This window comes from Somniosus microcephalus, unplaced genomic scaffold (assembly GCF_052327205.1).
Source record: "Somniosus microcephalus isolate GS21.2 unplaced genomic scaffold, FLI_Smic_1.0 unresolved_chr9, whole genome shotgun sequence".
NCBI classification, from domain to species: Eukaryota; Metazoa; Chordata; class Chondrichthyes; order Squaliformes; family Somniosidae; genus Somniosus; species Somniosus microcephalus.
In genome coordinates, this window is record NW_028225187.1 from 30,251,355 (window position 1) to 30,323,443 (window position 72,089).

The following is a 72,089-nucleotide window of genomic DNA, read 5'->3' on the forward strand; positions in this document are numbered from 1 at the left end:
TGAGCTTCCCAGGCCGGTACAAGATCTCATAATTGTAGGTGGAAAGTTCGATTCTCCACCTCAAGATCTTGTCATTTTTGATTTTGCGCCTCTGCTTGTTGTTAAACATAAAAGCAACTGAACGCTGGTCAGTGAGCAGGGTAAATCATTTTCCGGCCAGGTAGTGCCTCCAATGACGCACAGCCTCCACAATAGCCTGGGCCTCCTTCTCGACAGCGGAGTGTCTGGTCTCCAGGCACTGGTGGGTTTGTGAAAAGAAGGCCACGGGTCTCCCCGCCTGATTAAGGGTAGCGGCCAGGGCAAAATCGGACGCGTCGCTTTCCACCTGGAAGGGGATGGATTCGTCCACTGCGTGCATGGTGGCTTTGGCAATGTCTTCCTTGATACAGTGGAAGGCTAAGCTGGCCTCTGCCATCAAGGGAAAAGAGGTGGACTTGATCAGCGGACGGGTCTTGCCCGCATAGTAGGGGACCCGCTGGGCGTAATAGGAGAAAAACCCTAGGCACCTCTTCAGCGCCTTGGGGCAGTGGGAGTTCCATAAGGGGACGCATCCGGTCGGGGTCGGGACCGATGACTCCATGTTCCACAACACAGCCAAGCATGGCAAGGCGGGTTGTGCGGAATATGCACTTCTCCTTGTTATACGTCAGGTTCAGGAGCTGGGCTGTGCAGAGGAATTTTTCGAGGTTCGAGTCATGGTCCTGCAAGTCATGGCCGCAGATGGTCACATTGTCCAGATATGGGAAAGTGGCCTGCAACGCATTTTGATCGACCAACCGGTCCATCTCCCTTTGGAAGACGGAGACCCCGTTGGTGATGCTAAAGGGAACCCTAATGAAGTGATAGAGGTGGCCGTTTGCCTCAAAGGCAATATACTGGCGTTCCTCAGGGCGGCTAGGGAGCTGGTGGTACGCTGATTTCAGGTCAATGGTCGAGAAGACGCGGTACTGCGTGATCTGGTTGACCATATCAGCTATGCGGGGGAGTGGGTAAGCGCCCAGCAGGGTGTGGCGATTTATTGTCTGGCTATAGTCGATGACCAGGTGCTGCTTCTCGCCAGTCTTAACGACCACAACCTGGGCTCGCCAGGGGCTGGTGCTGCCCTCAATAATCCCCTCCTTCAGGAGCAGCTCCACTTCGGTTTTAATGAAAACCCTGTCCCCGGCACTGTATCGCCTGCTCTTTGTGGCGATGGGCTTACAGCCGGGGGTGATGTTAGCAAACAGTGGGGGGGGGGTGACTGAGTGTGGAGTGGTTGAACCTGGTGCGCGGCAGGCAATTTGGAAGCTGCTGGCTGTGGACTGTGATTGGGGAGAGGGGTACACCGTACGCCATCGTAACACTTTTAAGGTGGCACTGAAAATCCAACCCCAGTAGAACGGCAGCGCAGAGGTGGGGCAGGACCAGAAGTTTAAAATTATTGTACACAGTTCCGTCTACTAAGAGTGTCACCACGCAATAGCCGCCAATGTCTGCCGACTGGGACTCGGAGGCCATAGAAATCCGCTGGTGCGCAGGCAGGACTGGGAGAGAGCAACGCCGCACCGTGTCGGGGTGCATGAAGCTCTCCGTGCTCCCAGAGTCAAAAAGGCAGATTGTTTTGTGACCATTTACCTTAATGTTCATTGTGGACCGGGCCAGTTGGTGCGGTCTCGCTTGGTCCAGCATAACGGAGGCCAGCGTAGGGGCCGGTGTGTCGTTGTGGGTATCAGATGAGGCGGTGTTGGGGGCCAAGATGGCGGCTGGCGTCCAAGATGGCAGCGTCCATGATCCCCATGTGGCTGGAGGCGTCCAAATGGCTGCTGTTCCGGTGGTTCGCACATGGCTGGGGAGGCCCAAGATGGTGGCCCGCACAGCCCACACATGGCGCTGCTGGGGTTCGGGGTGGCTTTGGCCCTGCAGATGCTGGCGTAGTGTCCCTTCTTTCCGCAGCCTGAGCAGATCGCATTTTTCGCCGGGCAGCGCGCTCTGGGGTGTTTGGCCTGGCCACAGAAGTAGCATTTCTGGCCTTGGGACGCTGCTGTGGTAGTTGGGCCGTTGCTGGGATGTGGCTGGGGTGGCACGGTGCAATGAGATGGTCCTACCGTGTCCCAGGCTGTCGTTCCCCGCGGCGTCCATGGTGCAGAGGAGTAGGCGTCCATGCCCCGGTAGGCTGCGGCCAATGATAGTGCAAGTTCAGAGGCCTTGTTGAGGTCGAGGTCACTCTGCTCCAACAGTCGCTGTCGGGTGTAATTGGACCTGTGGCCCGCCACAAAAGCATCCCGGATAAGTTCCTCTGTGTACACGACAGCCTTTACATCCTTACAACCACAGGCCCGGCCAAGCACAGACAGTGCCTGAAGGTATTCCTCGGTCGATTCCCCAGGTTGTTGTTTACGACTCCCCAGGAGGTGCCTGGCGTACACCTCGTTCACGGGGCGCGTGTACTGGTCCTTGAGGAGCTTGAGAGCAGCCGTCTACGAGGTCGCGTCCTGGATGACCGAGTACGCTCGGTGGTTCACTTTGGGGATCAGGACATCCAGTTTGTCCTCATCCGATTTGACCATTGCAGCAGAGGCGATCAGGAATTTTTCAAAGCACTTAAGCCAGTGAGCAAACTTGGTGGATGCGTCCGCCTCCCAATAGTCTAAGTCCAGGCATGCTGGTGTGAGGATCTTCTCCATTATAAAAAATCTTGTTAATAAAATTGATGCGCTATCAATTACTCAAAGACTGAGGTTAAGCGAGTAACTAACAGGCTTTTATTAACAAGAGAATGAAGGTGTGCCTCGAGTGGTCGACCAGTCCAGAATACAGAGGGACTGTGGAGCAGTCACCTTTATACCTGGACTCGTGGGAGGAGTCAGCCGAGGCATGTACAGACATGTACACAGTGGAATACAAACAGTGGTTTACCACAGACAGATAAGCAGAGAAATCTCCAATGTGGTCAATCATAGAAACATAGAAGATAGGATCAGGAGTAGGCCATTCGGCTCTTCGAGCCTGCTCTGCCATTCAATGAGATCATGGCTGATCATCCAAATTCAGTACCCTGTCCCTGCCTTCTCCCCATATCCCTTGATCCCTTTAGCCTTAAGAAATATATCCAACACTTTCTTGAATATATTTAATGAACTTGCCTCCACCACCCTCTGTGGCAGGAAATTCCACAGGTTCACCACACTCTGGGTGAAGAAATTCCTCCTCATTTCAGTCCTAACTGGCTTCCCCCTTATCCTTAGACTATGAGCCCTGGTTCTGGACTCCCTGGCCATCAGAATCATCCTTCCTGCATCTAGTCTGTCCAAGCCTGACAGCATTTTATAGGTTTCGATGAGATCCCCTCTCAATCTTCTAAACTCCAGTGAGTATAAGCCCAGTCGACACAATCTCTCCTCAAAAGTCATTCCTGCCATCCCAAGTATCAGCCTGGTGAATCTTCGCTGCACTCCTTCCATGGCAAGAACGGCCTTCCTCAGGTAAGGCGACTAAAACTGCAGACAATACTCAAGGTGCGGTCACACCAAGGCCCTGTACAGCTGTAGCAAGACATCCTTGTTCCTGTACTCGAACCATCTTGCTACGAAGGCCAACATACCATTTGCCTTCTTAACTGCCTGCTGCACCTGCATGCTTACCTTCAGCGACTGGTGCACAAGAACACCCAGGTCTCTTTGCACTTCCCCCTCTCCCAATCTATTGCCATTCCAATAATAATCTGCCTTCCTGTTTTTGCCACCAAAGTGGATAACCTCACATTTATCCACATTATAGTGCATTTGCCATGTTTCTGCCCAATCACCCAACCTGTCCAAATCGTAATGGAGTTTCACGACATCCTCCTCACAGCTTACCCCCCACCCAGCTTTGTGTCGTCTGTAAATTTGGAGATATTACATCCAATTCCCTCGTCCAGATCATTAATATAAATTGTGAACAGCTGGGGTCCTAGGACCGATCCTTGCGGTACCTCACTAGTCACTGCCTGCCACTCAGAAAACGACCCATTTATCCCAACTCTTTGCTTTCTGTCCGCCAACCAGTTCTCCATCCAATCAATACCTTGCCCCCAATCCCATGTGCCTTAATTTTGCACGCTAATCTCTTATGTGGGACCTTATTGAAAGCCTTCTGAAAGTCCAAATACATCACATCCACTGGTTCTCCCTTATCTATTTTACCAGTTACATCCTCAAAAAATTCCAGTGGATTAGTCAAGCATGATTTAACTTTTGTAAATCCATGTTGACTTTGTCCGATCCTGTCAGTGCTTTCCAAGTGCTCTGCTATTACATCTTTTATAATAGACTCTTGCATTTTCCCCACTACCGATGTCAGGCTTACCGGTCTATAATTCCCCGCTTTTTCTCTACCACCTTTTTTGAATAGTGGGGTAACATTATCTACCCTCCAATCCATGGTACTCTTCAGAGTCTATCGAGTTCTGGAAGATGACCAGCAATGCATCTACTATTTCTAGGGCCACTTCCTTAAGTACCCTGGGATGTAGATTATCAGGCCCTGGGGATTTATCGGCCTTCAGTCCGATCAATTTTCCTAACAACATATTCCTACAAATACGGATTTCTTTCAGTTCCACCCTTTCATCAGACCCTATGTTCCCCGGCATCTCTGGGAGTTTATTTCTGTCCTCCTTTGTGAAGACAGAACCAAAGTATGAATTTAGTTGGTCTGCCATTTCTTTGTTTCCCATTATAAATTCCCCTGGTTCTGACTGCAAGGGACCTATGCTTGACTTCACCAAACTTTTTCTCTTCACAAATCTATAAAAGCTTTTACAGTCAATTTTTATGTTCCCTGAAGGCTTACTCTCATATTCTATTTTCCCTTTCTTAATTAATCCCTTTGTCCTCCTTTGTTCAATCCTAAACTGCTCCCAATCCTCAGGATTATTGTTTTTTCTGGTCAATTTATATGTCGTCTCCTTGGATCTTATGTTATCCCTAATTACCCTTGTTAGCCACGGTTGAGTCACCTTTTTTGTTTTATTTTTATGCCAAAATGGGATGAACAAATTCCGTAGCTCATCCATTCGGTCTTTGACTGCTTGCCATTGCCTATCCACCGTCAACCCTTTGAGTGCCATTCCCCAATCAGTCCAAGCCAACTCGCTCCTCAGACCATCGCAGTTTCCTCTATTTAAATTGAAGATCCTAGTCTCTGAGTCAACTACTTCATTCTCCATCTTAATGAAGAATTCGATCATATTATGATCGCTACGACCCAAGGGGCCTTGTACAACAAGATTGCTAATTAATCCTTTCTCGTTACATAATACCCAGTCTAAGATGGCCTGATCCCTGGTTGGTTCCTCGACATAATGGTCCAGGAAACCATCCCGTAAACACTCCAGGAATTCCTCCTCCACAGTATTGTTACTAATTTGGTTGGCCCAATCTATTTCCTGCTAGCCCCAGATTTCAAGAACAGCTAGCATTGCTTTACTATCTTTCCCAAGTTATTTTCTATTTTCACTAAATACGTGCTCGCCCACCTCTTAAAATGACTGTTATTATTGATATCTTCACCTCTCTAGGTAGTTTTTCCCAGATATTCACCAATCTCTGCATGAACTAACAGAAGCGTTGCAGGGCGTTTGTCATCGTTTGCTGGAGCCCCCCAGGAGTCTGCAAAGGGATATAGTCAAGTTAAGTGGGTGGGCAAGAAGGTGACAGATGGAACATGTTGGGGAGAAATGTGAAGTTATCCACTTTGATTCGACAAATATAAAAGCAGAATGTTTTTTGAAAAGGTGAGAGATTGGGAAATGTTGGTACTCAGAGGGACCTGGTTGTCCTTGCACACAAATCACTGAAAGCTAACATGTAGGTACAGCAGGCAATTAGAAAGCAAATTGTATGTTAGTGTTTATTACAAAGGGATTTTAGTAGATAAATCTTACTGCTGTTATATAGGGTCATGGTGAGACCACACCTGGTGTACTGTGTCCAGTTTTTTCTCCTTACCAGAGGAAGGATATACATGCCTTGGGAAGAGTTCAATGGAGGTTCACCAGACTGTTTCCTGGGTTGAGAGGATTTAGGCCTATATTCCCTAGTCTTTGGAACAATGAGAGGAGATCTCATTGAAACATACAAAATTCTTAAAGGGCTTGGCAGGGTAGATACTGGGGATTCCAGAAATAGGGATCACAGTCTCAGAATAAGGGGTCAGTAATTTAGGACTGAGGTGAAGAGAAATGTCTTCTCTTGAAAGGCTGTGAATCTTTGGAAATCTCTACCCCAGATGGTTGTGGATGCTCAGTCATTGATTATATTGATGACTGAGATCGATATATTTTTGGGTACTTAGGGAATCGTTGGATATGGGAATAGTGCGCGAGTAGGTGTTGAGGTATGAGAACCGCCATGATATTATTGAATGGCGGAGCCGGTTCGCGGGCCGCATGGCCTACTCCTGCAATATTTCTTATGTTCTGATGTTATTAACATTATGGGGACATGGGGATTCTGGATTCATACAGAAGCAATACATGGAAACCATGGTAGAATATAAGTATGCCTGTGTACACGGTCTGTCTACAAATCTGATATCCTGGTGTCATAGGTATGCCAAACTTCCGTGTCAGATTTTTCTATTATAATATATATGGTATTTATCTCATTCTACAAACAGATTCTGTTTTCGAGCCCTCAAGTAAATCGTGCCGCTCTAGTCTAATATTACCCTTGATCAAGACAGCCACCCCTCCTTCTTTTCTTCCTCCCTATTCCTCCTGAATAATTTGTAGCTAGGAATGTTTAGTTCGCATTCTAGCCCATTTTTAAGATAGTTCGCTGTTAAAGCCACAAAATTACAACCCTGCGTGACAACTTGCGACTGTCGCTCCTCACCCTTATTTGTAAAGCTCCTTGCATTAACACACATGCGTTCCAACATAATGCTTGTCTGCTTTGCTCTCCTCCCCGCAACTATTTCGTGCTCTTTCTACATTTTACTTTGTTCTGTTGCTGTTTGTCCCTCTTGCTTTTCCATGTGCCTTGTCTCCCCTCTCTGCTGTCGCGTCCTGGTGCCCCTCCCTCTGCAAAATTAGACTAAATGCTCACTCAATGCATTAGTTAACCTCCCCGTTAGGACAGTGGTCGCAGCCCTGTTTAGGTAAAACCCGTCCAGCTTGTCCATGTCCCTCCTGCCCCAGAACCGTTCCCAATGGCCCAGGAATCTGAACCTCTTCCCTCCTGCACCACCTCACCAGCTACACATTCACCTGCACTATCTTACTATTTTCTATACTCACTAGCACGTGGCACTGGGATCAACCCACAGATAAACACCATTGAGGTCCGGTGCTTTAATATTTTTCTTAGCTCCTGACACTGCACCACTAGGACCTCAAACCTTTCCCTACATATGTCATTGGTAGAACACGGATCACGACTTCTGGCTGCTCCCCTTCCCCTCGCAGATTGTCCTCTACCCGCTCATTAATATCCTTTACCCTAGCACGTTAACCTGCAAATTCATTTTCCTACCATCCAAAGATAAACAGCGATGCTATTAATATCTTAATAGCTCACTCTCTTCGTGATCGGCAGATATTGAACCATCTGCAATTCTGCCATTCATTCTTCACTGGAATTGCACCCATGCAGCTTTCGAGTTGAACGTACCACTTTGTAAGCACAGAGTGTAACCGATCTCATTTACCACGCGCTTGGTCACCTTTCCTAATATCTCTTTCTGGGGCTAGGTGTCAAGTTTTGTTTGATCAAATCAAGACTGCCCCTGGGCCGTCCAAGTCATGTGGTGGTGCACACTTTCCCAATGACAGAAAACAGTTGCGGCTGAAATGTTGCTGGTATATTTTGCTCTGAGATAAGTCACTAGTCTCCTGATATCCGGAATTGGGCAGAATGGATTGTGTCAGCCAGAAATATGTGAGCAGCGCAGTCCCAAATTCAAAATGAATCCAGAGAAAATGGAACAGGTAAACACAGAAAGGGGAAATAGTTCATTTACCTAAAATAAAGTCACGATTACATAGAAACATAGAAGATAGGAGCAGGAGTAGGACATTGGGCCCTTGAGCTGGCTCCGCCATTTAATGAGATCATGGCAATTAATCCAAATTCATTACCCTGTCCCTGCTTTCTCCCCATATCACTTGATCGCTTTAGCCTTAAGAAACATATCTAACTCCTTCTTCTTGAATATATTTAATGAGCTGGCCTCAACTGCCTTGTGTGGTAGAGAATTCCACAGGTTCATCACTCTCTGGGTGAGGAAATTCCTCCTCATCTCTGTCCTAAATGGAGTACCCATTATCTTTAGACAGTGACCCCTGGTTCTGGACTCCCCCGCCATCGAGAACATCCTTTCTGCATATTGTCTGTCTTGTCCTGTTAGAATTTTATAAGTTTCAATGAGATCCCTATTCAGTCTTCCAAACTCCAGTGAATATAAGTCCAACCGACCCAATCTCTCTTCATATGTCATTCCTGCCATCGCAGGTATCAATCTGATGAATCTTCGCTGCACCCCCTCCATGGTAAGAACATCCTTCCTCAGATAAGGCGACCAAAACTGCACACAATAGTGAAGGTGTGATCGCACCAAGGCCCTGTGCAACTGCAGCAACACATTTTTGCTCCTGTACTCGAATCCTCTAGCTATGAAGGCCAACATACCATTTGTCTTCTGAACCGCATGCTGCACCTGCATGCTTACCTTCAGCGACTGGTGCACAGGGACACCCAGGTCTCGTTTCACTTCCCCATCTCGCAATCTATTGCCGTTCAGATTATAATCTGCCTTCCTGTTTTTGCCACCAAAGAGGTTAACCTCACATTTATCCACATTATACTGCATTTGACATGCTTCTGCCCAATCGCCCAACAAGTCCAAATCATACTGGAGTTTCTCGGCATCCTCCTCACAGCATACACACCCACCCAGCTTTGTGTCATCTGCAAACTTGGAGATATTACATCGAGTTCCCTCGAATAGATCATTAATATAAATTGTAAATAGCTGAGGTCCTAGCACCAATCCCTGTGGTACCCAACGATTCACTGCCTGCCACTCGGAAAAAGAGCCATTTATTCCAATTCTTTCTTCCTGTCTGCCAACCAGTTCTCTATCCAAGTCACTACCTTACCCCCAGTCCCATGTGCTTTAACTTTACACACTAATCTCTTATGCTGGACCTTATTGCCAGCCTTCTGAAAGTCCAAATACACCACATCCACTGGTTCTGCCTTATGTATTCTACAAGTTACGTCCTCAAAAAATTCCAGTAAACTGGTCAAGCACGATTTACCTTTTGTACATCTATGTTGACTTTGTCCGATCCTGTCACTCTTTTCTAACTGCTCTGCTATAACATTCATTGTGCTCATTGAAACTTATAAAATTCTAACAGGTCTAGACAGACTAGATGCAAGAAGGATGTTCCTAATGGCAGTGGAGTCCAGAACCAGAGGTCGCAGTCTAAAGATAAGGGGAAAGCCATTTAGGACTGAGATGAGGAGGTATTTCTTCACCCAGAGAGTGGTGAACCGGTGGAATTCTCTGCCACACATGGCAGTTGGGGCCAAATCATTTAATATATTCAAGAAGGAGTTGGATATATTTCTTGAGGCTAAAGGGATCAAGGGATATGTGGAGAAAGCAGGGACAGGTTGCTGAATTTGGATGATCAGCCATGATCTCATTAAATGGCTCGTGGAGCCGAATGGCCTTCTCCTGCTCCTATCTTCTATATTTCTATACATCTTTTATAATGGACTCTCTCATTTGCCCCACTACTGATGTCAGGCTTACCGGTCTATAATTCCCCGTTTTCTCTCTACCACCTTTTTTGAATAGTGGGGTTACATTAGCTACCATCCAATCCATTATTACAGAATCTATAGAATTTTGGAAGATGACCAGCAATGCATCAATATTTCTAGGGCCTCTTCCTTAAGTACCCTAGGATGTAGATTATCAGGTCCTGGGGAATTATCGGCCTTCAATCCCGTCAATTAATCTAACACGATTTCCCTACAAATACTGATTTCATCCAGGTCCTCCCTCTCATTAGACCCTATGATCCCCGACATCTCTGGGAGGTTGTATCTTTCCTCCTTTGTGAAGACAGAACCAACGTATGTATTTAATTGATCTGCCATTTCTTTCTACCACTTTATAAATACCCCTGATTCTGACTGCAAGCAACCTACGCTTGACTTTACCAATCTTTTTCTCTTCACATATCTATAGAAACTTTTACAGTCAGTTTTTATGATCCATATTAGCTTACTCTCATATTCTATTTTCCACCTCTTTGTTAATCCCTTTATCCTCCTTTGTTGAATCCTAAACTTCTCTCAATCCTCAGGTTTGCTGCTTTTTCTGGCCAATTTATATGTCCTCACCTTGGATCTTATGCTATCCGCAATATCCCTTGTTAGCCACGGTTGAGTCAACTTTTTTGTTCATTTTTATGCCAGACAGGGATGAACAATTCTGTAGTTCATCCATGCATTCTTTAAATGTTTGCCATTGCCTCTCCTCCATCTACCCTTTAAGTAACGTTCCTTAATCCATCCTAGCCAACGCACACCCCATACCATTGTAGTTTCTTTTATTTAAATTCAGGACCATAGTCGTTGAGTCAAATACATCACTCTCCATCTTAATAAACAATTCTATCATATTATGATCGCTCCACCACAAGGGGCCTTGCACAACAAGATTGCTAATTAATCCTTTCTCATTAATAATACCCAGTCTAAGATGGCCTGATCTCTGGGTGGTTCCTCAACATATTGGTCCAAGAGAACATCCTGTATACACTCCAGGAGTTCCTCCGCCACAGTATTGTTACTAATTTGCTTAGCCCAATCTTTATATAGATTAAAGTCACCCATGAGGACTGCTGTGCCCTTATTGCACACATCTCTAATTTCCCGTTTAATGCCATCCCCAACGTCAGCTTTGCTGTTTGGCGGTCTGTATACATTCCCACTAACGTTTTCTGCCCCTTGGTTTTCTCAGCTCTACCCATACAGATTCCACATCATCAGAGCTAATATCCTTCCTTAATATTGTGTTAATCTCCTCTTTAACCAGCAATGCTACCCCACCTCCTTTTCCTTTTTGCCTTTCTTTCCTGAATATTGAATACCCCTGGATTTTGAGTTCCCAGCCTTGGTCACCCAGGAGCCATGTCTCAGTAATCCCAATTATATCATATCTGTTTACATCTATTTGCGCAGCTAATTCATCCACCTTATTACGAATGCTCCTCGCATTAAGACACAAAGCATTCAGGCTTTTGTTAACACTCTTAGTCCTTTTAGAATTAGCATTTACTGTGGCCATGTTTGATCTAAACGCATGATTTCTCTGACTGACACTTTTGCTTTTCTCTTTCCTGTCTTTTGCTTCTAACTTTGCTTCCCTTTCCTCTGTCTCCCTGCACAGTTTCAAAACCCCCTGCCATTTTAGTTTAAACCCTCCTCAACAGCACTAGCAAACACTCCCCCGAGGAGATCAGTCCCGGTCCTGCCCAGGTGCAATCCATCCAGTTTGTACTGGTCCCACCTCCCCCAGACCCGGTTCCAAAGTCCCAGGAATTTGAATCACTCCCCCTTGCACCATTCCTCTAGCCACGTATTCATCTGCAATATCCTGCTATTTCTACTCTGACTAGCACGGGGTACTGGTAGCAATCCAGAGAGTAGTGTCATTCAAATATCAATTCACACAATTTAGAAGAAGCTCGGGTTTATGGGGGCCTACAGGAGTGTGCTTTGCTACAAACTTTATAGGGGCTAAGCTTTGGATCAGTACCATAGAGCGAAACCCATCAGAGCTTTCTTGACAGATCGGAAATGATGGCTTCCAGCGCATGCACAGTGCATGCCTGAACAGGGCATTTTCATTGTCCCTATGGGTGAGTACACAGTGCGTACAGACCCGTAATGATCGGAATATCCGGCCCATTGACTATAACTGCAACCGATATTGTAAATGTCATTTCATGAATGATTTATCTTCATTTCAATTATTTTCACTTCAATCCAGTGCATTCCTGTTAAGCAAAGGGTGTACGTTACTGTTGCCATTTAATTAATTGTTTCTTTCAATTGCTTGGCCTGTATTTTCTGAATGCAGGCCTCCCACAGGCAGATGCCTGTGATCTGGAGAAACCTACGCCCTTACCTGACGGCTCCCGGGACCCATACGCTTCCGCTCCTGGGCCTCGCCAAACTTGAAGTGTGCAGGGCCCAGGTATCCCAGAGGCGCATGCAGTTCGCAGCGTCCCTGAGATTAAGTGGGCCATAGGCAGCCAATCACTGAATGGAATCTCCCTTCATACATTTGACAGGAAGACCTGAATGGAGGTCACGCCAAAAAAATAGTAAAACTTTAAATAAATTTAAAAAACACCACATTTTTTAAATGACTTGAAATTACAATAAATTAAGTATTTTAAACAAAAATTTAATTTTTGGAAAAATATAATTGAAGTTTTTTACGGGGCAAAAAATAAACTTACCTTTTCCAAATTTATTTTTAATGATAAATCAGTGAAACATTTGTTTTTTTCTTTTTTCAACTCCTTTCCTGGAAAAGCATGTCTTACGCCTGCTTCTAACAGGCCTAAGAATTGTAACGGTTTTCTGCGGGTGGAGGGTCTCCAAAAAGTGGAACAATCCGCCCGCAGAGGCCCTTCTCCAGGGCAGCAAGAGGATCTGTCAAGACCATTCTTGACAGTTCGGAAAATGCCGTTTTTCAGCGCATGCACTGTACATGCCTGAAACCAGCATTTCTGATGTCCCTACGGGTACACAGCGCGTACACACCCGTAGGGATCGGAATATCTGGGCCAATGTACGCAACCAAGTACAAATTAGAAGCAAAGAACAGTATTGCACAGGAGGTGCCCATTCGACCCATCGTGTCAGTGCCCTCTCTTTTGAAGAGCGACCCAGATAATCTCATTCCCCGCTCTTTCCCCATGTCCCTGCAATTTTTCCTCCTTCAAGTATTTATATAATTTCCCTTTAAAAGCTACTATTGAATCTTTATCCACCACCCTATCAGGACGTTCATTCAATATCCCAAACACTCCTTGTGTAAAAGAGATGTTTCTCTGGTTCTTTTGCCAAATTCCTTCTCCTATTTCTTATGTTCCTTTAGTATTAACATTTATGGGGCAAGGGGATTCTTACAGATGCAATACATGGAAAGCATGGTAGAATATAAATCTGCATGTAGTGTACAAAAAACCTTAATCAGTGTACACGGTCTGTCTACAAATCTTATATCCTGGTTTCATAGATATGTAAAACTTCTGTGTCAGCTTTTTCTATTATAATATATATGTCCTTTATCTCATTCTACAAACAGATTCTGGTTTCGAGCCTTAAGTAAATCGTGCCTCTCTAGAAAACCAATATTATCCTTGATCAAGACTGCCACCCCTCATTCTTTTCTCCCTGCTATCCCTCGTGAATAATTTGTAGCCTGGGAATGTGTAGTTCGGATTCAAGCCCATATTTAAAATAGTTCTCTGTTAAAGCCACAATATTATAACCCCACGTGACAACTTGTGACTGTAGCTCCTCACCCTTATCTGTAAAGCTCCCTGCATTAACACACATGTGTTCCAAAATAATGCTGGTCTGCTTTGCTCTCCACCCCTCAACTATTTCGTGCTCTTTCTACGTTTTTATTTGTCCTGTTTCTGTTTGTCCCTCGTGCTTTTCCATTCACCTTGTCTCTCCTCTTTGCTGTCGCATCCAGGTGCCCCTCCCTCTGCCAAATTAGGTTAAATGCTCCCTCACAGCATTAGTTAACCTCCCCATCAGGGCATTTGTCCCAGCCCTGTTCAGGTGCAATCCGTCCAGCTTGTCCATGTCCTTCCTGCCCCAGATATGTTCCCAATGCCCCAGCAACCTGAACCTCTCCCTCCTGCTCCACCTCGCCAGGTACTCATTCACCTGCATTATCTTACACTGTAACTGTAGGACCTAAGCCCTTTCCCTACATATGTCATTGGCTCAACACTGGCCACGACATCTGGCTGTTCCCCTTCCCCTCACAGAGTGTCCTCTACCCGCTCATTGATATCTTTTACCCTAACAAGTTAACCTGCAAATTCATTTTCCTACCATCCAAGGATAAACAGCAATGCTATAAATATTTTAAAAGCTCTCTCGCTTCGGGATCGGCAGATATTGGACCATCTGCAATTCAGCCATTCACTCTTCACTGGAATAGCTCTCATGCAGCTTTCGAGTTGAACTTACAACTCTGTAAGCATAGAGCATAATCTATCTCATTTACCAAGTGTCTAGTCACCGGCACTAATATCTTTTTCTGTGCCTAGTTGTCAAGCTTTGTTTGATCAGATCAAGAGTGCCCCTGGGCCGTCCAAGTTATGTGATGGTGCACATTTCCTCAACAGCAGAAACCAGTTGAGGCTGAACTGTTGCTGATATATTTAACTCTGAGATAAATCACGAGGCCTGTGTCAGCTAGAAATCTTTGAGCAGCGCAGTCCAAAAGTCAAAGTGAATCCACAGAAAAAGGAACAAGTAAACACAGAAACGGGAAATAGTTCACTACCTAAAATAAAATCACGATTAGTATCATTCGTTCACACATTTTAGAAGTATCTCGGGTTTCTAGGGGCCTGCAGGAATGTGGTTTGCGAGAACCCTTTCAAGGGCTAAGCTTTGGATCAGTAACATAGAGGGAAACCCATCCCAATTTCCTCCGCAGCAAAGATCCACCCCAAATAAATGAACTGATAGCGACACATATTAATCAATCCTCCTGTACTTTGTGTTCATGCCCGTTGGACAATCCAGAGCAAGTGCATTCTAGCTGCATTTGTTCTCATCCTCCTTTCCGCTCCCTCTCTGTTCATTATATGTCCGAACCCACACAGCACAGAAGTGCGATTTCAGCCCCATATTGATGTTAACTCTATGCTGTATTGTAGACCTGACCTCATCAATGATTTATTCTCATTTGCATTATTTTCAATTCAATCCAGTGCATTCCTGATAAGGAAAAGGAGTATGTACAGTGTTGCCATCGACTTATTTAATTCAATTGCAGGAATAATATACACAACCGAATACAGTGTAGAATCATAGAACAGTACAGCACAGAAGAAGGCCATTCGGCCCATCAAGTCAGTGCCTGCTCTTTTGAAGAGTGACCCAGTTAGTCCCACTACCATGCTCTTTCCCCATGTCCCTGCAATTTTTTCTCCTTCAGATATTTATCCAATTTCCCTATGACAGCTACTTTTGAATCTGTATCCTCCACCCTATCAAGAACTGTATGCAATATCCTAACCACTCCTTGTGTAAAAGAGTTCTTTTTCTGGTTCTTTTGCCAGTTACCTTAATTCTGTGACCACTTGTTATCTATTTTGAAAAAATAGATCTACCTTGACACCGTAAAAAAAGTTCTTACTGCTCCTCCAATTTTTTCCCTTGTTTTAAAAGATGAATAATCTACCAGCTTCTGTAATAAGCTTCCTGTTAAAATAACGTGAACTTTTAGCTGAATGCTCGCATTCCCCCCGCCCCAAAATGTAATCTTCTAAGTATATAAGCCAATATAAACTATTGCGTATAAAACGGCCATTACAGCACAAATCACATGGACAAAGGTGTCCTGTACAGCCCAGTCCAAAAGGGCGAGCCAGGACAAATCTTAGCAGCCCAGCAGCAAAGCTCCTCGGGAAGAGAGGGACAGGAGAAAGACAAACGGCAGGGAATGAATGGAGATCCTTTGCAATGGGGCCGCAGAGAAATCATGCCAAACTCCTGCAGTGCCAGAAAGAATTGGCCTGCTGACCAACAGATCCAAAAATGCTCCACCTGTGGATTAGAGGGCGACTGGTGTACAGTAGGGGGAACAATGTGAGACTATAGATAGCCCTCAATAGTACAAAAGTGAATGTGAATGGCCCAAAATTTGCAATTGGAGAATAATCGCAAGCGCATGCCTCCAACCTGTAAAAATTCTAAGCATTTACCTGGTGGCCTGGGAGGTATGGAGCGTTCCGATCCTGGGTCTCTCTTGGTAGGCAAATATCGCAGGGGTGCAGGCCATTCACTAGCATTCCTGGGATGAAGTGGGCCTGCCGAACCAATAAAAGAAAGGGATGCCCATCAAACTTATGGGAGTTTTGTAAGTACAGAACTCCCAAAAGTATGAATGCGGATCACTTAAAAAATACTCGAATGCATGATTGTTTTAAAATTACATATTTAACATTAATTAAAATGGCATTTAATTAAATATTTTAAACAAAATATATTTGTTTCAACGGGGTTAAAATTAATCTTAACATTTTGGACAGTGTTTTTAAAGTATAGATTAGTGATAAGAGTATCTTATTCTGTAAGGGGGGCACCTTTTAACTTATTTAAGGTAATTTACCTGGCCAGGCAGCTTTGCCTTAACTCTGACCAATTTCCAATAAACCAATTTTCAAACAGCTGTTTCGAATCGCTACCCCACCTTCCAGTTCTGACAAGAGGACTTATAATTAATGATATATTAAAACGAACAAGTGGTTTTGATGTGAGAAAGTCAAACTTTTATTAAAGTAATGAAACTATAATCAAATTTTGAACCATACCACATGAGCACAGTAATTACAGTAAAATTGCATAAATGGGGGAAAACAGATGCCAAAAACGAGGGGTAAGTAGCTACAATGTTCATTAAACAATCTTAGCAATATCCCCTTAATTACCATCCCTTAACTCCTTACTAGGTTGCTTTGCTGAGGAGTCAGAAACTCTGCTCACGGTGGCATAGTGGTTAGCACTGTTGCCTCACAGCGCCAGGGACCCGGGTTCGAATCCGGCCTCGGGCGACTGTCTGTGTGGAGTTTGCACATTCTCCCCGTGTTTGCGTGGGTTTCCTCCGGGTGCTCCGGTTTCCTCCCACAGTCCAAAGATGTGCGGGTTAGGTTGATTGGCTATGATAAATTGACCCTTAGTGTTAGGGGGATTGAATACGTGGGGTTACGGGGATAGGGTGGGATATGTGTTGGTGTAGGGGTTACGGGGATCGGGTGGAATATATATTGGTGCAGGCTCGATGGGCCGAAATGGCCTCTATCTGCACTGTGGGGTTTCTGTGATTTCTGTGGTCCAGCGAAGTGAGAGAGAGAGAGGCTCACCTGTGATCCCAGGAAGTAAAGAGAGCGATAGCTTCTCCGGACCTATCATATATACCTTGTGAGCTCCCTCCCCCTCTGCTGCTTGCCTGTCTGGGATATTCGCACCCAAAAAGGTCCAATTCACAAGGGAAAAGCTGTGATTGGCTAACTGAAAGTGGTTGGACTGGGTTAGAGTTTGCACTGTGGGGCTAAAATGTTCCCGCCCACTTCCGGAGTACACCTGGGCTAAAACAAAAGAGAAATGCAACAGCCCTATAGTCCAAAGCTGGGTGATTTAAAAACCCATTCATTGCTTAAACTGTTGCCGTTCAAAAGTCCATTCGAGGGCTTTAGTCTCTCATTGTGTGTCTGAGTAGTTCTGAACGGCTGTGTCAACATAGCAGTTTCAAATCGATTGTCTTGCGGTCAATTCTCAAGTGGGCTAATCTCTTATGTAAACAAACAACTTCAAGTGCTTCTGAAGGAAACCTCCCTTTGATTGGCAGGTCTGACTCACAGCCCCTGTATCCGCCCACTTTTTCACACAGACAACATTACAAGCTGTACAGGCTTTCCAAACCCCACTTTTCTTGGCCAATGCTTTCTGTGGCCATTTTAAAACCTTTTGTGATTGCCCAAACTCCAGGGAAGGATATTATTAATAAAGTACTGTCTTCGGATGTGTGAATATTTTCCACAGAGCTCCACGACTCCCGTGTTGTCCATTTTCTTTCCATCTCCGAACAGTCTTTTACAGTTCTGGCACATTTTTAAAACATTGTAGACAAGTCCCATCACCCAATTGTTCGTCCACGATGTGGACCAATATTTTCAAATCTTCAGGAAAAATAGGGGCAATTTTGCAACCCCTGCATTCTATTTTTCAAAACTCTAATGCTGGTAAAAGCAGGCCTTATGCCTGGTTATACCAGATGTAAGTATTTCACAGGCTTTCAGCGGGCGGAAGTTGTACCAATAGCGCAACTCTCTGCCCGCGGAGACCCTTCTCCCGAGAATGTGAAGGAACTGACAAGAGGATACACTAGATTGATGCCTGGGATGCGAGGACTTCGATAGAAAACTGTTTGGCCCACAGGAAGCAAAGAGATGGAATAAACGGGTATTTTTCGGAGTGGCAGGCAGTGATTGGTGGGGTACCGCAGGGATTGGTGTGAGGACCCCAGTTATTCACAATATATATTAATGATCTAGACGAGGGAACTAGATGTAACATCTCCAAGTTTGCAGATGACACAAAGCTGGGTGGGTGTGCGTGCTGTGAGGAGGATGCAGATAAACTCCAGTACGATTTGGGCAGATTGGGCAGATGCATGGCAAATGCAGTATAATGTGGATAAATGCGAGTTTACCCACTTTGGTGGCAAAAACAAGAAGGCAGATTAATATCTGTACAGCAATAGATTAGGAAAAAGGGGAAGTGGAACCAGACCTGAGTATCCATTTGCACCAGTCACTGAAGGTAAACATGAAGGTGCAGCAGGCGGTTAAGGAACCAAATGTTATGCTGGCCTTCCTAGAGAGAGGATTTGAGTACAAGAACAAGGATGTCTTGCTGCAGTTGTACAGGGCCTTGGTGAGACCACACCTTGAGTATTGTGTGCAGTTTTGGTCACCTTATCTGAGAAAGGATGTCCTTTTCATGGAGGGAGTGCAACGAAGATTCACCAGACTGATACCTGAGATGGCAGGAATTAGGTATGAAGGTCGATTAGGCTTATATTTGCTAGAGTTTAGAAAAATGAGAGGGGATCTCATTGAAACTTATAAAATTCTAACAGCACTAGACAGACTAAATGCAGGAAGGCTGTTCCCGATGGTCGGGGAGTCCAGAACCAGGGGTCACAGACTAAGGTTAATGGGTAAGCCATTTAGAACTGAGATGAGGAGGAATTTCTTCACCCAGAGAGTGGCGAACCTGTGGAATTCTCTACCACAGAAGACAGTTGAGGCCAATTCATTACGTATATTGAAGAATGAGTTTGATATATTTCTTAATGCTAAGAGGATCAACGGATATGGCGAGAAAGCAGCGACAGGGTACTGAATTTTGATGATCAGCCAGGATCACATTGAATGGCGGAGCAGACTCAAGGGGCTGAATGGCCTACTTCTGCTCCTATCTTCTATGTTTCTAGGATTGTCCTATGATGATTGAGTGAATAGAATGGGCCTATATTCTCTGGAGTTTAGAAGGATGAGAGGTGATCTATGGAAACATATGAAAGTCTTAGCGAGCTTTAATGGGTAGATGCTGGGTGGCTGTTTCCCATGGCTGGAGAGTCTGGATCTAGGGGGCATAGTCTCAGGATAATTAATTGGCCATTTATGGCTCAGATGAGGTCTACTCCTGCTCTTATTTCTTAAGATTTTGCCAGCATTGAATGACAGCTTTTGACGCAGACATGCTCAGGTTCAAACTTAATTATGCTGGCGATGCCTGCCTGCCATACCTTAACACAACAGGCCATATTCCAACAGGGGTAATTTCAACAGTCATGCGGAGTGTAAAAGGGGAGTCGTAACAAACCTGCAGGACAGGTTAGGTGAAAACCATCCGCAAACAATTTTTTTTAATGCAGGTTTTACTTTATGTCCACTATTGCTATGCCGATTGAGTGAGGGCGGAATTTGAAAGTCAACTGAGGGTAAAAGTGAACAGAATGGAAAGCGGGCCTCCAACACTAACTTGCCCATTCTCGTCAGCCGGCTTAGGATCAAGTTGCCCCCGCTAGATTTGATGAAGTGTTGGAATCACTCCACACTAGGATGGAAAATAAAAGATTTCTGGCACACGTAATATAAGAAGCTGTCTCCTCATTGGTGTGAGGCAGAGGATTAGAAATGGGCATTCACACCCCCTGGAGAATGATTTCGCTATTAGCAGTGCAAGAAACCTCTGACGATTTATAGTCGCTTGCTGCGTGCGCAGCGCAGCTAATCATCTGTATGATGTAGTTGGGGATGCTAAATTAGGAATGGGCAAACTCACAGTGCCATGGGAAAATTGACTAGCCATGAGAAGTAAGTTAGAAAAGAAAATCGCCCCGGATATAAAATGGGCTGTCTGTTCTCTGTCGCCTGTTTAGGGTACCACACAGCACCAATTTCAAATGCTCCATGAGACATTGATTTGGGGATCATCACATGTTGACCACTCACTTAGAATGTTTCAATTAGATTATCAGTGGTTATTAGTTACCCGATTCAGGTGACATTCTGTTTTTGGTGGTGCTACTAAACCAGCCATATGTGGCTTGGATTATCTGTGTTACGTGGCGTTGGTTACCTATTTGAGGTCAAATTGTTTAAGAAAATATCTTGCTTGACTTGCTGGTGTAGAAATTCATCTGCGGCGGTATTGCAAAACAGGCTATATCACACTGGACTTGAAAGGAACTGAATATTGTTTGGCACGTGTAACAATGATCAATGAAATACCGCCCCTTTGATGATGGTGTCCTTACATGACTGTTCGTTGTCTGTCTGAATCTAACACCCATAGCCATTGAAGTACATAAGTTGTACTTATATGAACGATAAACCAAACACCTTTCCCAAATAAAATAATTTCCATTCCTATCTTGTTTTGTATTGCATTTCACAGCGGGGACTGCGGCACCGTTACTGACAATGGACCCTCCCTGGGTGACATTCCTGACTGGAGACCGGATCACTCTCCACTGCAACGTCGGAAGACAGATTCGCTCCACAAAATATGTGTGGAATATAAATGGTCACGGTGACAGCCCCGGCGACAGCACTTATATCATTGGCACAGCTACAGAGAACGATAGCGGAGGTTACAAATGTAAAGCCATTTCATCGGCACCAACACAGGATGTTTCTTATAGTAACACCATTGTCGTGAACATCACTGGTAAGTAAATCTGGGCTAGGAACTTCGTCAACATGTTAACATTTGCTAATTAAAACAGAGGATTTATCCCCGGTGTCCGGGCCAATATTTATCCCACGGCCAACATTGCTAAATACAGATTATCTGGTTACTATCACATTGCTGTTGGTGGGAGCTACATTACAACAGTGCCAACACTGCAAAAAGTACTGCATTGGCTGTAAAGCGTGCTCGGACGTCCTGAGTTCGTGAAATTAGATATTTAAATGCATGTCTTTCTTTTCTTCCTTTTATTAGATTGGGGGAACTTTGCTAAAGTAACACATGTTAGAATGGGGTAGATATACAGTAATAGATTTATAATTAATTTAGATGTTTTAATATTAACCTTCGTCTTGGCTGTATCAATCTGCCACGCCATAATGTGCAAGTGTCACAGCTGTTTATTCTAAAAATAATGCTTGTCGAATCACCATTGTGGGTTCCATTGCATCTTAAGAAATATTGATGTCGCAACTTCAAAGGGTAGCGCAAAACATGCAGTATTGCATCGCCGCCCGTTTTGCGCCGTATTATTCAGTTGTTTGACTTCAATGGAACCGAATATTGGGCTGGGCATTCAACAAGCGGCCGATGTGGTACTGCCACTCAAATCAAATTTCTACCATCCAATTTTGATGCTTTGATGAGTGCGAGCGGAATATTATGGAGGAGACATTTTTAGAAGTCTTCTTATTCGTGGAAGGATGTAAATGCGTTGGAAGCAGTACACAGAAAGTTTACTAGAGTAATACCTGGAATGGGCAGGTTGTCTTATGAGGAATGGTTGGACAGGCTAGGCTTGTATCCACTGGAGTTCAGAAGAGTAAGAGGTGACTTGATTGAAACATATAAGATCCGGAGGGGTGTTGATAGAGTGGAGGTGGAGAGGATGTTTCCTCTTGTGGGAGAATCTAGAACTAGGAGTCATGGTTGAAAAATAAGTGGTTGCCCATTTAAGACAGAGATGAGGAGAAATTATTTCTCACAGGGGTCGTGAGTCTTTGGAACTCTCTTCCTCAGAGGGCGGTGGAAGCAGAGTCTTTGAATATCTTTAAGGCAGAGGTAGATAGATATTTAGTAAACAAGGGGTGAAAAGTTATCGGGGGTCGGAGGGAATGTAGAGTAATCAGATCGGCCATGATCTTACTGAATGTCAGAGCAGGCTTAAGGGGATGAGTGGCCTACTCCTGCTCCTAATTCTTACCTATGTTCATATAAGAGCATATGAATTAGGAGCAGCCCACTCGTCCCCTCGAGCCTGCTCCGCCATTCAATAAATTCATGCCTGATCTACGACCACAACACCACTTTCCTATCCTTTCCAGATATCCCTTGTGTTCCCATGTGTCCAAAATTCTGTCTAGTTCTGCCTCAACGGCTGAGCATTCACAACTCTTTGTGGTAGAGAATTCTGTAGATTCACAACCCTCTGAGGGAAGAAATTCCTCCGCATCACGGTCTTAAATGGTCTACCCCTTATCCGGAGACTATGCCTCCTAGTTCTTGACTCTCCAGCCAGGGGAAGGAACCTCTTATCATCTACCCTTTCAATACCTCACAGAACCGTCCATGTTTCAATGAGATCACTTTTCATTCCTCTAAACTCCCGAGATTATAGGCCCAACCTATTGAATCTCTCCTCATAGGACAACCCTCTCATCCCAGGGATCAAGTTAGTGAACACTTGTTGCACCGCCTCTAAGGCAAGTATATCCTTCCCTAAATATGGGGACCAAAACTGTGCACAGTACTTCAGGTGCGTTCTCAACGGAGACCTGAAGAATTGCAGCAAGACTTCCTTACTCTTGCACTCCAACCCTCTAGCAATAAAGCCCAACATGCCATTTACCTTCCTCGTTGGTTGCTGTACCTGCATGCTAACTCTCTGTGTCTCTTGTACTGGGCCACCCAAATCTCTCTGCACAGCAATATTTAATAGTTTCTAACCATATGAAAACTATTTTGTTTTTCCATTCTTCCTGCCAAAGTAAATAACCTCACATTTCTTCACATTATACTCCATCTACCACCTTATTGCCCAGTCACTTAAAGTACCCAAAGCGTCCTCCTCTCATCCTATTTTTTCCAGCTGGCTTCGTATCGTCAGCAAATGTGGATACATTGCACTCGGTCTCTTCATCTTGGTCATTAATATAGATTGCAAATAGCTGAGGCCCCAACAATGATCCTTGTGGCATTGCACTAGTTACAGCCTGACAAGTGGAAAATGACCCGTTTATGCCGATTCTCTGATTTCTGTCTGTTAACCAATACTTTATCCATGCTAATATCTTACCCACAACACCATGCTAAAGCAAAATACTGCAGTGCTGGAAATCTGCAATAAAAACTGAAAATGCTGGAAATAATCACTCGGTCAGGCAGTGTATCATAACATAACATTTCGGCCCTCTTTTATATAGCCTGGTCAAACTCGGCGGAGCTGTGCCATTGACTGCCATGGTTCTGTGAGGGTGCCGGTCAGTTCCTTCAGTAAATCCTAGATGGCACCTTCACTTATTTGTTGTCCTTTGTTAATTGTTACTTGTTTCTCCTGTTTATTACTTAACTGCCTTTCATCTGGTTTATTGGTTTCACCTGTTTTTGCTTGTATTTAAGTTCTGTGGTTTCTTCCCTCTGGGCTCAGTCCTGACAAGGGAGTCAGTCTTGACAAGGTGCTCTGTCTTGACTAAGTGTTCAGTTTTGACAAGCCTGTTGCCAGTGGTAGCTTGTCTTGAGCTCAGTCTTGACAAGCCGGTTGCCCTGTGGTAGCTTGCCTTGACAAGCCGGTTGCCTAGGGGTAGCTTGATAGCAAAATACTGCAGATGTTGGAAATCCAAAACAACAACAGAAAATGCTGGAAAACCTCAGCAGGTCAGGCAAGATCCATGGATGGAAATTTGAGTTGACGTTTCGGGTCGAACCCTTCTTCAAAACTGGAAAGAATAGAAACTAGATCGAAGGCAGGGCTGCGATTGGACAAAAGAATAAAAGAAACAGAAGAAGTAAAAGAGACAATAAAAGGTATTAGAAGCTAGACGAGATGGTAATGGGCTGAGATTAGGTGTAAAGTGTACTGGCAGGGTAAGAAATAGCTGCCAGGTGTGAGAGAGAAACAAAAGGAAAGGGCGGGGGGAAAAGGAGTGGAAAAATACAAGAAAAAATGAAATAGGGGCCGAGGTTATTATCTGAAATTGTTGAACTCGATATTGAGCCTGGAAGGCTGCAGAGTGCCTAATCGGAAGATGAGGTGCTGTTCCTCGAGTTTACGTTGAGCTTCCGTGGAACAATACAAGAGCCCAAGGACGGTGAGGTCCGAGTGGGAATGGAGCGGTGAATTAATATGACAGGCGCCCGGAAGCTCGGGGTCACCCTTACGGACTGAATGGAGGTGTTCTGCAAAGCGGTCACCCAATCTGCGTTTGGTCTCCCTAATGTAGAGGAGACCGCATCGTGAGCAGCGAATGCAGTATACTAGATTGCGAGAAGTACAAGTAAATCGCTGTTTTACCTGGAAGGGATGTTTGGGGCCCTGGACAGTGGGAAGGGGAGAGGTATGGGGCAGGTTTTACATCTCCTCAGCTTGCACGGGAAGGTGCCAGGCGAAGGGGAAGGGCAGTTTGGGGCTGCTCCCACGAGACACCCTAGTCCACTCCTCTATCACCACAAACAGCCCATCCCCTTCGCCTGGCACCTTCCCGTGTAAGGTTGACCCCGAGCTTCCGGTCACCTGTCATTTTAATTTTTTCTTGTATTTTTCCACTTCTGTCCCCCCCCCTTTCCTTTTGTTTCTCTCTCACACCTGGCAGCTATCTCTTGCCCTGCCAGTACACTTTACACCTAATCTCAGCCCATTACCATCTTGTCTTGCTTCTAATACCTTTTATTGCCTCTTTTACTTCTTTTGTTTCTTTTATTCTTTTGTCCGATCGCAGCCCTGCCTTCGATCTAGTTTCTTTTCTTTCCAGTTTTGATCAAGGGTTCGACCCGAAATGTCAACTCAAATTTCTATCCATGGATGTTGCCTGACCTGCTGACTTTTTCCAGCATTTTCTGTTGTTATTAGCGGTAGCTTGTCTTGGGCTAAGTCTTGACAATCTGTTTGCCTTAATGGTTGCTTGTCTTGAGCTCCTAAGTCTATAACTGTTTATCTGTGTTATGTTTTTGCTTGTATTTAAGTTCTGTGGTTCTTTGCTTTGTTCTCGGTCTTGACAAGGTGCTGACAAGTTGCTCAGCCTTGACAAGGTGCTCAGTTTGGACAAGCTGGTTGCCCTGTGGTAGCTTGTCTTGAGCTCAGTCTTGACAAGCCGGTTGCCTCATGGTAGCTTGTCTTGCGTTCCTATCTTGACAAGCCGGTTGCCCTGTGGTAGCTTGTCTTGAGCTCAGTCTTGACAAGCCGGTCGACTCATGGTAGCTTGTCTTGACTTCCTATCTTAACTAGCCGTTTGCCTAAGTGGTAGCTTGTCTTGAGCTCCTATGTTTTGCAATTGTTTACCTGTTTGATTCTAGTAAAGTATTGTTATTTAAGACTGCATACCTGCTTCTTGCCTCGTCTGTCTGCACTTGGGTCCAGAACCAGCCCCGCACTGGCAGCACGGCCCCGTGTCTACACGGCCCCGCGACAGTAACCCTGACAGGTTCATTGGGTAACACTTCCCCTCGGTAAATGGAGCCCATAATCCTGGTTGACACTCGATACCAGTACTGTGGGAGTGCTGCACTCTCGGAGGGGGTCATCTTTCAGAATGAGACATTAAACTGACCCGTCTGACACTCAGGTGGATGTAAAACATCACATGACACTATTGGATGCTGATGTGTGTTCTCTCCGGTTTCCTCGGCTTACATTTTTTCATCAGAAATATCACTAATACAAATGATCTGGCCATTAGCACTTTGCCGTGCGCAAATTGGCCACATTTCCCTACATTACTACAGTGACTAGTCTTCAAGAAGTACTTCATTGGCTGTAAAGCGCTTTGCACATCCCGAAGTCATGAACAACGCTAAAAAAATGCAACATTGTCTTTGTTACTTTCTCTCAAGGGAAATCAAATAAAAATTTGCGTATGACAAATGGGCCTCCCATGTGAAGCAGATACGTTGCCCAGAGATAGATCCCTCAGATGGGATCTGTAGCTGTACCAGGCGGCTGAGATGTTCCCTGTGTTTACCAGCAGTGAACAGTGGATCATAGGAACAGGAATAAGCTTTCAGCCGATCCAGCATGCTCCACCATTCAATCAGAGCACGGCCGATCTGTATCATAACTCCATCTACCAGCATTGCTTCCATAACACTTAATGCCCCGCCTATCAAAAATCTCTCAATCTCTGTTTTGAAATTGTCAACTGACCCCCAGCCTCAACAGCTTTTTCCTGGAAGAGTACTCCAGATTGCCACTGCCCTTTGTGAGAAGAAGTGGTCCCTGACATCACCACTGAACGGCCTAGCACTAATTTTAATGTTATGCCCTTGGTTATGAACTCTCTCACCAGAAGAAATATGTTGCTGCTGTTTACACTATCATTTCTTTTAAATTATCTGAAACAAAATCAATTTGATCACCCCTTCATCTTCTGTGCTCATGAAAATACTAGGTTGTTCTATACAAACTTTCCCCATTATTTAATCCTTTTAGCACTAGTATCATTCTGGTGAATCTGTGCTTCAACCACTCCGAGGTGTGGTGTGCAGAACTGAACGCAGTGCTCCAGATGCAGTCTAACCATAGCTTTATAAATCTGTAGCATAACTACCACCCCTTTTTAATCCAGCCGCTTTTGGATAGAGCCCAGCGTTCCATTAACCTTTCTAATTAGGGTTAATTTCGTTCAGAAGTGCTGAACTCTCCACCACCGTCCTCTAAGCCAACTGGTTAATATTACAAAGCACTTGTGTTATTGATCTTTAAATAACGATTGGCTGCCAAGTTTCTTATTATATAATTTCGTTTTGTCAGATCCCAATCCGTTCATGACGATTGAGGTTCAGTCGGAAAACCTGTGGGTGGACCAATGCCTGGTGTTGAGGTGCGAATTCAACTACCTTTTAAAAAACAATTTAAGTTACACATTTTACCGAGAAGGTTCTGCATTAACTGAGATTCGCTCCTCCAATAAAAGTGTCTCATTTGAAGTGGAGCATGTTACTTTGGAGCATGATGGACGGTATCGGTGCCAAGTGCACTTTGTTCGATTTCCCAATGGACCTGCATACTCGTCCGGGTACCAGACTGTGCGCATTCGAGGTCAGTGTTACTATACATTATGAACAAGCACAGGTCACTTCCTCACTCATTGGGTCTGAAATTCGTCTTGGGCGGAAGTTCAAAACTGAAGCTGGTTTTACACTCAGCTGAATTTTACTTTCCATTGAAGTCATTAGAAAAGAAAATCGGGGAATTGCAAAAGAGGATGGTGTTCGTGCTACCCGCTTTGATGAAACTACACCCCATAGTCTTTACCAAGCAGTTTGCTGGGATATTTGCTTCATTTATTAATCCATAATTATTTTACATTGGCTGATCAAGAGAAATACTAAGGAAATTACCCAATTGTCCTCTTTGGGAAGGATTATATGTCCAACGTCATTGCCTCGTTATGAATTTATTTCTTGATAGCTGAGGGTAGATTTTCAAATTGTGAAAACGGGAATAAAGCTGGAGATTCGGTTCAGATGCCCGTTCTAGAAACCGTCTACTTAGCACTTCCATTAAAATCGATCGAAATGAAGATCAGGTGATTCCTATAACGACCGATCCTCAACAGCTGCTGGACAATATTTGCCTCCATTAATGAAATGGTAGGACCAGGCATTTCAGATCAGCAATGTAGCCTGCGAGAAACCTTGGGGACGAAATAACACTCATTATAGGTCGCCGTCTGGTATTCAATTCCATCGACTGCAATGGAACTGATTATCAGGCTCAGCGTATAACGAGCGGCCGAATCAATTCCACTCGTGTTCTGTCACCGCCCGAGACGAATTTCCACCTCATTGACATTTGAATAATGCTGCAGTTTCGCCTGCGCTGCTTCAAGGAGAACAAACCCTGCTTCTCCAGTCCACCCATGAAACTGTAATTCCTCATCCCTGTAACAATTCTAGTAAATCTGTTCTGTACCCTCTCCAAAGCCTTCAGCTCCTTCCTAAAATGTGGTGCATCGTATTGGACACAGTCCTCAGGCTGAGGCCGAACTAGTGTTTTGTATAGGTTTAGCATAAATTCCTGGCTTTTGTACCTCATATCTCTATTTATAAAGCCCAGGATCCCATATGCGCATTAAGTGCTTTGCTAACCTGCCCTGCCACATTCAAAGATTTCTGCACAAGCACCCCCAGGTCTCTCTCTTCTTGCACCCCCTTCAAAATTGTACCATTTTGTAGTGTCATGTTTCTCCACATTCTTCCTTCCAAAATGTATTATCTCACACTTCTGTGTTTAATTACATTTACCAAGGGTCCGCCCAATCCACCAGCCTGTCTCTCTCTTCTTGAAGTCTATTACTATATTTCCCACTGTACACTACACTTTCAAATTTCGCATCTGCTGCAACATTTGAAATTTTGCCAGGCCTTGATAGCGTAGATGCAGGGAGGATGTTTCCCCTGGCTGGGGATTATAGAACCAAAGGTCACAGTCTCAGAATAACGGTTCGGTCATTTAGGACTGAGATGAGGAGGAATTTCTTCACTCAGAGGGTGTTGAATCTTTGGAATTCTCTACCCCAGAAGGCTGTGGATATATTGTCGTTGGGTATATTCAAGACCGACATCGATTCTTATGTGTTCTTATGTGCAGCGAAAAATATGTTGTTGACTAATCATAGCAATGAATCTCTATCATTTAATCTAAAAAACACTGAGACAATAGGCGAGGAAAACCCCTAGCGGCGGAGAGCTTTGATGACCATAGTTCTAATTTCACCTATTTCCTACCAAGCATGCTCCACTTACCACATCTCATATCTCAAATTATGCATATACTGAATCCCAAAATGATATTAAGAACATAAGAACATAGGAAATAGGTCATTTGGATCTTCGAGCCAAAATCGCCTTTCAATAAGGACATGGTTGAGCTTCTCCACTGTCCTGCGTTATCCCAATTTCCCTTGATTCCCATAATATTCAAAAATCTATCGATCTCTGTCTTGAATACACTCAACGACTGAGCCTCCACAGCCCTCTGGGGTAGAGAATTCAACAGATTCACCACTCGCTGAATGAAGAAGTTTCTCCTCATCTCAGTCATAAATGGCTGACCCCTTATTCTGAATCTGTGACCCCTGGTTCTAGATTCCTCAGCCAGGGGTAATAATCCTCCCTGCATCTACCCTGTCACTCCCTGTAAGAATTGTTTATGTTTCAAGGAGATCACTTCTCATTCTTCTAAACTCGGCAGAATATATGTTGAGCCTACTTAATCTCTCCACATAGGACAATCCCCCCATCCCAGGAACCAGTCTGGTGAACCTTCGCTGCACTCCCTCTATGGCAAGTATATACTTTCCAAGGTATGGAGGCAAAAACTGTTCACAGTGCTCCAGGTGTGGTCTCACCAGGGCACTATATAATTGCAGTAAGCTGCCTATACATTTTATATTTTGGTGAGTGAAAAATGGGCTATATTGACTTGACTACTCATTATATGCTGCACACAATTTACCCATCCATTGAATTTAAGAGAAAGGAAAATCGAGGTGGTATATAATGGGCAGGCAATTCAATATCGCTGGATGTGCACTGTTGCCCAATGTTGACCCACTCGCTTCAGTGGAATAACAAAATTACAGGACAGGTGAACATTTAAAAAACTAATTTTGGGAAGTAGGCAATAAGAAAACATTAAACCGATCATAAAGTAGGAGGCCCTTAAACCAACCGATTAATGTTTCATTTTGTACGTAGCATATAAAGGTAGAAATTCGTCTCGGACAATGGCACAATACGGATCGGCCACATGTTATACACAACACTTGATATTCAGTTCCATTGCAGTCGGTCGATTGGATATCGCCCATTTTGCGGCCATTCAGTTATTACCTAAGAACATAAGATCATATGAAATTGGAGCAGGAATATGCCAACTGGCCCCTCGAGCCTGCTCCGCCATTCAATAAGATCGAAGTTGATCTTGGGCTCAAAGCCACTTCAAAGCCCGCTCCCCATAACCATTCACACCCTTATCTTGCAAAAAATTGTCTGTCAGCACCTCAAATGTATATAATGACCCAGCCTCCACGGCTCTCTGGCGCAGAGAATTCCACAGATTTACGACCCTCTGAGAGGAAAAAATGCTCCTCATCTCAGTTCTAAAAGGGCGACGATTTATTCTAAAACTGTGCCCCCGAGTTCTAGATTTCCCCACGAGTGGAAACATCCTCTCTGCATCGACCTTGTCGAGCCAGCTCAGTTTGTTATATGTTTCAATAAGATCACCTCTCATTCTTCTAAATTCCAATGAGTATTGACCCAACCTGCTCAACCTTTCTTCATAAATCAGCACCGTCATCTCAGTAATCAACCGACTGAATCGTCTCTGAAGTGAGTCCAATGCAAGAATATCCTTTCATAAATAAGGAGACCAAAACAGTATGCAGTACTCAAGGTGTGGTCTCAAGAATATCCTGTACCTTTGTTACAGGACTTCCCTTATTTTATACTCCAACCCCCTTGCAATAAAGGCCAAAATTTCATTTGCATTTTTGATTAATTGCTGTGCTAACTTTTTGTGTTGCATGCACAAGGACCCCAAGGCCCCTCTGAACTGTAGCATTTTGTAAACTCTCTCCATTTAAATAATAATTGGCATTTTTATTTTCCTGCCAACGTGGATAACCTCGCACTCTCCCACATTATACGCCATCTGGCAAATGCATGCCCACTCACCAGCCTGTCGATATCCATTTGCAGGTTTTTGCTTTGCCACCTATCTTTGTATCATCTACAAACTTGGCTACATTACACTCGGAACTTTCATCCAAATCATTAATGTAGATAGTAAATAGCTGATGTCCCAGCACCGATCCCTGTGGCACCCCACTAGTTGCCATTATCCAACTGAAGAATGACCCATTTATCCCGATTCTCTGGTTTCTCTTAGTTAGCCAATTCTCTACCCATGCTAATATATTACCACCAACTCCGTGAGCTCTTATCTTATGCAGTAACATTTTATGTGGCAACTTATGGAATGATTTCTGGAAATCCAAATACATCATATCCACTGGCTCACGATTATCCACCCTGCTTGCTACATCCTCAAAGAACTCCAGCAAATTTGTTAAACATGATTACCCTTTCATAAAACCATGCTGACTCTACGTGACTGAATTATGATTTTCCAAATGCCCTGCTACTGCTTCCTTAATGAAGTACTCCTGCATTTTGCCTACGGCAGATGTGAGGCTAACTAGTCAACAGTTTCCTGCTTTCTGTCTCCCTCCATTCTTAATTAGGGGTGTTTCATTAGCGATTTTCCAATGCGCTGGGACTTCTCCAAAGTGCCGGGAGTTTTGGTATATTGCAACCACTGCATCCACTATGTCTGCAGACACTTTTTTTAAGACTCTGGGATGCAGGCCATCTGATCCCGGGGATTGTCATCTTTTAATCCCATTATTTTACCAAGTACATTTTCCGTAATGATAGTGATTGTCTTTAGTTCCCTCTCCATGTGGCCCCTTGATTATCCATTATTTGGAAGATGTTAGTATTTTCTGCCATGAAGGTAGATACAAAATATATGTTCAGAGTCTCTGCCATTGCCCCATTCCCCATTATTAATTCCCCAGTCTCATCCTCTAAGGGAACAACAGTTACTTTAGCTACTTTCTTCCTTTTTATATACATGTTGAAGCTCGTACTATCGGTTTTAATATTGCTTGCCAGTTTATTCTCAAAATTCATCTTCTCTGACTTTAATATTTTTTAATCATCCTTTGCTGCTTTTATAAAAAATTCCCAATCCTCTGGCCTCCCACCAATCTTGGCAAAATTGTATGCCTTCGTTTTCAATTTGATACCATCCTTTACTTCCTTAGTTAGCCACGGATAGTGCTCCCTTCGCTTTTAATCTTTCTTTCTCACTGGAATATATTCCTGTTGTGAGTTATTAAATATCTCCTTAAATGTCCGCCACTGCATTTCAACTGTCTTACACTTTAATTTATTTTACTAGTCCACTTCAGCCGTTTTCTGCCCTCAGTCATTGTAGTTGCCTTTGTTTGATATAAGGGCCCTGGTTTGAAATACAACTTTCTCGCCCTCCAACTGAAATTGAAATTAAACCACGCTATGACAACTCTTTTAAGAGGCTCCTTCACTATGAGATCATTTATTAATCCTGTCTCAACTGACTGTACCAGGTCCAAGATAGCCTGCTCCCTGGTTGGTTCCATTAAATACTGTTCTAGGAAACCAGTCCGGACACACACTATTAATGCCTCATCAAGGCGACCATGGCCAATTCGGTTTGTTCAAACAAGATGGAGATTAAAATCACCAATGAGTATTACCGTATCTTTTTTACTGGCCTCCATACTTTTTTGATTTATACTCTGTCCAACAATCTTGCCATTGTTTGGGGACATGTAGACTACACCCACCAGATACTTTTTCCACTTATTATTTTTTAGCTCCACCCAAACCGATTCTACATCTTCATCTTCTGAGCCAATATCACTTCTCATCACTGCACTGATCCCATCCGTTACCAACAAAGCCACCTGACCTCCCTTTCCTTTCTTTCTATCCGTCCGAATTTTCTAATACTCTGGACAATTTAGTTCCCAGCCTTGGTCACCTTTTAACCACATCTCTGTAATGGCGCATGGATCATTCCTAGTTTTACCTATTTGTCCAATCAACTCATCTATCTTGTTACGATTTCGGCACCCTATTATGCAAAGCCACAAAGACGAATTTCTACCCACTTACCTGCCTTCAGTAGTAACAAGCGTTTACCTGTTTCAGCGTGGTACTTTGGCATAATGAGTGATCATTAACAGTGATTTGATTTTCCTCTTCAAAAAGACCAGTGAGACTAAATGTGAAGCCTGAAAAACCAAGGGAAGGTGATACTATTGTACTGCGCTGTGTGTGCAAGGATTCCTATAAGTGTAGGAGCAAAGATTATGACTTCTACAGAAACAACTCTCTTGTGAAATATGTTTCTGGGAATCCCATTATATACAAAATCCAACGAGCAACCATGATCGATTCTGGATGGTATCATTGTACAATTCGCAGCGATGGGGAAACGTACCCATCCAGGCCCGTGCCAGTCACTGTTAAAAGTGAGTAGACAATGTAAGTGTACGCTTGCTCAGGAGGAACAGGTGACTTTAGAACTATGGTTCCCAAAGCTCTCCACCACGGGTGGGTTTTCCTCGCATTATGTCTGCGTCTACACAAGAGGCTCGACACCATTCAAGAAAAAGCAGCCTGCTTGATTGGCACCTCATCCACCACCTTAAAAATTCACTCCCTCCACCACCGGTGGACCGTGGCTGCAGTGTGCACCATCTACAAGGTGCACTGCAGCAACTCACCAAGGCTTCTTCGGCAGCACCTCACAAACACCGTGACCTCTTCCACCTAGAAGGACAAGGGCAGCAGACGCATAGGAACAGAACCACCTCCAAGTTCCCCTCCAAGTTATACCCCATCCTGACTTGCACGTATATTGGCCGTTCCTTCATTTTCACTGGGTCAAAATCCTAGAACTCACTCCCTATCTGCACTGTGGGAGTACCTTCACCACATGGACTGTAGCGGTTCAAGTAGGCCCCTGTCCTTCTAGGTGTTAGAGCTCGCCAGTATGGTAGGTGCTGCCGAAGTATCCTTGGAGAGCTGCTGCACTGCATCTTGTAGATGGTACACACTGCTGCCACAGTACGCCGGTGATGGAGGGAGTGAAGGTTTAAGATGGTGGATGGAGTTCCAATCAAGGGGGCTGCTAATAATGAGGATTCAGTCTCAGTGGGTATCCCCTTTCGGTCAGTATATAGTTAATGGTCTGTCACTGGTGCTCACTGGACTCCCACACCATCAATCAGGTTATGAGCAACCTATGGATGAAAGATGTGTGCACAAACTACTGATTGTATGAATTCGCAGACATGCAATTTGTAGAATATAACTTAATCCCACATGAACATGCCAATTCTTTTCACTCCAGGAATTCCAGTCTCTAATGTACAGCTACATTTCAGTCCGAGCTATGGCACCATAAGAGAAGGAAGCAATCTCACGCTGAATTGCTCAGTGAGTGAAGGTTCTTCACCGATGGTGTATGCCTGGTACAGAGGAGGAATGCGCATCCACAAAGAAAGCTCATCCAGCAGAGAGGTCAGTTACAAAATCATTCATTTCACTGAGAGCCTCGTGGGCATGTACAGCTGCAGCGTGTCCAATGAAGTGGAAGGAAAGGAAATTACCCTTCGCAGCCGAGCCATTGAAGTAAATGTTAAAGGTGAGGATCAGCATCAATGAGAATCATTGCGATAATAAAACAAATAATAATTATGATAGTACTATTAACAGTCTTAGGGGGGTAAATTGGGTTGCTTTGCACCTCCTGCTGGTGCCCGGGGTGGTTGCAAATGGGGCGTAAAGCCCCTAGCACCCAGGCGCAGTGCCGCTAATGCCTTTGGTGAAATTCAGCAGGAGGTTATCGGCAGCGGTACCTGGTAGCGCCCTGCAGCACTGCAGCTTCACCATGTTCACCACCCCACTCGCGTCCCGGCTGCACAATTTGGTCGCACCCCCTGACCTACTGCCAGAAGCTATATCCATCAGGGTCAGCAGGGCTTTGTTGCAGCAGCGGCGGCGCTAATTAAAGGGCAGCTGCCAAGGCACCAATTTTCTGCTCCGCATGCCAGCACCTTCCATGTTTACTTCCTCATGTGGTGTGTCAGCCTTGATCACTCAGCCAGGCACTCCTCCCCATAATGTCTCCCAATATAATGTATGCAAGTTTGCTGATAATACAAAGCTAGGTGGGGCAGTAAGCTCTGAGGAGAACACAAAGAGTCTGCAAAGGTATATAGATAGACTAAGTGAGTGGGCAATAAGGTGGCAGATGGAATATAAAGTTGCAAAATGTGAGGTTATTTAGTTTGGTAGGAATAATGGAAAAACAGAATATTTTTTTAATGGTGCGAAACCATTAAGCGTTTTGGTTCAGAGGGATAAGAACATAAGAACATAAGAAATAGGAGCAGGAGTAGGCCAATCGGCCCCTCGAGCCTGCTCCACCATTCAATAAGATCATGGCTGATCTGATCCTAACCTCAAATCTTCTATCACTCTGCATCCACCCGAACCCATGTGATCTCCCGGGAGAGGCGAAAAACCAGATAAAGACCCAATGGCCAATTTGGGAGAAAAAAATCTGGGAAATTCCTCTCCGACCCATCTAGGCGATCGAAATTCTTCCAGGAGATCACTCTGTCCCTATATTTTCTACAGTACTTACCTTCTGTAAAGGCGATCTCCACCCCAGCCAGGAACAGGAATAAAACCATCTCCTGAAATCTAACAGAATTAGAACACAGTAGGAGCAGAAGAAGGCTACACGGCCCCTGGGCCCGCTCCACTACCCACAGGGCCATGACCATTCCGAAACCAGACTCATGTCCAATTTCCTGCCCGCTCCCCGTAACCCTTTATTCCCTTTACTTCTAGGAAACTATCTATTTCTGTTTTAAATTTATTTAATGATGTAGCTTCCACAGCTTTCTGGGGCAGCAAATTCCACAAACCTACCACCCTCTGAGTGAAGAAGTTTCTCCTCATCTCAGTTTTGAATGAGCAGCCCCTTATTTTAAGATTATGCCCCCTAGTTCTAGTTTCACCCATCATTGGGAACATCCTCACCGCATCCACCCGATCAAGCCCCTTCACAATCTTATATGTTTCAATAAGATCGCCTCTCATTCTTCTGAACTCCAATGAGTAGAGTCCCAATCTACTCAACCTCTCCTCATATGACCACCCCCTCATCCCCGGGATTAACCGAGTGAACCTTCTTTGTACTGACTCGAGAGCAAGTATGTCTTTTCTTAAGTATGGACACCAAAACTGTATGCAGTATTCCAGGTGCGGCCTCACCAATACCTTGTACAACTGCAGCAATACCTCCCTGTTTTTATATTCCAACCCCCTAGCAATAAAAGCCAACATTCCATTGGCCTTCTTAATCACTTGCTGCACCTGCATACTAACTTTTTGAGTTTCGTGCACCAGGACCCCCAGATCCCTTTGTACTACAGTACTTTCCAGTTTCTTGCCATTAAGATAATAACTTGCTCTATGATTTTTCCTGCCAAAGTGCATAACCTCACACTTTCCAGTATTGTATTCCATCTGCCAAATCTCTGCCCACTTACTTAGCCTGTCTATGACCCTTTGCAGGTTTTTTATGTCCTCCTCACTCACTACGTTCCCTCCCATCTTTGTATCATCTGCAAACTTTGATATGTTACACTCGGTCCCCTCCTCCAAATCGTTAATATAGATTGTAAAGAGTTGGGGACCCAGCACTGACCCCTGCGGAACACCACTAGTTACTGGTTGCCAATCTGAGAACGAACCATTTATCCCAACTCTCTGCTTTCTGTTAGAGAGCCAATCCTCCACCCACGCCAGAATATTACCCACAATCCCGTGATTTTTTATCTTGAGCAATAATCTTTTGTGTGGCACCTTGTCAAATGCCTTTTGGAAGTCTAAATACACTATGTCCACTGGTTCCCCTTTATCCACCCTGTATGTTACTTCCTCAAAAAACTCAAGCAAATTTGTTAAACATGACTTCCCCTTCATGAAACCATGCTGAGTTTGCCCTATTAAATTATGTTTATCCAAATGTCCCGTTACTGTCTCCTTAATAATGGACTCTAACATTTTACCAACCACAGATGTTAGGCTAACAGGTCTATAGTTTCCAGCCTTCTGCCTACTACCCTTTTTAAATAAGGGTGTTACATTAGCAGTTTTCCAATCTGCCGGGACCTTTGCTGAGTCCAGTGATTTTTGGAAAATTATTACCAATGCATCCACAATCCCTACCGCTACTTCCCTCAAGACCCTGGGATGCAAGCCATCAGGTCCAGGGGTTTTATCCGCCTTGAGTCCCATTATTTTACCAAGTACCACTTCCTTAGTGATTTTAATCGTATTTAGTTCCTCCCCCCCTAGAGCCCCCTGTTTGTCCAGTGTTGGGATATTCTTAGTGTCCTCTACTGTAAAGACTGATACAAAATAATTGTTCAGTGTTTTTGCCATCTCCATGTTTCCCACCATTAATTTCCCGGTCTCATCCTCTAAGGGACCAACATTTACTTTAGCCACCCTTTTTCTTTTTATATAACTATAGAAACTTTTACTGTCTGTTTTTATATTTTTTGCTAATTTACTTTCATAATCTATCTTCCCTTTCTTAATCAATCTTTTTGTTATTTTTTGCTGTCTTTTAAAGACTTCCCAATCTTCCATCCTCCCACTAGATTTGGCTACCTTATATGCCCTTGTTTTTAGTCGGATACTATCCTTAATTACTTTAATTAGCCACGGATGGCTATCTTTTCTTTTACACCCTTTTTTCCTCAGTGGAATATATTTTTTTTGGAAGTTGTAAAATAACTCCTTAAATGTACACCACTGGTCATGTACCGTCTTACCCTTTAATCTATTTTCCCAGTCCACTCTTTTGGTGTCCACGTACAGGAAACACAGCGATTTAGCATGCAGGTACAGCAATCGATTATGAAGGCAAATGGCATGCTGGCCTTTAATGCAAGGGGGTTGGAGTACAAGACTAAGGAAGCCTTGCTACTATTATTCAGCGTCTTGTGAGACCACACCTGGAGTACTGTGCACAGTTTTGGTCTCCTTATCTGGGAAAGGATAAACTTGCCTTGGAGGCGGTGCAAAGAAGATTCATTAGATTGATTCCTGCGATGAGAGCTTTGTCCTATGAGGAGAGATTGAGTAGATTGGATCTAAACTCTCTGGAGTTTAGAAGAATGAGAGGTGATCTCAATGAAACTTAATCGATTCTGAAGGGGATTGGCTGGTTAGATGCTGAGAGGTTGTTTCCCATGACTGATGGGTCTAGAACAAGCGGGCATGGACTCAGGTTTGAGAATCTTTGGCAGTCTCTACCAAAATGTCTGTAGATGCTGAATCATTTATATTCAATTCTGAGATAGATAGATTTTTGGACTCTAGGGGACTCCATAGATACGGAGATCATGCGGGAAAGTGGAGTTGAGGTCAAATTAAAATTAAAATTAATAGAGATTGAACGGATGATCAGGTGATATATTTAACAACCGATCCTCAACAGTTGCCAGACAATATTTGCCTCTATTAAGGAAATGATAGGACCAAACAGTTTAGGTCAGCAATGTAGCCTGCGAGATACCTTGGGGGCGAAATACCACCAGTTATAGGACACCATCCGATATTGAGTTCCATCAACTGCATTGGAACTAAATATCAGGCTGTGCATATAATGCGCGGCCGATCTGATACCACCCGTTTTGTTACACCGCCCGAGACATATTTCCACTTCATTGAAATTTGGAGAATGCTGCAGTTTCGCCTTCTCTGCTCCAAGTAGAACAAACCCAGATTCTCCAGTCTATCCACGTAACTGTAAGCCTTCTTCCCTGGACCCATTCTAGTAAATCTCTTCTCTACCCTTTCCAAAGCCTTCAGGTCCTTCCTCAAATGTGCTGCACAGAATTGGACACAGTACTCCAGCTGAGGCCGAACTCGCATCTTATGTACTTATGTAGGTTTAGCAAAATTTCCTGGCATTTGTACTCTATGTCGCTATTTACAAAGCACAGGATCCCATATGCTTATTAACTGTGTTGCTGACCTGCCCTGCCACTTTCAAAGATTGGTGCGCAAGCACCCTCAGGTCCCTCTGTTCATGCACCCCTTTTAAAATATTACCATTTTGTGTGTCATGTTTCTCCTCATTCTTTCTACCATAATATATCGCCTCACGCTTTTCTGTGTTTAATTTCAGCTACCGTGGGTCCACCCAATCCACCAGCCTGTCTATGCCTTCTTGAAGTCTACTAATATCTTTGTCACTGTTCTACACTTCCAAGTTTCACATCGGCTGCAAATTTAGAAATTTTGCCAGGACATGTCATGGTACATAAGAACATAAGAGCAGGAATAGGCCACTTGGCCCCTCGAGCCTGCTCCACCATTCAATAAGATCATGGCTGATTTTTTGCTCAAATCCAATTCACCGCCCGCTCCCCATAACATTTCACGCCCTTATCTAGCAAAAATCTATCTCCACCTTAAATGTATTTAATAACCCCGCACCCACGGCACACTGGCGCAGAGAATTCCACAAATTTATGACCCTCTGACAGAAGAAATTCCTCCTCATCTCATTTCTAAAAGGGCGAACTTTTATTCCAGAACTTTGCCTCCACTTTCTAGATTTCCGCTCAAAGGGAAATATCCTCTCTGCATCTACCTTGTAGAGCCCCCTCAGTATCTTATACTTTTCAATAAGATCACCTCTCATTCTTCTAAATTCCAATGAGTATAGGCCCAACCTGCTCAACCTTTCCTCATAAGTAAACCCCCTCATCTCTGGAGTTAACCTAATGAATCGTCCCTGAACTGCGTCCAATGTAAGTATATCCTTCCTTACATAAGGAGACCAAAAATGTACGCAGCACTCAAGGTGTGGTCCCACCAATACCTGTACATTTTTAGCAGAACGTCCCTGCTTTTATACTCCAACCCCCTTGCAAATAAAGGCCAAAATTCCATTTGCCTTTTTGATTACTTGCTGTACCTGCATGCTAACTTTTTGTGTTTCATGCACAAGGACCCCCGGGTCCCTCTGAACTGTAGCATTTTGTACACTCCCTCCATTTAATAATAATTTGCTTTTATATTTTTCCTGCCAAAGTTCATAACCTCGCAATTCCCACATAATACATTCACCTGCCAAATGTTTGTCCACTCACTTAGCCTGCCTACATCTCTTTGCAGGTTCTTTGATTCCTCTGCACATCTTGCTTTGCCACCCATCTTTGTAGCATCCACAAATTTGGCTACATTAAGTCGACCTTTTCTCCAAGTCCTCAATGAAGATTGTAAATAGCTGAGGCACCAGAACTGGTCCCTGCGGCACCCCACTAGTTACCGTTTGCCAACTGGAAATGACCCACTTATCCCAACTCTCTGCTTTCTGTTCGTTAGGCAGATTACCTATCAATGCTAATGGCCCAGAAATTAGGATCGATGTGCACTCACCCGGCGCGCCGGCATCTGAAGCCTGGGCCTGCTTGGAATTCCTGTCACTGGCCCGGTTCAGATGTCGGCACGATGTGCTTGCTTCATCCAGCGGCGTAATTAGTGCGATATGCCGGCTGGGATCAGGTGAGCACTGTGCAGCCAATTAGGGGAGGGGAAACTTCATTCATGAGTTTGATAGGAAGAACTGTCAAACTCATGAAAAGTACGGGCACCCAAAAGACTAGTTTAACTTTAAATAAAATTTAAAAAACATCCCCATAATTAAATAAACTATAAATAACTTTTAAAAACTATTTTAAACAATTAATCAAATTAAAAAAAATTTTTTTTTTAACAAATCGGTTCTAAAAATAAACATACCTTGCTGTAAATTCTTTAAAAATAATAAACCTGTGGAATAAATTTTCTAAATTTTATTAATAGACCACTTACCTGTAAAACTAAGTACTTACATCTGGTTTTTTCAAGCGTGAGTACCCCATCCGTACTCACGCGTTGGGCCCCGAATTACTGGCCCAATATGTTACCTTCAATTACGTGAGCTCTTATCTTATTCAGTAACCTTTTATCGGATGCCTTCTGGTATTCCAAATACATCACATCCACTGGTTGACGTTTGTCCACCCTACCCGTTACCTCCTCAAAGAACTCCATAAAATTTGTTAAGCATGATTTCCCTTTCATAAAACCATGCTGCCTCTGCTTTACTGCATTATGATTTTCCAAATGTGCTGCTAATGCTTCCTTAATGAAGGACTCCAGCATCTTCGCAACGACAGATTTTAGGCTAGCTGTTCTATAGTTTCCTGCTTTCTGTGTCCCTCCTTTCTTAAATAGGGCTGTTACATTTGATGTTTTACAATCTGCTAGTTCCTCTCCAGAGTCCAGGGAATTTTGGTATATTGCAACCAATGAATCCACTATCGCTGCAGCCACTTATTTTAAGACCCTAGGATGCAGGCCACCTAGTCTAGGGGACTTATCATGTTTTAGACCAATATTTTACCAAGTAATATTTCCTTAGTGATAATGAATGTCTTTAGTTCCCCCCTCCCAGTGGCCCCTTGATTATCCATTATTGGGATGTTGTTAGTATCTTCTACCATGAAGACAGATACAAAATATTTCCCCGTTCTGCATTATTAATTCCCCAGTCATATCCTCTAAGGGACCAACGTTTACTTTAGCTACTCTCTTCCTTTTTATATACCTGTAGAAGCTCTTACTGTCTGTTATAATGTTTCTTGCCTGTTTACTCTAATGATTCATCTTCTCCAGCTTTATTATTTTTTTAGTCTACCTTTGTTGGTTTTTAAAAGTTTCCCGAGCCTCTGGTCTCCCACCAATCTTGCCAACATTCTATGGCTTCGTTTTCAATTTGATACCATCCTTTACTTCCTTAGTTGACCACGGAGAATGCTCCCTTCTCTTAAAATCATACTTCCTCATTCGAATATATTTTTGTTGGGACTTATGTAATATCTCTTCAAATGTCTGCCACTGCATTTCAACTCTCTTACTCTGTACTTTATTTTTTCCAGTCCACTTTAGCCAGTTCTGCCCTCATGCCATTGTAATTGCCTTTGCTAAGATCAAGACACTGGTTTGAGATGCAATTTTCTCACCCTCCAACTGAATTTGACATTCAGCTATGCTACGATCACTCTTTCCTGGAATATGCTTTACTATGAGATCATTTATTAATTCTGACCCATTACCTACTACCAGATCCAAGATAGCCTGCTCCCTGGTTGCTTCCATTAGACACTGTTCTAGGAATGGTTCCTGGATACACTCTATGAACTCCTCCTCAAGGCTACCATGCCCAATTTGATGAGTCCAATCAATATGGAGATAAAAATCACCCATGATTGTTACCGTATCTTTTTTACAAGCATCCATTATTTGTTGATATATACTCTGTCCAACAGTACTGCTACTGTTCGGGGGCCTGTAGAATACGCCAACAATTTTTGTCTCCAGCCAAACCGATTCTACATCCTGATGTTCTGAGGGTAGATGCAGGGAGGATGTTTCCCCTTGCTGGGGAGTCCAGAACCAGGGGTCACATTCTCAGAATATGGTTGTCCTTATGCCTGTTTCCAAGTCAGTATTTTTCTGTTTCAATTTATTTCTTCTACTGCTTAAAACGAATGTCTAAAATATAATGGGTAATCTTCACCTTCAGTGCTCGGGACGTTTTACGACATTCAAGGCACTGTGTACGTGCAAGTTATTTTTTTTGTTTATTTAACAACAACTACAGCTTGTATTTATATAGCACCTCTAACGTAGTAAAACGCCCCAGGACGCTACACAGAAGTATTATATTACAAAAAAAAATTGACATCGAGCCACATAAGGAGAAATTAGGGCACGTTTCCAATAGCTTGGTAAAAGAGGCAGGTTTTAAGGAGCATCTTAAAGGAGGAAGGCCAGCTAGCGAGGCAGAGAGGTTTCAGCAGGGAATTCCAGAGCTTAGTGTCTAAGCAACAGACGGCACGGCCACTAATGGTTGAGCGATTATAATCAGGGGTGCTCAACAGGACAGAATTAGAGGAGTTCATATATCTCGGGGGGCTGTAGGGCTGAAGGAGATTGTATTGACAGGGAGGGGCAAGGCCATGGAGTGATTTGAAAACAAGGATGATAATTTTGAAGTCGAGGCACTGATTAACCGGCAGCCAATGAAGGTCAGCGAGCACAGGGGTGATGGGCGAACGGTAGATTGGGTGCTTTGGAATAGTCAACTCCAGAAGTAAAAAAGGCATGGATGAGAGTTTCAACAGCGAATGACCTGAGGCAAGAGTGGAGACGGGCGATTTTACAGAGGTGGAAATAGGCCGTCTTTGTTATGCTGCGGATATGTGGTCGGAAGCTCATTTCAGGGTCAAATATGGCACCAAGGTTGCAAACAGTGTGGTTCCGCCTCAGACAAATGTTAGGGAGAGGGATGAGGTCATTTGCTAGGGAACTGAAGTTTTTGGCAGGGACCAATAACAATGGCTTCGGTCTTCCATATATATTTTGGAGAAAATTTCTGCTCATCCAGAATTTTATGTCGGACAAGCAGTCTGACAATTTAGAGACCGTGGAGGGATCGGGATATGTGGTGGTGAGATAAAACTGGGTGTCTTCAGCATACACGTGGAAAATGGCGCTATGCTTCTGGATGATGTCGCCAAGTGGTAATATGTGGATGAGAAATAGGAGGGAGCAAAGGATAGATCCTTGGGGGACACCAGAGGAAGTGATGCCGGAGAAGGAACAGAAGGTGTTTCAGGTGATGCTCTGGCTACGGTTAGAGAGATAAGAATGGAACCAGGCGAGTGCAGTCCCACCCAGCTGGACGACAGAAAATAAATTGATTTCAGTGATAGAAACACTCAGCAGGTCAGGCAGCATCTGAGGAGAGAGAAACAGAGTTATCGTTTAGAAGAATGAGAGCTGATCTCACAGAAACATACAACATTCTTACAGGACTTTACAGGGTAGATGCAGTGAGGATGTATCTCCTGGCTGGGGTGTCTAGAAATAAGGGTCACTGTCTCAGAATATGCTATCGGTCATTTAGGACTGAGATGAGGCAAAACTTCTTCACACAGACGGTGGTGAATCTTTGTAATTCATTACCCCAGAGGGCTGTGGAGGCTCACTTGTTTAGTATATTCAAGACAGAGACGGATAGATTTTTGAATAATAAGGGCATCAAGGGATATGGGAATAGTTCAGGGAAGCGGAGATGAGGTAGAATGTCAGCCAGGATTTCATTGAATGGCGGTTCAGGCTTGAAAGTCCAAATGGCCTACTCCTGCTCCTATTTCCTATGTTCATATATTTGGTCCTAGTTGTTGATTAGCATAATTTGTAGATGATGAAACAGACGTCTCCTGGTTTAGCACTCAAGCACGAATTAGATGCAATTTTCTCTGAGCATTATATTTGGCTCCACTCACGCACTTCCACTGAAGGTGAGCAATGTGCTAGCTGAAACACAGAGGCAAGTTTCCGGATGGCTCAGGGACTGAGTGAAGAGCGCATGGGATCATGGATGCGGCACTCTGCCGGTCCTGGTGGAGGAGGACCTGAGAAGGAGGGATGTCCTGTACCCACTGGGGGAAGGTGTCCATCTCTCCCTCCTGTCCCCCCTATCCCTCACTCCTGCAACAGCTGATGATGCCCTGCCCGCATCTTGCCCTCATCCCATTCCTCCTTCAAGCTAAGGTGGACCCATTGCAAGATGCCGATGCGCAAGCACTCCCTTACTCTTGGTGACTCCGATAGGGAGTGCAATAATGTAGTCGAACAGGCAACTTACTCGTTTTCGATTAAGCCTTCACAGAATTTCTGAATAAATGTTGATAGAGTGTTGTTGAATTATTTACAAAGTGTTCCAGGAAGTCTCCCATGGGATTCAAAATCCTCTTCAAATCAACAGCAGCAAGGGATCAGGAAAAGGGTGATCACAGTGGAAATTCTTTTGGGTGGTGCCACTAAACCTGCTGTAACGGTTTGGCTGGTGGTTTAGAAGGCATGCAGAATATTTGCCTTTATTAACCGAGGCATAAAATACAAGAGCAGGGAGGTTATGCTTGATCTGTATCAAAAACTGGTTCGGCCAGAGCTCCAGTACTGTGTGCAGTCTTTGTCATCACATTGCAGGAAGGATGTGATTGCACTAGGGAGGGTGCAGGAGAGATTTACGAGGATGTTGCCTGGGCTGTAGAATTATAGCAATGACGAAAGATTAGATAGGCTGGGGTTGTCTTCGCTGGAACAGAGGCGACTGATGGGAAACCTTATTGTATGTATAAAATTATGAGGGTCCTAGATAGAGTGGAGAGGAAGATTCTATTTCCCTTAGCATCAGTGTCAGCAACCATGGGGCATAGATTTAAAGAAATTGGTAGGAGGTTTCGAGGAGATTCGAGGAGAAATTTCTTCACCCAGATGGTGGTGCGATTCTTGAACACACTGCCTATAAATGGTGGTAGAGGCAGAAACCCACACCATATTTAAAAAGAACTTCGATATGCACTTGAAGTGCCATAAACTACAAGGTGACTGACCAAGAGCTGGAAAGTGGGATTAGGTTGGATAGCTCTTTGTGGGCCGGCACGGACATGATGGGCCGAAATGGCCTCCTTCTGTGCTGTAAATTTGAACAACAAATAATTTCTATATGCAGCGCCAGTTAGTCATTTCCACTGCAGTTGTGAACCTGCTTGAGCTGAATTTATAGGCCATTGATTTATTACTGTCCTTATGTATGTTTTCAAATTAGTCACTTTGTACATGCAAGGGGCCTAGAAACAGAGAAGATAGGAGCAGGATTAGGCCATTCAGCCCCTCGAGCCTGCTCCGCCATTCAATGCAATCATGGCTGATCATCCAAATACAATACCCGTTCGCTGCTTTCTCCCCATACCCCTTGATCCCTTTAGCCTTAAGAAATATATCCAACTCCTTCTTGAATATATTTAATGTATTGGCCTCTACTGCATTCTCTGGTAGAGAATTCCACATGTTCACCACTCGCTGGGTGAAGAAATTCTTCTCATTTCAGTCCTAAATGGCCTGCCCCTTATCCATAGAATGTGACCCCTGGTTCTGGACTCCCCGACGATCGGGAACATCATTCCTGCATCTAGTCTGTCCAGTCCTGTCAGAATTTTATAAGTTTCAATGATTTCCCCTCTCATTCTTCTAAACTCCAGTGAGTACAAGCTCAATCATCCAAATCTCTCCTCATACGTCATCCCTGCCATCCCAGGTATCAGCCTGGTGAATCTTCGTTGTACACTTTCCATGGCAAGAATATCCTTCCTCAGATAAGGCGACCAAAACTGCACACAATACTCAAGATGTGGTCTCACCAAGGCCCTGTACAACTGCAGCAAGTCATCCTTGTTCCTGTACTCAAACACTCTCGCTACGAATGCCAGCATACCATTTGCCTTCTTACCGCCTGCTGCACCTGCATGCTTACCTTCAGTGACTGGTGCACAAGTACACCCAGGTCTCATTGCACTTCCCCTTCTCCCAATCTATTGCCGCTCAGATATTAATCTGCAATCTTCACCTCCACCACTCGGGAAGTTACTGCATTTAAGTCACTGTGTTTTTGTTGTTGTTGGTTGTATCGCTTGAAATGTACTTATTCATAAAATTGTCTTATCCCAGTCCCAGTGAGCTGCCCATCTTGCATTCCCGGATTGAACACTTGTATTGTTGCTATTGGAGACAGGATGCCATTAATTTTCAAGTCCCAAAGTGACACGCCGCCCATAAATTAGCTGTTCTATCGTGGCCAACATCTCTGTGGCAACACGGCAGTCACCAACAGGGAGTTTCTCCATTACAGTGCAGTCCACTGCAGTCAATGGAACAGAATACCAGGCGCTATGTCGAACGGGCGGCTGGTCCACTACCGCCCATTTTGCCACACCGCCCTAGATGATTTTCTGCCCCGATAATGTTTAAGTAGCGCTCGGAAACCTCTGCAATGAATTGTTTACCTCCAATCAGCTGGTCACTGTTAGGAGAGGGCGGTCAGTCAACCGATAGCCACCACCTGCCGTTCAGCCTCCTCAAGGCGCGCTGGCATGCAATTTGACTGGCAATCAGCCCCTTCAGGGCCCTCTGGTCCGTCATTCCTCGTGCAAGCTTCAGGTCCTTTACCAAGATGGCGTATTTCGCTAAACGCCGGATGAAGTGTCATTTCAGCTGAAGTTCCCATCTTGGCAAACTAGGAGGCTCTATATCGCCACAGCGTTGATCGACCAGGATGACTGTAGGGATGGAAAACGTTACTTATCAGGAGATTCTTGAGCTACTGTGACTAACTCTAGTGGCGTAAACAAGATTGAGGGTTAATTTATTAAAGATAATTTTGCACGTTAAATGTGGGTAAATAGTGAAAGGCTAATTGATCTGGCTGGGAAGTCAGTATGGAGGGCACAAGAAAATAAATTTTTCACTAATAGCGGGAGTATAGATGTTAGAAGAACGTTCCTTATTTAGACGATTGCAGGAGTATGGAAAGATTTGCCAGAAGTAGTAGTGGTGGAGACAGTGATCGTAAAGAATAAATTCGAAAATATCTTCTTCTTAGGCAGTCCATCGGAAAAGAGGATGACGTGCTTTCGCAACTAAATTAATTATCAGGTGACTGATCAGTCCCATGCGGGGCCTACAGTCTCTGTCAAAGGTGGGTCAGACAGTGGTTGAAGGGGCGGTCGGGTGGGCTGCTTGGTTTCACGTGCGCTCCTTCCGCTGTTTGAGCTTGGCTTCCGCTTACTTCCGGCAAAGAGACTCGAGGTGTTTGGCGCCTTCCCGTATGCTTCTCCTCCACTTTGTGCTCTGGTCTTGGGCCAGGGACTCCCAGGTGTCGGTGGGGATGTTGCACTTTTTCAAGCAGGCTTTGAAGGTTTCCTTAAAGCGTTTCCTCTGCTCACCTGGGGCTCTCTTGCCATGCCAGAGCTCCGGGTAGAGCACTTGATTTGGGTGTCTCGTATCGGGCATGTGGACAATGTGACCCATCCATCGAAGCTGATCGAGCGTGGTCAAAGCTTCGATGCTGGGGATGTTGGCCTGAGCGAGAACACTGACGTTGGTGCACCTATCCTGCCAATGGATTTGCAGGATCTTGCGGAGTCTGTGTTGCTGGTACCTCTCAGCTGCTTTGAGGTGCCTGCTGTACATGGCCCATGTCTCTGAAGCATACAGGAGGGTGGGTATCATTACTGCTCTGTAGACCATGAGGTTGGTGCTGGTTTTGAGGTCCTGATCTTCAAGCACTCTCTTCTTCACGTGACCGAAGGAAAATATATGGCTCTGAGTGAGGGTAAGCCAAAGGAATTCGTTTTTGAGTTCCATCAGCAAGTAACTGGCAGAGAAAAAAAGGGTCAAATGGCCGCCTCCTGTTTAAATTGCAGAGCCAGCTAATTCGATAAGCACACTAAGACAGTGCAGAAATTCTCTTTTTGACTAGCAGTCAGTACAAAGCAGGAGCAAGTCAAAGAGAGTAGGATGGTCCCCTTGTGTGGTGCGAATGTTACCTGCCACTTATCACCTCAAGCCTGAATTCATCCAGGTCTTGATGCATGCGGGCATGGACTGCTTCATTATTGAATTACACTACAATGTCCACTGAGGATAACTAACTGATAATCAGTGGTATTAGTTAAATTTGGAGGGGTATTTTCAGAAATAGGATGAACACGAGGAACATGAATTGAAGTTTGTTACATTGGCGGATGGAGAGCTATATGGGTACAGTAGGTGAGTAAGATTTAGTGCAAAACAGGAACGTTTGGATCATTTGGAGTTTGAAGAGGGAGCCGTTACCAGTCCAGATAGGAAGGGATTGTTAAAGTCAAACGGAGAGATGGCAACGCCGTGGATGAGAGTTTCAGTATGAATATGCAGAGGCGGGGATGAAGGGAGTCAGTTCTGTGCATGTGTAACATGTAACTTTATTGCTGCATATGTTGAGAGGTTGAATCTGTATTGATAGAAACAGTATTATGTTATTCATGGGTATGTTTATTTGATTCCAGTGCAGATTCACAAAACCGCGATCAGAGCCTCAGTTCTTACACTTTTTCTTGTCACTGCCCTGATTGCACTGGTTTTTGTCAACCTTCCCAACAAGAAACAAGGTGAGTAATGTTGTACAGGCAGGTGATTAGCTGTATAATCACGGGAAGGGATTCATTGTCTTCTGTATTCAGTTGAGATCAAAACAGGCAGGAGCTTAATTTTGGGGTGAACTCTGTCGCTTAAGGCATTATTTCCCCTTTGTGCTGTTCAGAATCGAGATGCATCTGGGCGAGGGGCAGAAATATAAGGGGCAGTATCACTCGTGGTTAGTGTGAAGGAGGCAAAGTCGCCCCAGGGATTTGTAATGCCATTTTGGTAATATCATAAAGACCTCCTTATTTATTGTTGCTATATTAATAATTCATTCAAGTGCAAGTGTTTGCAAATGTTTACGATTCAGATGAATGAAAATGTTTGCGATTAAGCAAACCCAACAATATTTACTGTACAACTTGCTGAATTAGGTCTCTTGCTATTTTATCCAGACAATTCCTCAAGAATTTCACAACCGCGTGGGTAAGTCCGAGCATTTATTTTTTTACAGTAATCAGGTGTAATTATATTGATGAAAATTCTGAGTCTCTTTATAGCTGAAGTAAATGCGGTTAATGCTTCTAAGAGGTAAAACTCTGTGGGGTAGATTTTTAAATTACATTGAGATTAAGCCTGGCATTATGAATCAAACACCTGTTATAGAAAGTGCCTTATTTTTGATTCCTTTGATTTCAGTGGAATTCAATAATATGCTGTCAACTACAAATTTGACCTGGGCGATCGCGCAAAATGGGCGGTATCTGATCGGATCAGCCCCCGTTACATGCAGAGCCTGATTTGCAGTTCCATTGCAGTCAGATCGGGAGGGCAGCCAATTCGCTATCGCCTATTTTGCGCTGTCATAATGGATCAATTTCTACCCCCGTGAGCCAAGTTTAGTGACCTCTTGTCAGTATGAGTGAGGTCATTCAGGATCTACTGAGACAATGTCCCATATTTTCCATTTGCAGGCCTCCCGTGGGCGGAGGTCGTCGATCTGGAAAAATCTCTGCCCTAACCTGAGGACTCCGGGGACGCACACGCTTCTGCTCCTGGGCCTCATGAAATGCCAAATGCACAGGGCCCACGGAACCCAGTGGCGCAGGTAGTTCACAGAGTCCCAGGGATCACTTGGACCATGGGGAGCCAAGCAAAGAAGGGAATCTCCCTTCATACACTTGACAGGAAGACCTGTCAAATATATGAATGGAGATCACCCCAAAAACATAGTAAAAGTTTAAATACATATTTATTACAATTTTAAAATGACTTGAAATTACAATAAATTAAGTACTTTAAACAAAAATTTTATTTACTGAAAAATGTTTTTTACACTGCTAAAAATAAACAGCTTTATAAAAGTATTTTTAAATGATAAATCAGTGAAAATGTTTACATTTTTTTAAATAACTTTGAACTCTTTTCCTTGTAAAAGCAGACCTGCCACAGGTTTTCTGCAGGTGGAGGGTCTCCAAAAAGCGGAACTATCCGCCCGCAGAGGCCCTTCTCCCGGGCAGCTGGAGGATCTGTTAAGAACATTCTTGACAGATTGGAAATGCCGGTTTTCAGTGCATGCCTGAAACCAGCATTTCCGCTGTCCCTACGGGTGTTTACACAGCGCGTACCCACCGTTAGGGATCATAATATCCAGACCAACAGCTTCAGATCTCTTGGGACGAAAGTGCCAGAGCTTGGGCACCTGTCTACCTTGAGCTTCTTCAACTTGTCAAATTGATGCGGCCTTGCAATTTGAAAGATGTCTCTTGTAAACTGTATGCTGAGCTTTGACAATAAGTCTAGTATTTCATCCTAATTGGAAGTGATATTTCCGTTATTGGTGATTACTGTTAAACTTCAATCTCTGAGAGCAGGTTTGCACTAAAGGAGGCATCTGGAAATAGAGCACGACCCTGGACTGAAGTGAAATCTGCGGACAATTCCAAGTATACTGGTGTAGGATCAGCCCAGATCACTGGTAAGCTCAACCTGAAATGCATGCGATGAATCGTTGATTGTTCGGAGTAACTTGTCCATTGGGAGATCTCTCCATTACGGTTTTCACTTCAGCCGAAGTTCAGCATAAGCTCCAGAGAGATGATTCTTTCTGTGAGGTTACCACCGAGATTTTACCGAAGTTTTAACGAGACATTAGGAAAAGTCGCATAGAAATTAGAATTCTTTATCCACATACACTCAGCACAATCAAGCATTAGATTTTCTGCTTCACTGCCTGGATATTAAGTATCTATATCTCTAACTATGCCTCAATGTCTCTGTCTATGTCTATGTCTGGTCTCTATGTCTCCGTCTATCTCGAGCTCCATGTTTATCACTATCCCCAATTCTGTGTCTAGCTCTATTTATGCATCTTTAGCTCTAGATCGAGCTCTAGATCTACATCTGTCTCTATTTCCCCTTTCACTATCACTATGTATATTCCAGTCGCTCTCATAAGAGATTAGCGTTTAAATTAAGGCACATGGGATTGAGGGACAGGTATTGACTTGGATAGGGAACTGGTTGGCAAACAGAAAGCAAAGAGTTGGAATAAACGGATATTTTTCCGAGTGGCAGGCAGTGACTAGTGGGGTACCGCAGGGATCGGTCCTAGGACCACAGCTATTCACAATTAATGATCTAGACGAGGGAACTGGATGTAATTTCTCCAAGTTTGCAGATAACACAAATCTGGGTGGGCGCGTATGCTGTGAGGAGGATGCTGAGAAACTCCAGGATCACTTCGACAGGTTGGGTGATTGGGCAGAATCATGGTAGATGCAATATAACGTGGATAAATGCGAGTTTCTCCAGTTTGGTGTCAAAAACAGGAAGGCAGATTATTATCTGAATGGCAATAGATTGGGAGGAGGGGACGTGCAACGAGACCTGGGTTTCGTTGTGAACCAGTCGCTGAAGGTAAGCATGAAGGTGCAGCAGGCGGTTAAGAAGGCAAGTGGTATGTTGGCCTTCGTAGCGTCTTGCTGCAGATGTACATGGCCTTGGTGAGACCACATCTTGTGTATTGTGTGCAGTTTTGGTCGCCTTATCTGAGGAAGGATGTCCTTGCCATTGAAGGATTTCAGCGAAGATTCACCAGGCTGATACCTGGGATGGCAGGAATGACGTATGAGGAGATGTTGGGCCGATTGGTCTTATACTCACTGGAGTTTAGAAGACTGAGAGGGGATCTCATTGAAACTTATAGAATTCTGACAGAACTGGACGGATTAGATGCAGGAAGGATGTTCCCGATGGTCGAGGAGTCCAGAACCAGGGGTCACAGTCGAAGGATAAGGGGTAAGCCATTTAGGACAGAAATGAGGAGGAATTTCTTCACCCAGAGAGTGGTGAACCTTTGGAATTCTCTACCGCGGAAGGCAGTAGAGGCCAATTCATTAAATATATTCAAGAATGAGTTGGATATATTTCTTAAGGCTAATGGAATCTAGGGAAAAGGGGAGAAAGCAGGGACTGGGTACTGAATTTGAATGATCCGCCATGATCACATTGAATCATGGAGCAGGCTCGAGGGGCCGAATGGCATACTCCTGCTCCTATCTTCTCTGTTTCTATGAGTATCTATATCTCTATCCATATATATCTCTATGTATCTATCTACATCTATTTCTATCTCTATCTCCACATCTCTAATTCTATCAAAGTTTCTGTCTCGAAATATATATATAAGTAAAACTATATTTGTATCATTATGCATTCATTAATGTCTATCAATGTCGCTGTCTCCAGTTCATTCTCTATCAGTATCCCCAACTTTATTTCCATCTCAATCCTCTCTCTGCCTCTTTGCCTCTCACTATCAATGGTGATTGATATCTTTATCTCCCTCTACCACTCCAGAGACTTGAGCACAAAAATCTAGGCTTAGACTGCAGTGCAGTGCTGAGGGACTGCTGCCCTGTCAGAGGTGCCATCTTTCGGATAAGAAAATAAACCGAGGCCCCGTCTGCTCTCTCAGATCTGCATAAAAGATCCCATGGCACTATTTTGAAGAAGATCAGGGGAGTTATTCCTGGTGTTCTGTCTAATATTTATCCCTCAATCAACATATCAAGAACGGATTATCTGTCCATTATCACATTGCTGCTTGTGGGTGCTTGCGGTACACAGATTGGCTTCAATTTTTCCTATATTACAACAGTGACTGCACTTCAAAGGTACTTCATTGGCTGCAATTTGAGACGTACGGTGGTCATGAAAGACGCTACATAAATGCAAGACTTTCTTGTGTTTTAGCTCCACCTCCATGTCTATCTCTAGATCTACATCTATCTCAATCTCAATGTCTGCCTCTTGCTCTACAATATTTCTGTATCTACCTCTAACTCTATCTCTCCTATTTGAATCTCTAAGTATATCACATTCTCTGATTCTAGACGCATCACTCACTCAATCTCTATATAATTTCTTCTCTATCTCTCTAGCTATATACCACTGTCTAACTCTTTATTTACATTTATCTCTCCCTCTTCCTCTATCTCTAACCATTTATACCTCTATCACGATCTCTGCTATCTGTATGTCCGTCCCAGTCTCTCTCTATATATATCTATATCCTCGTGTTTAATTATGCACACCATTTATCAAGTGTCTCTATCTGTACCTCAAGTCGATCTCTATCGGATCTCCATTTTTCTATCCATGTTAATCATGTCTCTGCCTTTGCCCCTTTCTATATCTATGTCAACTGATATATCGATCTGTATCTATCTCTATCTCTATCACTATCATTGTCTCCATCTCCATTTCTATCCCTAATCTATAATCTATAATCTATAATATCTGCCTCTAATCGCTAAAGTTACAGCAGTATCTTATGCACACCTGTTGCTTGCTAAACTTAGGTAAGTCTGATTGATCTCTAAAGCGTGAAAGTTTGCATTACATCGAGAAAACAGAAAGTTCAATTATGCAGTTGTTTATGTTATTTTACTTGGAAACTCGCAAGAGCTGAGATGGTTTTACTGCTTCACCACCTCTCGACTGACCGAAACAAAACTGTTATTCCTGTCGGTTGAAGTCACTTCGTTACACTTTATATTTGTTCTGACAATTATTTCCGTGTGAGACTTTATCGACCGCGTAACAGAAAGGTCATTAAAATGTGCAATATCATTGAGATTATTTTATTGATGGAATGTCAATTTCTTTTCAGAGAACCTCTGAAGCTTCTGACGATTACCTGGCGAATGTCGCCTTTAACCATCTACAATTGGAAGGGAACAGGAGGGCCTGGAGCTGGAGAACAATGCAGCTGCTCGGAGTCTACAGTAATCTCCAAAAACATCAGGAGATATTTCTTCACCGGGTGGGCTAGAAATACATCTCGGGCGGTGGCGCAAAGTGGGTGATATCAGATTGGTCGCCCGTGATATGCAGGTGTATTGCAGACAATCGAACCGAATATCCGGCGCTGTGTATAATGGGCGGCCGATCCATTACCGCCCGTTTTTCGCCACCGTCTGGGACCAATTTCTAGGCCATGATTCCTTCTCTCTGTTGTATACAGCTGTTGATTCCTCATCACAGAGAATAAGGCGCTCATCTCGAATAACTTCAGCTTCTGTTTCCGGATGTAGATGCCGCAAGGCCAATGATCTATTGAAACCTTTGATACACTGGCTTCCTGACTGTCACCGGAATATTTTCATTTGGACCTAAACGAGTTTCCATCACTTGGACATTTCCCTTGTAACAACATATAATTAACTACTTAGCTCCCAGATGATTTGGGACTGATTGACTGATTTCGCCTGGAATTTTCGTATTGTTACGAATTAGCTGCATATAATTTGGGTGAACCTTTTAACTTGGGGGTATCTTTTCAGCTGCTGGCCAATTTGATTAGGGTCTGGATAGTTTAATGTATAAGCCTGATTCTTTCTGAAGCTTACTGGATATTTCTTACGTGAATAATTATCTGCTGGATAATTACTTTCAGTGTCGTGTTTCCTTGAATATAACATATTGACGTCGGAGCACACTGATTGGCTGATTTTAACTTGAGTGTATCATTTCAGCCCCTGATCAGTTGGGTTTGGGCAACGTTAGTTTCAGGTAAGAACCGATTGGATGAATGTAACCTTTGTGCTGCCTTTTGACAGCTGAATGTTTAATTGTAAGTGGAATATTTCTCTGCTGGACTCCTTCATTCAGTGTCTAAATGTCTGAACATTTCATGTGGAATTCGGAGAATACTGATTAGCTGATTTGGACCAAAGTGGGCTCTTCCAAATGTAAAACTCATTGGCCTTCCAATTGCAACATACGTCATCAGCAGTGTAAAAGTAACCCGTTTGAAGACAGTTCACGTTCCCTGTTACTGACAGAAGAATGAAATACTTAGCCAATTCTGCTTCCCAATGGCAGGTGGAACCAATGTGTTAGGAAGGGAATATTGTCACTGATCCGAAACATGAATCTTCTAATTATAAGAGGACATGTAGCTTCTAATTATAAGAGAACTAAGTAGATTATCAATTGGTTATCGAAAGAGGCTAAACACGAATGAGAGGAAATGCTTGTTTTTGAAAAAAGTACTATATGTACGTGTCAATGGTTGAAAGGTTGTAGAAGTGTGAGGATTGCAAAAACAAAGCATATTGGGAGTTGCCGTATTGGAGATATTGAACAAGATACAACATGTGATGCAATTGGGTTGTGAACTGTCATGTAACACCCGTGCCTTGGCTCACTTAAAGTGATGGGAAGGGCATCTTTTATTGTAGATGATAAGGCTGCCACAGTTACTCCAGGTACGGTACCTGACTTAAAGCATATCAGATATGGTCACGTAATTTACTGATAATGATAGATGGATGACAACCTAAGTGCAGGCAGCACTAATGAATTGTGAATAGAAAGAACCTTGGTCATTTTTAATAGCTGCTCACAGACTGAATACGTTTGCTGTTACTAATTCACAGTATAATAGTTTCCCCACAGACTGAGGCAGTCAATATTGGAGCTTGACACGTGGAATTTTGAGTGATTTGAGGAAAGCCTCGTGAGGACAGTATTTTGTGATTTCATGAAAAGGTGTACTGATGATTCGCTAATAGACTGTAGTTTACAGTGTGGACCAATGCTATTAAATTCTACACTTAATCGACTCAAAGGTACATAGCTAATCGTCCTTTGGTTCCTAAAAAATTACTTAACATGTTACTTTTAATACAGAATAGCGAAACTGGGTAAACAAAGTAAATATGACTATTGAGACAGTTGCTAATTAACTGATGTTCTAGTAATGTTTAGGAGAGTAGCTGAAGTAATGATTCACAGCCAGTCTGATCAGGGATATAGTTGTAGACTTATCCACTTAACTGGGAGATAATTTGAACAACTTGCCTTTTGGATGGGAATGAGCCTTTCAAAACTTTCAAAAACTCAGACAAAGGACGTATAATTTGAGAACTAGCAAGGAGCAGGGTTGATGCCAGAATGAGAGCAGGAATTAATAGAGAAACAGCAGGAAGGGACAATGTTGGTGCATTAACCAAACTCAGTGGGACGTTCAATGACTGCAGGAAGATTGGCTGCGACTGTGGTAAGGTTGGCAGAAAGGCTGATGGTCACTGTTTTGATGCAGAAACTAACGTGGGGCTGACCACCATTGGGGATTGTTGGTAGTCTGTGACAAACCTCTTATCACTTCGAAAATAATGATTTGACAAGCCAAAAAAACTACAATTTGCAGGTAATGTCAATCTTCAGATTCTTGGAGAGGGTGTCACTGATTGTCGTTGGACACTGGGTTCAGAGCAGATATGTAACCAACAAATACGGAATGAAGACACTGTTCAAGACGTAGATAAAATTGAATATTGTAATGATCAACTAAACACTTGGGAATAGTTAATGTAACCTACGGTCAAACAGACTGACTCCAAGGAGATATGATTTATTGAGAATAGACTGTTGAAACAAATACTCAACAAATGGGATCCTAGCATTATATTAAAAATCTCCATCCCATCTAGAATCTATGATTTTCTGTCATTTCTCATCGACAGACTGTTGCAAAGAGATGCACTAATCCTTATGTTGGACCAAATAATGGAGCTAACAGCTTGGTCAGTTGCAATGCGGATTGGCGTGGACAGAGTTGGCGGAGTATTCCATCTATTTTACGCTAGATCTTCTGATCAGCGAGCATCCATTGGAGGATTTGATAACTGACGGATTGGATATATTATTTCATTCATAGGCTATATGAGCAGGAGATGTGTTGAGGGAATCAAATAATTTTAAATCACCTGGGGAAAAGGATTAATAGTGTGGGGAAGTGACTATGTGAGCGATATTGATCGGGTAATGTAAAATCACACCAAGAGATTTGCACACTCTGAGACAAGGTAATATACTGCTGGATTAGAGATATGCTGTAAACGTAAATCACTAGGCTATATTGCACGTGGCCTTACATGTGTGCAAAGCAGTCCTTTTATTGGTGAATAAAATATTCTATACCAGGCAGCATTGTCAATCCACACACACATATATCAAGGAAGTCTATATATGTGATTGTAATCAGTGGAGAGTTATTGATGACTGGCAGTCTGGTGTGGGAGGATTGTCTGTAATTACCGAATGTGTTGGTTACCAGCTTCACTTTGATACCGGTATTCAGAGTTCTCCTTTTCATTAGCACGTTTCGGACATCCAATTAGTAAGTTGCATTGTTAAGTAAACAACTGAGCTTATTTTTATTGCTGTAACCTGATTTTCAATTAGCAACTCAGAATAATCCAAAATACTGCAATCAATTAATCGCTCCTTGTAACATTACAATTTGTAAATTTCTTGATATTATTAAAAGGTATAAGTCTTTGTTTTTGATATTTCTGCTGTGTTGCCCAACTGAATTATTTACAACGAATGATCTATTAAAAATTTCGATCTGAATATTGCAATAGATAATGAAGTCTTGAAACAGCATCAGAAGCTTGACTCTAAATGTTTTTCAAACTCAAAGCTGATCGGTACTGGTTCAGGTAGTGTACGGCATAATCTAAGTTCAGGAATAACCAGAGAAAATGCTATAAATACTCAGCAGGTCAGGCAACATCTGTGGAGTGAGAAACAAAGTTAAAGTTTCAGGTTGATGACCCTTCATCAGAACTGGAAAAAGCTGGAGTTGGAACAGGTTTTTAAGCAAGTGTAGAGGCAGGGAGAGGGGGAGGGGAGGAAAGAACAAAAAGGAAGGTCTGTGCAGGAGAGCTTAACAGACAAAAGGGATGATGGTGAAAGGCAAAATGAGATGATAATGGGACAAGTTATGTAATAAAAGATGGCTCTAGATGAAGTGTAAATGGCAATGGCTGACTGATCGACAGCAGCTCTGTGAGAGAGAGAAAACAGATGGTAAAAAATATGGGCCGAGTTTATGGTCTGAAATTGTTGAACTCGATGTTGAGTCCAGAAGGCTGTAAAGTGCCTATCGAAAGATGAGGTTCTGTTCCTCGAGCTTATGTTGAGCTTCATTGGAACAGTGTAAGAGGCCGAGGGCGGAGGGGTCAGAGTGAGAGTGGAGCATCGAATTAACGTGACAGGCGTCCAGAAACTCGGGGTCTTCCTTATGGACTGAACGGAGTTGTTCTGCTAAGTTCAGGACCTGTATCAGTAGCGTATGTATCAGTCCCAGTAATTCATTTTGTAATGGCAGTCCTGTGCCAGCAAGCCAATGTAGGTACTAATAACATTCTTGTGCAAAGAGGATATTGTGGGTAATTTTCACAGGTCTGTACCAGTAGGCTTCCAAACATACTGATAAAATGTTTGCACCAGTATGACAGTGCAGGTACTAACTGTAGACCAGTACCTGTAGGCTAGTGTTGGTCCTAATCAAGAAACAATACAATTTTGCAATTTATGTATTGATAACAGACCTGTACCATTAGGGTTGTGTCGGTACTGATCATAGTCCTGTAGATAGACGTCATTATAAGTACTAAGCATAAACCAACACCAGTAGGATAGTGTTTGTCCTAAACAGGAATCTAAACGATTTTGCAGTTTATTTACTAATAACAGATCTGTCCCATTAGGACAGTGGCCATACTTTACACAGTCCTGTATATAGGGGGAACTGAAAGTACTAATCATAAACCAATACCAGTAGCACAGTATAGGTAGTACACATAGATCAGCACCAATCGGCAGCATGCATATTAACCATAGCCATGCACCAGTAGTAGAATATAGACACCGATCAAGGAGTTAATCATAGATCTCTACCAGTAGGACAGTGTAGGTACAATTAGTATTTGGGTGCAATTGTTTCACTCATTTACCTGCAGAGAATGGTCACAGGCTTATTCATCTGCCCATTGTGACACTGACAGGGTTAAGTGTTTCATACAACTCATACTCAGTAATTAGAATGTTACACCACAGCAATAACAACTTGCATGGTTACATTTTTGTAACACATAGTCAGCACTGAGTGGGTGAGATATTCCATTGCCTTGTATGTCTGCAGTAAGATGGCTAAATTGATCAAAATGCAATGTTGCAAAAAATTGGATTATTGGTTCTGGTAGAATAACATTAACGCTTACTTCGAGTGAGCCGGATAGTGGGACTAGATTGAACAGCTCCAAAAGATACATATGATAAGCCTGTGTTTAGGTTTCAGTAGTCCGAGATTCGAATCAGCTCTTTGTTAAACACTGGGTTAAACTTTAGGGAATTAATGGTTAAATTTGCCAGAGTGAAACACGTTCAGTGGTCACAGTTCCCACTGGGATCAGCTCTTAACCTCTGTTCCCAATCTACTGTTGTGCCAGGACACACACACATAGCTGGGGTGACCGCTTCCCTGGGCCGTGAAAAAAAATGTGCTTTCAGCTTGGGGCCACAGACCAGGCCAGTCGCTGTGTAAACATTACAAGCGGCGGTTAGAATACATCATATTTATAACAGTTTCCAGAGATTTCTCCGGCCTGTATTCCAACTGCTCTCTTCTTATAATAAGTTATTTTAAACTGACAGGGCTCAATTCACTTTTCAGCATTAGGGTGGACCAGTCATCATGTCCAGTTCAACTTCTTCTTTTCTCCAATGTGGTCAGAAGACACGCTGATCTCAGTGTGCAGTCGGCTGGTGCATGGGCAGAGCTCCACAGCTGCAGACTGCTCCCGGGGAACTCGATCCAGCCGCTGTCTCCTCATTCCCCGTAAGTACAGACTCGGGATCTGCGCATGCGGGCATTTGGTATTGAAGAAGTCGAACGGAGTCAGCGGCTGAATGTGATTCTATGATTTCACTTTTCAGGTGAACAGAATTGAAAACAGCTGATCCGAAGCGCGCGTCTTCACAGAGGGAGGGGGACTGCTGCTCGGATCTCCCGCATTCGAAATGAAGCACATCTGTCGCCTTCTGATCTTCTGTAAGTGAATCTCAAATATTTCCAGTGCCTTTGATAATCTGCGTCACTCACCGCGGATCTATTTTCAGATTAATAAAGCTCATTCTGTAAGAAGGAGCGTCCCAAAAATTGATATTGACAGTTTCTGAAAGTAAGACATTTATTTAAAATGCGTTGAAATGTCATTTCTATGTTTCAGTTTTAATCTGAATTTAGTGCAACAATGTTAAGTTTGATAAGTCAGGGTAATAAGATCTTTCTGCTCATCTAAGTATATCCACTTTACTATAACAGGTTGCAGCCCTCTTAAGATTGCTTCTAGACAGCATACTGTTTATTACATTAGCAAATATTTAGCCTCACCTGCAGAAACTGCTTTCAAATGTCTAATTCTTGTAGTTTTGCTTATAAGTAGGAAGTAACATTTTTATGAACTCCATATCAAGTGTCAGCGTTGTCCCAGTTATTTCACTCTTACTAAATGCTATTAATAAATGCGGTGAGCTTTGCAATGCTTGGTGTCTGCGGCTAGCTGTTAACCTTGGTCTATATCATTGCTTCATGATTTTGTGTGGCACAGGCTGGCTTCTTGTTTACCATCTGCTATAGAGAGACAGGGAGATAGATAGATTTACAGAGAGATAGAGAGGGAGAAACTTGCAAACAAACACACACACACACACACAGGTACTGAAACATGCAGAGAGAGGCTGAGTCAGAGAGAGAGTCAAATGGAGAGAGAGAGTGGTTGTCAATGAATCAGAATAAAAGAGGAAGATGGACAAACGAGAGCGACAGAGTCAAAGAGATAGAGCAAGACATAAACACAGATGACATAGAGAGAGAGACGCACCGAAAGAGGCAGAGAGAGAGAAAACACGAGGGAGAGACAAAGAGGTACAGACGCAGAGAGAGACACAGGTAGAATGAAACAACATGCAGTGACACAGATAGCCAATGAGAGAGAAAGAGAGAGTCAAATAGACAGAGTGAGAGCAACAGAGAGTGACATGCAGACAGTGCCACTGACATAAGGCAAGTCAGAGAGAGAGTGAGACCGAGATATATACAGGCAAACATATGAAGACCGGGAAAGTGTGACAGATAGAGAGAGAATCGGCGAGGGAGAGACAGAGAGAGCGAGAGACAGACAAAAAGAAGTCAAACATTTAGGGCGGCGGTGGGCTGAAGATTCACAGAGAGAGAGAGAGAGCGAAAGAGAGAGAGGCAGAGCCAGAGACACACAGATAGCAACAGAGCGAGGCAGAGTGAGAGAGAACATTAGTAGTTTTATTCAACTCGCCTATGCGTAATCACTATGATTTCTTTTTAATTACTGGTGTAAGGGAGAACAACATACAGCAATGTCTTAACCGGGCACCACTTTGAATTTCAGGCACGATTAATATCTGCTGCCTAACCTAGAGTTAACAATGCTGAAGAGATAACATTTACTATGATTTTACTTGAACTAAACTGACGGATTAAAGATTTTTTCACAGGGAAATTTATAATTGTGGATCTTCAATATTAATGTATGATGCAATTTACTGGAACTTAGACAGAAGTGACTCTTTATGGTCACATGTCATTGAGGTTGCATTCCTGTGGGCTGCTGATGTCAGCGCTCAGTTGTCTTGTTAACCACTGGACCACAAGAGCAGAAAACAGGAACAAAAGGGTTTGCATCTTTAATGTACCACTGACTCATTTACCAGAACCTCATCTATTTTAATAACTTGACATTGGTTGTGGGACCATGTTAGCCACAACTTGTTCCACTGCTTAATGCGGTAGATCTTTAGTGATGATGTTTTCTTAATGTCTTTGTTCTTGTGCTTATAATGGTCCCCATGTTTCTGAAAATAATTGGCCAAACTGAATACTGGAAACATTCACCCGATTGAATCCTTGCTCGACTAAAGCCCCAAGTTCTACATGTTAAACAATGAAATACAGAGACATCTGCATTGATCATTGACCCTTTTGCAATTATAATTTCAAAGTTTGCAGCAACAGACATTGCCTTAGTAGTGTGATTCCTGTGGTCTGAGGCGCGACAAAAGTTTTCTGTTTCCAAATGCTTGGCCATGTACTGTCTTCAGGAGCATCAGTTGCAATCCAGCAATGCTTGTGACGATGATGATGATAATGATGAGTTAACTGATGATAGGAACCTAATAACAGGAGTAGGCCATTCAGCCCTTCGAGGACGCTCTGTCATTCAATTATATCATGGTTGATGCTCAGCTCCAATTAACCCCCTTTGCTCAATATCCATTGTTACCCTTACTCAACTAGTGTCAGCCGAGGCTCAGTGGAGCATGCTCGCCTGTGAGTCAGAAGGTTCGTGGATTCCAGTCGCAGTAAAGAGATTTGAGCAAAAATTCTAGGCTCCACCTCCAGTGCAGTGCTGATGGAGTGCTGCACTGTCGGAGGTGCCGTCTTTCAAATGAGACGTTAAAGGGAGACCCCGTCGAGGGTGTTATCCCCGGTACTGTGGCCAATATTTGTCCCTCAATCAACCTAACAAAAACAGATTATCTGGTCATTATCAGCATCATTGTGTGAAAATTAGCTGCCACATTTCCTACAGTGACTACTCTTCAAAAGTGCTCCAGTGGCTGTAAACCGCTTTGGAAGTTCTGAGGTCTAAAAACACGCTATATAAATGCAACTATTTCTTTCATTTTTAACTAAAATTTATCGCTTTGCATCTTGAAAATTCAATTTAACCCACAGTCCACAGCGATTTCTGTGGAGAGAGCTGAAATTCTCACTACATATTGGCCCAGAAATTCAGGTCGGAGGCTTCCCGCGGCTGCAAGCTTCCAATCTGCACTTACCTAGCACGCCGGCCGTTGAGCTGTGAGCCCGCTTGGGATTCCGATCCTGGGCCTCCTCCAACTACCGGCACGCAGTGCTTGTGTATCCCAGGGGCGCAGTTAGTTCGAAGCATCCCCTGGGATTACGTGGGCCATGGAGAGCCAATGGTAGCAGGGAGAGCCATCAAAACTATCAATACAACTCAGCCCCAAAACATAAATAAAACTTCAAATAATTTTTTTTTTTTAAATCACATTTTTAAAATAACTATACATTACATAAAATAACTAATTTAAACAGTCATTTAAATGTTTGAATAATTTTATTACAGTTTCTAACATCGCTAAAAATAAACTTACCATTCTTTAAAGTATTTAAAAATAATAAACCTGTTTAAAGAATGTTAAAATTTTACTTAATTCACTACTTACCTTGTTAAAAGCAAGCTTTGCGACTGCTTTTTAAAAATGCAACTGCTGGAGACTTACCTTCCTGGAGAAAGCTGCAAAATAACCCGTAATTTCCAGGCACATGCGCTGCCTGTCCGGCACATGCGTTTGACCTGTGAACCTCTTCCTTTAAGCGAACGAAGTTCCGGATTCCCACGCATGCGCAGTGCATGCACGCAATTGGCACATTCATTGGGCCTGCGCATGAGTACCCAGCCCGTACTCACCCGTGGGGTCCCGAAGTTCTGGCCCAATATTGTGTGAAAAGGCGATTCCTGATTTCCATCCCAAATGGACTATCACTAATTTTAAAGTAATGTTTCCTTCTCCATGACTGAACAATCAGTGGCTCTCAGAACAATGACTCATTTCAATTTTTGTCAGTTTCCTTTCATCTGGCAGCAACTTTTCCAGGTAGGCCTCAGACCATTAGTATCTTAAAAAAAAAACAATTTCCCTTTGTTCGTGAGAGGGTCAAATTGGCATAATTCGATGTAATAATATTTTACATTTACTTCAACTGAACTGAATACCTGGCGGCACATATAGTCTGCCGGCAAATATGGTACCGCCTGTTGTATGTCCCTGCCGAAGCCGAATTTCACCCCCTGGGTGTTTCCTCTATTTAGCTGCCTTACAGCTTAGCAGCTTAGGCCAAACTTGAAGATGGTCTCAGATAATGAAACATATTTTACATTGTCTTCTCTCTTTCAGTGCAAGTTACTCATCAGGCGACCACACAAGGTATGACGACAATAATGTTCATTATTGATAATAATCCAGTTTGTGCAATGAACGCTTCCAATTTGTATCTATAGGACAGCAGCAATCCAGCAATGGCGTAATTGTCAGCTGTTCACACGAATGTAAAACTGACGTTCTGGATTTGCCACCTTTCAGTGAAACCTTCGATCATCGTTTTGTTTGATTCAGTGTGAATGTAATGTGGGCGGTTTCAGTAACAGTCGGCCAATCGGAAACCCTGTTTTAAGCCTCAGCGTCAAGTTTAATGTCTACCAAAATATCTTAAAGATACAGTGACCTATACATTGGTCTGGGTAACTGCTAGTTCGTCTAACTGAGGATTGGCAGCGAGTAATCATAATTCAGTTAATAAATGAATGGAAAGATAGACAAATCATTGCTGAAGTAACAGAGAATGCTAATGAAATTAGTGCGGTTAAATATTGTGTATATAGACTTCAAATTATGCTTAATGAAATACCATATAATAAACTGGGTAGCAAAATTCGTATTTTGATCGCTGTGATTAAGGGGCAGTGACAGCGTAGATAAACATTCTCTGAGACAAAAAGAAAAGTAGTTGTGAAGTGTCGCTTTTTATGACTGAAAGGGAAAATTCAGTTGTGTCGCACAGAGGTCTGTATTAGGATCACTGTTCTGTCTGATAATTATGTATCACCTGGAATTTGGTATACAAGGACACAATTGCTAACTCTGCAGAAGACACCAAGCTCGGAAATGTAACAAGCAGTGTAATTTCGTAAGGATGTGGAAATTTATGGAAACCGTACTTATTCTGTGTCTCTTCTATGGTTTTGCTAGTGAAACTGGTGGGAGAGTGCATGGAGCACACTCCGAACAGTTCTGCTCTGCAATGCCATACGGGGTGGCAGGCGCTGACTAGTGGGGTACTGCAGGGACCAGTGCTTGGGCCCCAGCTATTCACAAGATATTGCAATGAATTGGATGGGGGAACCAAATGTAATATTTCCAAATTTGCTGATGAAACGAGACCAAATGGGATTGTGTGTTATGAGGAGCATGCAAAGAGTCTTCAAGGCGATTTAGACAAGTTGAGTGTTTGGGCAAATACATGGCAGATGCAGTATAACGTGGATAAATATGAAATTATTTACTCCGGTTGGAAAAACAGAAAGCAGAATATTATTTAAATGGTGATAGATTGTGAAATGTTAATGTCCAAATGGACCTGGTTTTCCGTGTACACCAAGCACTGAAAGCATAAATTCAGGTGCAGCAAGCAGTAAGGGAGGCAAATGGGTATGCTGCCCTTCATTGCAAGTGGATTTGAGTACAGGAGCAAGGATGTCTTACTACAGGTCTACAAGTCCTTGGTGAGACCATAACTGGATTACTGTGTGCGGTTTTTGGTCTCCTTACCTAAGGGAGGATATACTTTAAATAGAGGGAGAGCAGCGAAGGATCAACAGATTCCCGGGATGGCAGGACTGAAGTATGAGGAGACATTTGGTCGACTAGGCCTGTATTCACTAGAGTTTATAAGAATGAGAGGGGATCTCATTGAAACGTATAAAATTCTGACAGTGCTACGCAGACTGGATGCAGGGAGGATGTTTCCTCTGGCTGGGGTGTCTAGAACGAGAGGTCACAGTCTCAGGATACGGGGTAAGACATTTAGGACTGAGACGAGGAGAAATTTATTCACTCAGAGGGTGGTGAACCTGTGGACTTCTCTACCACAGAACGCTGTTGAGGCCAAGTCACTGAATATATTTAAGAATGAGATAGATTTCTAGACACAAAAGGCATCAAGGGGTATGGGTGTTGGGAGAGAGCGGGAATATGGTATTGAGATATAGGATCAGCTATGATCATATTGAATTTCGCAGCAGGCTCGAAGGGCTGAATGGCCTACTCCTGCTCCTTTTTTTCGATGTTTCTATCTTTCTAAGTGGGGTCCCATGTAAATCACACAAGCCTGATTTGCATGGTGATGGAGGACTAATGCCAGGAATAGGCAGGTACTGCTGCCGCCCAACGCTCGAAAAGTTTAAGCAGGCAGAAGGTCTCGGTTTACAGGGTGGTGAGGTCGATTTCTCCGATTGAAAATCAAAAGATCCATCCATGGACACTTGAGAGGTAGCGCGTGCTTTGGATAGCGACTAAAAATTCCCTATAGTGGATGTTGCAAAGATTAGTTTTAACATTTCTAATCCGAAATTAATGTAATTTTCTTTTTACAGCCCATGTTCCAGTAGTAGTCATTAGCTATCCGAGGAATGGAATTGTGAAAGAAGGGAAGGCATTTTACCTGCAGTGTCGATACAGAGGCGAGAATAAAGCGGCTTATTGGTATAAAGATGCGACCTATATTGCTTTTCGATATCAGTTCATTGAAAGATATGCAAATAGTCGCAGTGGAGCATCTTACCAGTGTTCAGTGCCGTTGTCTTGGTCCTCATATGTGCAGAGTAAACCCCTGGATCTAGTCACCATTGGTTAGTAAACTTTGACACCTATGGTCATAGCTCAGTTTTAGGCGAGAAATGGGACGCTTACAAAGGGGCCTCACAGTCAAATGTAGTACAGGATATCACAGAAACCCCACAATGCAGATAGAGGCCATTTCGGCCCATCGAGCCTGCACCGACACATATCCCACCCTATCCCCGTAACCCCACGTATTTAATCCCCCTAACACTAAGGGTCAATTTATCATAGCCAATCAACCTAACCCGCACATCTTTGGACTGAGGGAGGAAACCAGAGCACCCGGAGGAAACCCACGCAAACACGGGGAGAATGTGCAAACTCCACACAGACAGTCACCCAAGGCCGGATTCGAACCCGGGTCTCTGGCGCTGTGAGGCAACAGTGCTAACCACTATGCCACCGTGCTGCCCTTGCAATACTGGGATAAAATTGGGCCGCGGGGGAGAAGTGAATCTTCATCCCTCCTCCTCATAGGGGGACCGCGCGCTTTCCTCAGAGTTGAAAATACAAGCTGCTATTGGAGATATTAACACACCAGAAGGTGGACATTTATTTTGTGCGGCAGTATCAAACGTATCATAGCGAATCGGCAGCCAGTTTCACCTCCCTTTATATCACGTTAACTTCAATTGAAATATCACACAAAGTCTAAATCTATCCCAAATTCTTACATGTGCTTAGGTCAATCATTTGTTATTTATGTCAAGAGAGACCTTAAACTGGTTATTGTGCATGGAACAGCCGCTCTCTAAAACAACAGATACGTGAATAACACCGTTAATATCTCCTTTAAGTCTGTGTATCTGTTTTATATCCAAATGTCAAACTTCAAAATCTGTGATCTGCAACCTACTTTATATTAATAATAAAGACATCTGAGTATTGCTGTGCCGCCTTCTGGCTGCGTTGTGTCGCTGGTCTGATATGAAATGACTTCTCCGTTTAAACATTACTTCATCCTCTGTAGATTAGGTTGTAGGGTGACCCATCACAGAGGGAAAAATCCAACATTGGTGGATGCACAGAATGGTCGCTACTCTCTCAGTCCCTGTTATAAATCAAACATAAAAATCATAAAACCGCATGCTGTTTCGTATTCGCTCATTTGGCACGATTGTGTATTGCGAATTTATACCGGAGTGGGGATAACTTTACCTTTCATCACAGGATGAAATAAATAGGCGATGTCCAATCAATTGCCCGTTTTAGATTCCTTTGGAGTCGCATTTCTATTTAATTCAGTGTTAAATTAATCGAGAGTGGTTTGAAATTAAGGGTTGCGCCATTACTGCCCTTTGGCCTCTTGGCGGTAAAAGTGAAAAGTAGCTCAAGTGTATCCTCCCGTCCCTCCCCTGGGATTGGGATTGGTTGGAAGCGCATCTGCAGACCCGAGGCATGCTGAGAAGTGGAGTGTACATTTAGTGCCTTATCTTGTGCCTCACAGAAATCAAATTATTACAAATAGCAAGGAATGCTACTACCTAGCTAATAAACAATGGTAGACACATATTGACAGGTGATATCCTAGGGCTGGCTCCTTGATCACTGCCACAACTTTATTGGATGTGCAGTGCAAAAACTCTTTACACGCATAAACGGTGTTCCCTTCCACACACCTGCTGAAGTTACAGCAGAGGCGTGAAGGCAGTGAATTGCCCTGTGTTTCCACAAAAGGTAATGGTACAATGAGCAGCTAATTTGTTTGGTCTTGCTGGACGAACGAGCAATACTCCAGGAAACTCGAACAACTTCATGGTCTTGGAGAAGTTCCATGGGATTTTTTACTGATACCGGAAGCACCTGAAAAGGTGAAATCGACCACGGTTTTAATATCTTGATTCCACAACATTTACAAATACCGGGCGTGTATATAGAGAGGGCTGGGCATCTGCCTGGCTGTTGAATCGATCCTCGACATTGAACTTTGTTGATTAAACCTTGAAGGGCAATATGAGCAGTGTAAGCTCAAGAGAAGAAAGAGAAGGGTCACTTTCTGCTGCAACAAATGTTGGTTTGACTTTTTAGGTCTTATAATCACTTTTAGTTACTGAGCTGATACCGTTTGGTCTGGAAGTTGAGCTGCACTTTCAAGCCAATGTTTTTTATTTTTGAAGAAGGGTGCTTTAACATATTTTAATTTGTATTTCGTTCAAATGTTTCACATTTTTTGCAGCTTCTGGTTCGATTTTAACTCTGGAAGTGAAACCAACATCCGCACTGTCAGGTGACAGGATTGTCCTGAAATGCTTGATGCCTTCCTGGAAATGGAGTGAAGATTTTCTCTTCCTGTGGTATCGAGATAAACATTTAATGGCAAAAACTGACGAATCTCAGTACACCATAGAAAATGTGAAAGAGTCAGATGCGGCATCATATCGGTGTGAACTCAAAATACGTTACAGGAAGTGGATCTCCCCGAATGTAACCATCAGCGTAACAGGTTGGCCACTGCTTTTCTTTTTCATTTTCTTTATATGATCTGGTAATGAGCTGTTGAATGATGTCATATATTCTAAGAATCCTTGGCCTATATATGACTGCAGAACCACAGCAATGTGGTTGACTCTTAACTCCCCTCTGCAATGGCCTAGCAAGCAGCTAAGTTTTATCAAAACACCAGAAAAAACAATAAGATTAAAACTTGGAGCAACACCTGGCATTGAACTAGGCATCATATTCGGACACGGATAAGACACACAGGCAGCCCTGCAAATCCCCCCTCCCTAACATCTGGGTACTTGGGCAAAAATTGAGAGAGCTGTCCCACAGGTCATTCAAGCAATAGCCTGTCATAGTAATGATCACAGAATCATACCTTCCAGCCAATGTGGTGACTGGGTGGTGACAGAGCGATGTAGCTGTGAATATTTGCAGAATTAACAGTGATCATAGTAGATGTTGAGACACAGCAGGGCATAGCTAAAAGAACACATTTCTATTGAAGGATTCATACTTGAATGGTCCTGCACAGCGTGGAGTTACTGTTTTAGCAGAATATATTAAGCGGATTAATTTCTCTGCAAACAAAGCAGCGAGTGGAAATCCATAGCAATATAATAATGCTGCCTACTGGAGTGTTCCACAATACAGCTGCTGGTTACCATTTATTACAGACGCCCCTCGTGGCCGTTCTCGGGATTGCCTTGCGCTTATTATCAATAATCTTTGCTATTTGTTTAACTGTATGATATGAATTGTTACCTCCCAATACACATTCTGTTTTCACCGAACTCTTCTCCAAACCTAAACTGAGGACTGAGCCTGCAGTTGAATAATTTGAGGTAGACCAGTTAAAATTCATCTGTTTTATTGAAACAATGCAGTTCAATATTATGCTTCAATACACATTTTACAAAAATAGCAAAGCTATGAATTTGAATTCATACATCAACTCTAAGCACATGGGGGCAGCTTCGTTGAAGGACTCGGGGACTTACCTGTGTGAAAAAAACGCTTTCTACCACGGTGATAAAAGGAGAGTGATGAAGTTTCCATTATGGTAAAAGGTAATTACAATCAGCTGTAATTACTGTTCATCTTTCATTGAAATAATTCTTCAGGGGATTATAGTTAAATAAATATAGGAGAGGGATCCACTGTGGAAAAAGATTTACTCCCAACTTTATCACGTAATAACTCAATTTTGGATGTGTCCTGTTTAAATCATAGCACCATCTGGTTCTATGTACAATCCATAAAATTGCTGAAATGCGCACTTGTAAGTGCTGCAATGTTTGAAGTTCAGTGCCCACTCCCAGTGGCTAACGTTAGCTTCCTGCAATAGTGTGGAATGGGCGATATTGAATTCGCCTCCCATCATATGTCCCTCCCGTGTTTGCGCCGCATCATCTTCATTGGACAGGAATATCGTGCGTGGTGTACAATTGGTGCAAGATTCGATAGCACGCATTTGACCCCATGGATCCAAGGTCAAGTTACCTCCTCTGTTTCTGTCTGACTGATTTAGCAACGAGCAGAACCTGGTCAGGAACAGCACGGTGTTTAATCAGACAATGCCTTACCACTTACTGGTCCCGGAAATCATTGGTAGTTGAAATCTCGGTGCTAAAATTTAACTTAGAGTGTGCAATACGTAATTGGCAGACAAAGAATTCGAAATTGGCCTGTGTGTATAAAGGGTGACCGATGGGCTATTACTGGTTTTGCACCCCAGACAAACTTGAAATTGCACCCTCGAATTTCAGTAGAGGGGGTGGCAAAACGCCGGAGGATATTGGAGGCTGAGCCTCTGATGTACGGCCCCCCAATTGCATTCCGTTAAATCCTGCCAATCATAACTCTATCATTACATTTTCAAAGGAGCAGGCAATCTGAAAACGAGGTGGGATTTATCGATCCTGTGTCGTCAGTGGATTTCCAAAGAATTGCCTTGTCCAAAGCTTAGCGTTTAACATGAATGTCCTAAAATTTGCAGGTGCTGCAACAATGACCGAGGAGATTTCAGTATTTAAGACTTGGGCGTAAAACATCGGCTGGGCGGAGAGCAGAGTTCAAATTCAGAATGGGGGGATGGGGTGGGGTGAAGAGGGATAATCTCACAGGACCCACAGGATATTTCTTTCATTCATTTTAAATGAAGGGTTAACTTGTCCCCAAATCTAGCCAGAAGAGGATGTTCAGATCTCATGTGATACCTTTGTCGGTGTTCTAAAGTGTTGTAGGTGTCTACATACTCCTAGCAAGAAATACTGAACTCGGAGAGGTTCAACAGAAAAGGTTTAATTGTTTAGGCTGCATGCTGATCACTAAATGGAGTCAGAGACTACACAAAGTATGGCTGCCTTTCATCAGTGCACAGCTTCGACTGCTCCTCCCCCGTTCTGGGCTTAACTATGTTGCAGATCGAGTTTCTTAAATGGTGATCCATCTTAAAGGCATGATGCCTGATTTATAGTCTACGGACCGGAATGTGGATTGTGTCCTTTCTGTGATCGGTACGCCACACAGCTCCCCCCAGAATCCGATAGGAGGGAGTGTGTGAACCGGCGTGGCGGCTTGATGGCACGGCCGGAACGGCTCTTGGCGGTTGGTGTCGGGAGCGGGGCGGTCGGACGCGTCGGGCTCTTAGGTGGTCTGCCCCGCCGTGGGGGTTGGCCCACGTGAACGGGTTTGTCGGGCTCTAGGCGCGCCAGCTTGAGCCGGTCGACCGACACCTTGTCAGTT

The 72,089-nt window shown here is 43.5% G+C and overlaps 2 protein-coding genes and 1 long non-coding RNA gene across 3 annotated transcripts in view; all 3 read left to right on the forward strand.

The window, feature by feature from the left end:
• The first annotated feature begins 19,188 nt into the window (after positions 1 to 19,188).
• LOC147084990 (Fc receptor-like protein 5) lies at positions 19,189 to 49,056 on the forward strand. Its single transcript, XM_085979397.1, has 6 exons — positions 19,189 to 19,210; positions 20,778 to 21,050; positions 27,034 to 27,325; positions 33,111 to 33,373; positions 34,258 to 34,551; positions 48,947 to 49,056. Exons 1-6 carry the CDS (start codon positions 19,189 to 19,191, stop codon positions 49,054 to 49,056), a joined length of 1,254 nt encoding a protein of 417 aa, XP_085835523.1.
• A 276-nt stretch (positions 49,057 to 49,332) lies between these two features.
• On the forward strand, positions 49,333 to 56,832 carry LOC147084991 (uncharacterized). The gene is made up of 3 exons (XR_015075881.1): positions 49,333 to 49,505; positions 50,894 to 50,997; positions 54,196 to 56,832. It is a non-coding gene; the product is annotated as an uncharacterized LOC147084991 (long non-coding RNA).
• A 5,669-nt stretch (positions 56,833 to 62,501) lies between these two features.
• The window catches only part of LOC147084992 (Fc receptor-like protein 3), a 405,119-nt gene continuing 395,531 nt past the window's right edge, over positions 62,502 to 72,089 (forward strand). The window contains exons 1-4 of the mRNA XM_085979398.1: positions 62,502 to 62,649; positions 64,401 to 64,430; positions 66,656 to 66,910; positions 69,079 to 69,345. Of these exons, the coding sequence (XP_085835524.1) occupies positions 62,502 to 62,649; positions 64,401 to 64,430; positions 66,656 to 66,910; positions 69,079 to 69,345 (700 nt within the window). The remainder of the gene's footprint in view (positions 62,650 to 64,400; positions 64,431 to 66,655; positions 66,911 to 69,078; positions 69,346 to 72,089) is intronic.

Excerpts from the sequence above, each read along its gene's own strand:
- LOC147084990 (XM_085979397.1), top strand. The coding sequence starts at position 19,189 with ATGGCGAGAAAGCAGCGACAGG. Across the intron at positions 21,051-27,033 it reads CATTGTCGTGAACATCACTG|ATCCCAATCCGTTCATGACG; the intron begins GTAAGTAAATCT and ends TCGTTTTGTCAG. Across the intron at positions 34,552-48,946 it reads CATTGAAGTAAATGTTAAAG|TGCAGATTCACAAAACCGCG; the intron begins GTGAGGATCAGC and ends ATTTGATTCCAG.